Genomic DNA, 72,089 nt, shown 5'->3' on the forward strand with positions numbered 1-72,089 from the left:
ATCTGACTCTTAGGGATTAAGTATAGGTTTGGTTCAATTTGTTTGGTTAAAAGTTTTGTTTGAACCCATACTTGGACTTGACTTCTAGCATTTTGACTGATTAAAGATAAGTATGATTTGTTTGTTTATTTAGGTTTGTAACCGAGTCCTGATTTGTTGTATATGGCTCGTTGCGATCCAAGTACCATATTTAGGCACTTGGATCCCAATTCAAACCTTTCCAACGTTTTCTTGAGTCGCTCGACTTGACCTTTCAAATCAGAATTTTCTTTCTCAAGTTTTTCAACTTGAGTTGAAATTTCAATTTGAACTTGGTTAGTCAAGTCACTCAAGTTAACTTGTTGCTTAAGGTGGTCTATTTCCTTAAGTAACAAGTTATTTTGTTTTTCTGATTTTGCTAATTTTTTAAATAAACACTTAACTACTTTAAACAAATTAGAATTAGAATAAATCGTTACCATATTTGGATCCTCTGATTCGTGGCTTTTGTCGAGTAACTTGAGGAAGAGAATTCTAACTTGAAAAGTCAAATCAAGGATTTGAAGACAACCTTAGAACGATTTTCCTTGGGATCCAAGAATCTTGACTTGATTCTTGGAACACAAAGGGCAGTCTACAATAGAACTGGACTAGGATACAAATCTAAAAAGAAATATAAGTCATATTTATCTCTCATACAAAGAACAAATAGAAAAATGGTCCAAGCATGGGTTGCCAAGTCCAACCTGATCAATCAAGTTGGACTCGGACAATATTGGGTTCCCAAGGATCAAATACATTACCTCGATAGACCATATCGAGGCTATGATCCAGGGGGAGCTAAAACGATTAAAATTCGAAATTAAAATTAAAAATTCAATTAAAAATTCGAAATTAAAATTAAAAACTCAATTAAAAATTCGAAATTAAAATTAAAAACTCAATTAAAAAAATTCAAAATTCAAAATTAAAATTAAAAATTCAATTAAAAATTCAAAATTAAAATTAAAAAATTCAATTAAATCAAAATTCGAAATTAAACTTAACATTCGAAATTCAATTGAAAATAGAAAGAGGATCCAGAATAGCTGGCACCCGCAACTAAACCACCCGACTGGGTAACCAAACTTAATCTACCTGAAATGGATAAACAAGAGTAGACTACCCGGCAGGGTAATTTAAGTCAGATAAAATAGGCTAGGTTTAACTTGATCCACGGTACTGGTGAAGTTTTTGGATGATAGTACGTTAGGAAAGCTTGGGCATCGCATGTCTAGGAAGATATGGCTTCGACCTGGTGCATTTGGCCAAGTGGATCCTAACTAGTTAGACCAAGGTTTAGTATTAAGTTCAATGGGTAGGACTATTTGGAAAACCTCGAAGGCATGGTTACTTTAATGAGTTCCTTGTGACTCACCATAGCCCAGAAGTTTATCCAAAGAATGCTTACTTGTTAAACTCAAAGCTAAACCTGAATTTAACATAAAGTTAAACACACTCCTAAAATTGAATCTCAATTCATCTCACAAAAATTATAGGAGTCCCTGATTGAAAATTTAGATCGGGTGAGATGATTAAGAAATTAAAAATAACTTAAATATTTTACAAATTAAAAATTAACTTAAATATTTTTCAAATTAAAAATAACTTAAATATTTTTCAAATTAAAAATAACTTAAATATTTTACAAATGAAAAATTAACTTAAATATTTTTCAAATTAAAAATAACTTAAATATTTTACAAATTAAAAATTAACTTAAATATTTTTCAAATTAAAATTAACTACTTTTTCAAAATTAAAAAAAAAATTAACTTAAAATATTTTTCAAACTTAAACATTTTTTCAAAAAATTCTTCAATAGAATTAACTAATTATTAACTCAGATTGGGTAGGATGCAAAATTAAGGACTTACTCCAATTAAACTGTCTTTTGATCCATCAACTACTTTATGTGTAGGAATTGGATCAATGAGTGTTGGACAGTGGATGGTCCAGACATGTGACTGGAGATAGGTTGAAGTTCACTAAGCTAAAACTAAAGAACCTAGTATCAGTTGCATTCGACAACGATGGAAAACTGAAAGTAATCGGAAAAGGTAATATCGAACTTAACTCCGATTTTATTATTTGAAAAGTGTTATTAGTTGAAAATTTTAATTTTAATTTATTAAGTATAAGCCAATTATGCGATACTGGTTACTCAGTCAACTTTACCAAGTCCAAATGTATAGTCAAACATATTGATAATCCAAAAATCATACTTAAGGGCACAAGGAAAGATAATGTCTACACAATTTATCTACCAACACCCTCGATAAAGTGTATTCTAACACAACAAGAGGAAACTGAGTTGTGGCACAGGAGATTGGGTCACACTCACACAAGACTCATTTAAAAAATGAGTCAAAATGGACTAGTCAGAGGATTGCCAAATTAAAAGTTATTGAAAATTCAATCTGTAATGCGTGTCAACAAGGAAAACAAACCAAGTCAACCCACAAGTCAACCAATCTAGGTAGAACTACTTGTTTACTTGAGCTCCTTCACCTAGACCTATTCGATTCACACGGAGCCAAGTCATTAAGCAAGAACCAGTATTGCTTAGTTATAATAGATGATTTCTCCAGGTTCACCTGGGTAAAATTTCTAAAAACAAAAGATGAAACCTTTGAAATATTTAGTAATTTTTGTAAATTAACAGAAAATGAAAAAGACACTAAAATTAAAAGAATAAGAAGTGACCATGGAGGAGAATTTGAGAATCACAACTTTACTGAATTTTGTGAAATAAATAGATGCAAACATGAATACTCCTGCCCTAGGACCCCTCAACAAAATGGTTTAGTAGAACGTAAAAACAGAACCCTACAAGAAGCTGCTAGAACCATGTTAAACGAATATAAACTATCTAATCAATTCTGGGCTGAAGCAGTTAGTACAGCATGTTACATTCAAAATAGGATTTTAATTAATAAAATTCAAAATAAAACACCCTATGAAATTTATTATAATAAAATTCCCAACTTAAACTATTTAAAAGTATTTGGGTGTAAAGTCTTCATTTTGAACACTAAAGACTACTTAGGGAAATTTACATCAAAAACAACCCCGGGAATATTTTTAGGATATTCAACAACTAGTAGAGCATATAGAGTGTATAACAAAAATACCCTAAAAGTAGAAGAAACAATAAATATAATATTTGATGAAGAAAATAAGTTACCCAACACAATAAATGAAACTGAAAATATAGAAAATATTAACCCAATAAATAGAGAAGATGACGAAATTCAACCTGAACCTATTGAATCTAAAGAACAAATCACTAACTCAAATGATATACGACCAACTAGAACAAGCACAAATCACCCATCTGACCAAATTTTGGGTGACCCAACTGTAGGAGTCAGAACTAGATCATCTTATAGAAACCAGAGCCAAATAGCCTTGATTTCAAAAATCGAACCCAAAACCATAGAAGAAGCCCTACCAGACCCAGATTGGACTCTAGCAATGCAAGAAGAATTGACCCAATTTGAAAGAAATCAGGTCTGAGAATTAGTGTCGAAACCCGTTAACAAATCCATAATTGACACTAAATGGGTTTTTAGAAACAAATTAAACGATCAAGGTGAAATAGTTAGAAACAAAGCTAGGTTAGTAGCTAAAGGATTCAGTCAAGTAGTAGGGTTAGATTATGACGAGACCTATGCTCCAGTAGCAAGACTTGAATCCATTAGGATGTTGCTAGCCTATGCAGCACACAAAGGATTCAAGCTATTTCAAATGGACGTAAAATCTGCATTTTTAAATGGATTTATTAAATAAGAAGTGTATGTAGGGCAACCCCTAGGATTTGAAGATTTAGAACAACCAAATTATGTCTTTAAATTAAAAAAGACCCTATATGGACTAAAACAAGCACCTAGGGCTTGGTATGAACGTCTGTCCAATTACTTAATATCAAAAGGATTTAAACAAGGTCAAATAGACCCAACCCTTTTCGTAAAAACCTTAGAAAATGACATTTTTATAGCCCAAATTTACGTTGACGATATTATTTTCGGTTCCACAAACTCTAGATTTCTAAAAGAATTCACCAAACTTATGGAAAATGAATTCGAAATGAGTCTGGTAGGAGAACTTAATTTCTTCTTAGGTTTACAGATTAAGCAAACTAAAGATGGAATTTACATTTATCAAACTAAATATGCTAAGGAATTAATCAGAAAATTTGGCATGGAAAAATCAAAAATAATCAATACACCAATGGCTACAAATGCTAAAATTGACTCAGACTTAGAAGGTAAATCAGTAGACTTGAAATACTATCAGAGTGCGATAGGAAGTCTACTGTACCTAACTGCAAGTCGACCAGACATTATTTTTGTAGTAGGTATGTGTGCACGATACTAATCTTGTGCAAAAGAGTCTCACTTAACCCTTGTCAAAAGAATCCTTAGGTATGTTAAGGGAACCCTAAATGTAGGACTATGGTACCCTAGATCTGGCACCCTTGACCTAAACGACTACTTTTACTCAGACTATGCCGGAAGCAAGCTAGATAGAAAAAGCACAAGTGGTAGTTGTTGTTGGTGCAACTTTAGGTCAAGGTTGACCTGGTTGACCTGACTCGAGTTGACTTGACTCGAGTTATGTTTTGATGTTTGACGATGTTTGACGAGAAGAGAGTTGTATTCTTGATGTTTGACAAGAATAGGTGTTTGGGAGATTGTAGGTGCAACCTGGTTGACCTGATTCGGGAAAAGTCCAAGCAGGGAGCTTGACACGCGAAAAGTCCAAGTATGGAGACTTGGCACTGGAAAAGTCCAAGTATGGAGACTTGGCACGAGGAAAAGTCCAAGCAGGTAGCTTGGCACGTGGAAAGTCCTGGTGAGTGAAGCCAGGCAGTGGGAAAGTCCTAACTGGGATGTTAGGCAGTTGGAAAGTCCTGGTGAGTGAAGCCAGGCAGTGAGAAAGTCCTAACTGGGATGTTAGTCAGTGTGGAAAGTCCTGGTGAGTGAAGCCAGGCAGTGGGAAAGTCTTAACTGGGATGTTAGGCAGTGTGGAAAGTCCTGGTGAGTGAAGTCAGGCAGTGGGAAAGTCCTAACTGGGATGTTAGGCAGTTGGAAAGTCCTGGTGAGTGAAGCCAGGCAGTGAGAAAGTCCTAACTGGGATGTTAGGCAGTCGGGAAATCCTGGTGAGTGAAGCCAGGTGAAAATCCTAGTAAGTGAAGCTAGGTAAAGTCCTGGTGAGTGAAGCCGGGCAAGGGAAAAGTCTAAGTGGGTCAAAAGGATTGACCGGACACTTAGCGGGGAGTGCTAGCAGGTCAAGGGAGTGACCAGATGCTAGGGATGATGTACCAACAGGTCAAGGTTGACTGGATGTTGGTGTGGAAGCCTTAGGTTTAGGGCTGAGAAGTTTGGATCGGTCTGGTGACCGATCCAGTGATACTGCGGTTGCCCTGATCGGTCTGGTGACCGATCAGAATCAGATCAGTGGCTCACTGATTGTAATCTGATCGGTCTGGAGACCGATCAGGAGGCAACGCCCTGATCGGTCGGCAGACCGATCAGGCATAGATCAGTGGCTGAGGAACCGAAGCCTGATCGGTCTATGGACCGATCAGGAGGTTCCCTGATCGGTCCACAGACCGATCAGGAGACGCCGATCAGACGAGGGACCGAAGCCTGATCGGTCTGTGGACCGATCAGGAGGTTCCCTGATCGGTCCATGGACCGATCAGGAATCTAGCCGTTGCGACGCAACGGCTAGTTCTTCTGTCTTCTCTTCTTCGCAGGTGGATGCAGGTATAAGAGGCTGAGGGCTTCTACTGTGAAGAGTCTTCTTCTTGCTGCTGCAAGTTCTACTGCTGTGATTTGAGTTTGCTGAGCTCGATTCTGCTTGAAGCTTCGCGTGAGCTTCCTTTCGGCTGGGTTCCTGCTGTTGTAGGCGTCGCTTGAAGCTGTTGCTTCATCCAGTCGAAGAGAAGGCAAGCTTCGTCCACCTTACGGACACGCCGAGGAGTAGGAGTATCATCTCCGAACCTCGTTACATCTTCGTGTTGAGGTTTGCTTCTTCTTTTGCGTTTCTATTTAGTTATTTCCGCTGCGCTAACCCTAGTTTGTAGAAAGAAACGCGAGAATTTGGGGCGGCTATTCACACCCCCCTCTCTAGCCGTGTCCTCGTGACTTGGATGTGTTTGATACACCTTAGATGTGTGTGAGATATTAGGATGATGAGTTAGGATCAAGGTGCATAGTTCTTGTACCTAGATGAGCCTAATTCAAAAATTGGGGGATCATAGGGAAAGCTTATGTACAAGTCATGTACATATAGCCCTAAGATTGTGGTCCTAAATTAAAAGGTTTAAAATCATTTTAAAATTGATTTGAAAAACCTTGATGAAGCTTTTCTAGTGATAGCATTCATCATTGAACATTGTGATACAAAGTTTAGTTAAACTTGAACTATTTCAAAGTTTTTGAACTTTGTATCAAGATTGAAAAATGGAAGTTATTTTCATAGAAAACTATTTTTCCATGATAGTGTATGATATGAGGAATGTATCCTCAAAGTTTCGTAATTTTTGGAATTTTCTTGAATTTATTAGGAGTTTCTGATTTTCCGGAAGGGGAAATCAGAAGTTCTGATTTCAGTGGCTGGATCGGTCCAGGGAAGATCTGATCGGTCTGCGGACCGATCCAAAGTATTGAGGATCGGTCTGCAGACCGATCCAGTGAGTTCCAGTAGCAGTGCGATCTGGTGAAAGGCTGGATCGGGGCGTGCCAAATTTCTGATTTTTAGCTGTTGTCGAAATTTCAGTTATGGAAGTGGTGTTTTGGATTTCTAAAGGTTTGGAACTCTCAAAGACATTGTTGGTGCAATGGTCAAAGGGGAGTTGACCTTTAGGGGGAGTTTTACCTAATTGTCAAGGGGGAGTTGACTTTTAGGGGGAGTTTTTACTCCTTAAGACTTTTGAGGATTAGTGATATGAGATTATCACTAAGTTGATTGTTGAGTTTAGTATCAAGGGGGAAATTAAGAGTTTCAATGAAAGGTATGAGACTTTCATTAGGAAGAAACTCTTGACCTTGATTCTCTCTTTTTGATGTGTGTCAAAAAGGGGAGAGTGTTCATTGGAGAATTATTGGAGAACCCAAGTTAGGTTATCGGGTTAACCTAAGCTAGGGGAAGAATGTCAAGGAATGTTCAAGGAAGAACATTGGAATTCTTTTTGATGTGTGTCAAAAAGGGGGAGAATTATTGGAGAACCCAAGTTAGGTTATCGGGTTAACCTAAGGGGAGAATGTCCAGAGAATGTTCAAGGAAAGAACATTGGACATTGGAAGATGGTTGGAAAACCTAAGTTAGGTTGTCGGGTTAACCTAACTTGATTATGGGTTTTGTCAAACATCAAAAAGGGGGAGATTGTTGGTGCAACCTTAGGTCAAGGTTGACCTGGTTGACCTGACTCGAGTTGACCTGACTCGAGTTGTATTTTGATGTTTGACGATGTTTGACGAGAAGAGAGTTGTATTCTTGATGTTTGACAAGAATAGGTGTTTGGGAGATTGTAGGTGCAACCTGGTTGACCTGATTCGGGAAAAGTCCAAGCAGGGAGCTTGGCACGCGAAAAGTCCAAGTATGGAGACTTGGCACTGGAAAAGTCCAAGTACGGAGACTTGGCACGGGGAAAAGTCCAAGCAGGTAGCTTGGCACGTGGAAAGTCCTGGTGAGTGAAGCCAGGCAGTGGGAAAGTCCTAACTGGGATGTTACGCAGTTGGAAAGTCCTGGTGAGTGAAGCCAGGCAGTGAGAAAGTCCTAACTGGGATGTTAGGCAGTGTGGAAAGTCATGGTGAGTGAAGCCAGGCAGTGGGAAAGTCCTAACTGGGATGTTAGGCAGTGTCGAAAGTCCTGGTGAGTGAAGTCAGGCAGTGGGAAAGTCCTAACTGGGATGTTAGGCAGTTGGAAAGTCCTGGTGAGCCAGGCAGTGAGAAAGTCCTAACTGGGATGTTAGGCAGTCGGGAAATCCTGGTGAGTGAAGCCAGGTGAAAATCCTAGTAAGTGAAGCTAGGTAAAGTCCTGGTGAGTGAAGCCGGGCAAGGGAAAAGTCTAAGTGGGTCAAAAGGATTGACCGGACACTTAGCGGGGAGTGCTAGCAGGTCAAGGGAGTGACCAGATGCTAGGGATGATGTACCAACAGGTCAAGGTTGACTGGATGTTGGTGTGGAAGCCTTAAGTTTAGGGCTGAGAAGTTTGGATCGGTCTGGTGACCGCAACCTGTAACTCAAAAAGCTTACAGCAGATGGTTAGATCAGATGAATCAGAAATCGCAGAGAAACAACAGAAGACAAACGACATCGTTGTGGATCAATCAATAGACCGATCCATAGCCCTCTGGACCGATCAGGGCACATCCTGATCGGTCTGGGATGATGCTGATCGGTCTGTGGACCGATCAGCCTATAGGTGGATCGGTCCACAGACATCAGACCCCAGGATCGATCAGGGTCTTGCTGGACCGATCAGGAGAGTTCTGATCGGTCCATGGACCTAGCCGTTGGCTCACAACGGCTAGTTCTTCTGTCTTCTCTTCTTCGCAGTGGATGCAAGTATAAGAGGCCGAGGGCTTCTACCGTGAAGAGTCTTCTTCTTGCTCTTCTTCTTGCTGCCGCAAGTTCTACTGCTGTGATTTGAGTTTGCTGAGCTCGATTCTGAGCTTCTTCGGCTGGGTTCCTGCTGTTGTAGGCGTCGCTTGAAGCTGTTGCTTCATCCAGTCGAAGAGAAGGCAAGCTTCGTCCACCTTACGGACACGCCGAGGAGTAGGAGTATCATCTCCGAACCTCGTTACATCTTCGTGTTGAGGTTTGCTTCTTCTTTTGCGTTTCTATTTAGTTATTTCCGCTGCGCTAACCCTAGTTTGTAGAAAGAAACGCGAGAATTTGGGGCGGCTATTCACACCCCCCTCTCTAGCCGTGTCCATCGATCCTAACAGTTGTCAATTTCTAGGACAATGCCTAGTGAGTTGGTCAAGTAGAAAGTAACACTGTGTTGCTTTATCTACCACTGAAGCTGAATATATAGCCTTAGGTGAATGCACATCTCAGTTGCTGTGGATGATGCATACCCTTAAAGACTATCAACTGGAGTATCATAAAACTAAAATCTCAATTGATAATATAAGCTCAATAAATCTAACAGAAAACCCAATTCATCACTCAAGGACTAAACATATAGAAGTGAAACACCACTTTGTAAGGGATCACGTAGCTAAGGGTGATATTGAACTCAACTATGTTGAGTCAAAATCAAACCTAGCTGACATCTTCACAAAGCCCTTACCTGAACTTGAGTTTAGCTCACTTAGAAGGCAAATAGGAATCTGCTGGGTAGAATAGATATTAATTTTTCAAAACTCACTGTCTTACTTCAAAACTCGTTCTTTTATTTTTTTTCAAAATCTAGGAAAAATAATGATTTTAAAATCCCATTTTCTTAGAATTTTCAAAAATATGACTTAGCCTAGGCATCTACCCTAGAAATCTTGTTCCCTTAGATTTAAGGCAGAGCATCTCACAAACACCTAGGTATACCTTGCTTGTGTTTGTAAAACATAGAATAGTGTGAGATGCATAGGGTACAGCCTGGACTCAAGAATGTTTATTATTGTGCATCAATATGAGTCTGGGCGTTAAATACTTTATTAATAGTAATTAAGTCAAGTCTTCCAGCCTTAGTCAAATCTAACTAGACTAAATGACTTTACTTGACTAACCAAGTGAATGTTGTTGCCCTCTAGGCAATCAGCAAGTAACTAACGGTTAGACAGTTGGTGAAGGAAATGTTAAGCTTAAGCATGCTTACACTTTAGGGCTCTGATACCTGATCAATACAAAGTGAATAAATTGCCACATGCTTGGACTATAAGAACCTAAGAATTTATTAAGACATTAATCAAGGGGGAGTGAATTTTTCTTTTCAAGCTAGTTCTCCTTTAAAATAAAATTATCTTTGACTTGGTTTTAAAAAATTATTTTTGATTTGACTTAAAATAAAAAATTATGATAGATGTGATATTGAATTAACATTATTTTTAAAAGCTTGGATTTTCATATAATCATTTTTCAAAACTAAGCACTAAAATTATCCAAATCCTTTACTAAGTTTTTTTTTTGCAAGAAACAGTCTCTCAAAGCTAAATACTTAAGTTAAGCTTTTATGAAAATCCTTTTAAAGTTAAATACTCAAGCAAAGTTTTTTTTAAATATAAAAAAAAAATTATATATATATATATATACCTTTAAGTGTTTTGTCAAAATTTTTTATATAACTCATTTTTTCAAACAACAATTAGTTTCAAAAGATTAAGTTTAGCTAATCTTTGTTGAAAATGAGTTAAGTATTTTCAAAACCATTTCAAATTGAGCTAAGTGTTTTTCAAAAGACTTGTTAAAATTTTAGCTAAGTGACTTCTATAGCCTTTTTCAAAATTAACTAAGTTAACTATTTGTTCACGAAAGACTTTTCAAATTTAGCTAAGTGACTTCTATAGCCTTTTTCAAAATTAACTAAGTTAACTATTTGTTCACGAAAGGCTTTTCAAATTTAGCTAAGTGTTTACCAAAGTAATGACTTTCAATTGCTAAATTTTGCTAAGTTTTTGTTGAAAACACTAAGTATTTTCCAAGGTATTTCCTAATTTAAGTAAAACAATTCTTTTTGAAACACTAAGACATTAAATAAAGGGCTACTCTTTAGGGGGAGCTTAAACTAATTATTCTTTTCTCTTCCTGATATTCTTTTTGATTTATGTCAAAAGGGGAGAGAAAAGTCAAAGTTAAAGAAATTAAGAATTTAAAAGTTAAAGAAATTAAGAATTTAAACATAAAGAGGAGCATAAGTCTTACAAAATTTCTTAATAATTTCATATTTAACTTTTGTCATACTTTTACTTAACTTTGAACTGTGTTGCTATAAAAAAAGGGGGAGATTGTTGGTGCAGGAAGCATCCGACGATCGAACCGGTGTTTTGATTATGTCAAAGGGTTCAAGTTAAGTTGTTTTGTTATCTAATGAGCTTAAACAAGTGTGCAGGAAAGTCCTAACTGCGGTTAGGCAGGTGGAAAATCCTAAGGGGTGGTAACCTTAGATCCTAGGGGGTGGTAACCCTAGGTGGAGGAAAACCCTAAGGGGTGGTAACCTTAGGTCCTAGGGGGTGGTAACCCTAGGTGGAGAAAAACCCTAAGGGGCGGTAACCCTAGGTCCTAGGGGGTGGTAACCCTAGGCGGAAAGTCCAGTCGGTCTGGAGGACCGGACTGGCATCAGGTAAATCTCCTGAGTGGAGTAGGTGAGGACGCGTTCCCCGTAGAGGGAACAGTAGGCGTCGGGTCGACCTAGGGTTTCCGGTTGGAAACCCGAAGTCAGACCCGGACAGTCCGAAGGCTGTCAATTCATTTGTTTATTATCTTTTGTGTTCTAACTCTGGTTTACAGGAAACTAATACTTTTGTGCAGGGTTAGTACTGACCGGGATCGGTCGACCGAACCTTCCAGCTACCAGATCAGATCTCCAGAAGTTGGACCGGATTCGACCAGGGATCGGTCGACCGGACCTCGGGATCGGTCGACCGGACCTCGGGATCGGTCGACCGAACCTGGGATAGGTGTCGACAGGATCAAGCCGAGGTGTGCGGGTCAGAGGAGACTGATCAGTCGACCGAACCTTGGGATCGGTCGACCGAACCCAGGGATAAAGTTTGACCAGATCGAAGCGGAGCGACGGATGGATGGATCAGATGCAGTGGAGATCATCTGATCGGTCGACCGAACGTGGGGATCGGTCGACCGAACGTGGGGATCGGTCGACCGATCCGCTTCGGGTCAAATCTGATCCTGAGACTTGGGGATCTGGATCAGACCTTGCAGAGCTATAAAAAGGGGCCTCGAGGTGCAGCTCAGAACATCGAATTCCGAACAGAAGTCTTGTGCTCTCGTATGCTCCGTACGCTTCAACAACGCTTTGCTGCAACAACGAACTGAACCTCCAACGCTCTTCTACTTTCTTGTTCGTTGGTAAAACTTTCTTATTGGCACTTAACTGTAATTGCTTCTAGCTTGTAATAGTTCAAATTTATAGTTGTTGCCCACCGAAAGCGGTCAAGGACCGCGGGCCTTCGAGTAGGAGTCGCGATAGGCTCCGAACGAAGTAAAATACTTGTGTCCTCTGTGTTTGTATTTACTTTACTTTTCATTTCCGCTGCATTTCTACTCTTAGTTATAAATCGCTAAAAATAGCCACGAGCGCTATTCACCCCCCTTTAGCACTTTCGATCCATCACTTCAGACTCGATCTTGATTTTTGATTTTGTCTCCTTGCTTGGACCTGCATACAACGCTACACCTTTCTCGACATGACTTATGTTAGACTGTTCGTGTAATTCCAATTCACAAAATAACTCGTCTAACTTAAGAATTGAAAGATCTTTGGAAACTTTGTACGCATCTACAATTGATGCCCACAAAGCATTCCTCGAAAAAGCATTCAGAGCATACCTTATTGTGTCACGATTTTCCAAGTTGTGTCCGATTAGGTAGATGTCATTAAGTATGTCCTTCAGTCGAGCATGTAGTTGCGAGGCCGTCTCTCCGGGAAACATTTTTATATTAAATAAATTATTTAAAAGTAGGTCCCGTTTATTTACCTTCGAGTCGTTGGTTCCTTCGTGTAGTTTGACTAAAGAGTCCCACAATTCTTTAGCGTTGTTGTAGGGATCGACTCGATTCAATTCCTCCATTGTAAGCCCGCACTGAATGGTGTTGATCGCCTTGTAGTTCAGTTGCGCCTTCTTGATCATTGGGGGAGTCCAATCTTCAGGTTCAAGAGGCGTTCCACCTTTTGTCGGGGGAGTGTAGCCTTTCAAGATTGTGAACTAGAGCTCGATGTCGGATTTCAAATAGTACTCCATTCTATTCTTCCAGTAATTGAAATTCTCTCCTTTGAATAGTGGAGGTTGGACAATACTGTATCCTTCTTGATACGAATTCGACATCCTTGCAAGACAAAAATTAAAAGAAAAATATTTCCAAGACTTTCGTCTTAGGGTTAGCAGTGCTTAAAAGAATAAGAGAAGAAAAAAAATATTCTAAAAGAAAATAATATTAAAGAAAATAAGAAGTTTTAAAAATGCTTTGAAAAACGGTCAAGTTATTTCAGAGCTAATGAGGCTCTGCTACCAATTGATAGATCAGATGAGAACGATAGAGGGGGGGGGGGTGAATATCGCTTCTTTTAAAACTTTACTTTTCTTTTTAAAACACAAAGTTAAGCAGCGGAAATTAGAAAGAGACGCGGTTGTTTACTTCGTTCGGAGCTTAGCTCGACTCCTACTCGAAGGTCCGTGGTCCTTGACCGCACCGATGGACAAAGCACTATAACTCTTCTTTCCGAAATCCTTCGGAAAGAAGTAGATCGTACAATGGAGCAAGATAGTAACAACCTACTATCTTGCTTAAATGAAATTACAATGCAAGCTTAATTTAAATTATACCGACAAGTAAATTGCAGATGAGGCTTAGGTCGGCACTTCCGGATGATGTAGCTTGCTGGGCTGATGAAGATGAGTCGTTTGCAGAACAAGATTTTTTATCAGAAAAATTGTGTTTCGGCCACAGACTTCGAGCTCCATTTTATAGGCCTTGGGCATTCGGTCGACCGATCCCACTGTTCGGTCGACCGAACCCGCTCCTTCCTTCCTTCCTGGCTGGAGTCTGATGCTGGCTCGATCTCTGACATTAACTGACCTTTAATGGTTCGGTCGACCGATCATGCCTTCCGGTCGACCAAACAAACTTTTTCCTTGTTCGTTGCAATCTGCCGAGATCTTTATTTATTGCACAATTAATGTTAATTGGATCGGTCGACCGATCCTCTAATTCGGTCGACCAATCAGCCTTTTTCCTTTTTCTGCTGATCGATGCTAATGATCTGTTCTGTGCTGAGTCACCATGGTTCGGTCGACCGATCTTACTGTTCGGTCGACTGATCCATCTTTGATTGGGCTCGGACTCTGTTTTGGTTCAATCTGAATACTGAACTGAGCTTGCCTGGTTCGGTCGACCGATCAGGTGATTCAGTCGATCGATCGGGCAGAACCTGCAAAACAGTGTTAAGCAAAACACCCTGCAAAACTGAGATTAGCATAGTAATATAAAATGCATGAGTAATATAAAAGACAGTAAAACTGTCTTGATCTCAACTTGGAAACCTTTCCGGTTTCTTCAGTTGGATCAGCGACCTAAGGTTGTTCCCTTCGGGAACCTGACCTCACTGTCGCTCCTCCAGTTTGTTTGCCTCAACCTACCTGCCAAACTTTGATCCTCCAGATCTAGTTTGGACTTTTCACTCAGCCTTGATCAGCTCCCCAGGACTTTTCTCTTGATCTTCGGTCCTCCAGACCTTTTGATCACACTGCCAAGCTTCGGGTCCCCTCGACCTTCTTGGACTTGCACCTGGGTTCCACGATTTGCTAAGATTTCTCCTGCCTAGCCTCCAACTAGGTCTTTCTCGGTTGAGTAAACATCCTGCACACTCAATCAACTTGTTAGATCATAACAAGACTTAACTTGAACCTTTGACAACATCGAAACTTAGGTTTGATTCTGGTACAACTTGCACCAACTACAACTTCTCCTCGCTTGACGATGTCTCGTATCAGGTGGTACTTGCGCTCTATATATTTACTCGCCTTATGGGCTCGTGGTTCCTTCGAGTTTGCAACTGCACCGCTATTATCACAATAAATTGTGTTGATTTTGGGCATACTAGGAGTCACATCTAAGTCCATTAGAAAGTTCCTAAGCCATACAGCTTCTTTGGCTGCCTCAGAGGCTGCCACATACTCAGCTTCCATGGTTGAGTCTGAAACGCATTTCTGCTTGACACTCCTCTATGCAATGGCTCCACCTCCTAAAGTAAACACATAGCCTGATGTAGACTTACTATTGTCCCTATCTGATTGGAAGTCTGAATTCGTGTAACCCAGAGGGAGCATATCATCTGCTTGGTAAACTAGCATATAATCTCTAGTCCTTCTCAGGTACTTCAATATATGCTTTACAATAGTCCAATGTCCTTGTCCAGGGTTACTTTGATATCTGCTAACCATGCCCACGACAAAATAGATATCCGGTCTCGTACACAGCATTGCATACATTAGGCTTCCCACTGCCGAAGCATAAGGAACTGCCTTCATATCCTCTATCTCCTTTGATGTCTTCGGAGACATCTCTTTTGATAAAGCTACTCCATGCCTAAAAGGTAAGAAACCTTTCTTGGAGTTTTGCATGTTAAAACGAGCAAGGATTGTATCTATATATGAGGCTTGAGATAGGCATAACATCCTTTTCTTACGATCCCTTATGACTTTGATCCCAAGAACGTGTGCACATTCTCCTAAGTTCTTCATATCGAATTGTTTGGACAATCATACCCTTACGTCCGATAACACTTTGACATTGTTGCCAATTAATAAAATGTCATCTACGTATAGTACAAGAAATACCACCACGTTTCCGTTACACTTCTTGTATACACAAGACTCATCCGGACACTAAATAAATCTATATGACTAGATTACTTCATTAAACCGGATGTTCCAAGATCTTGAAGCTTGCTTCAGTCCATAAATGGACCGATTGAGCATGCACACTAGATGCTCTTTGCCTTTTTCAATGAACCCCTCTAGTTGCTTCATATGGATGTTTTCTTCAAGACTTCCGTTAAGGAAAGCTGTCTTGACATCCATTTGCCAAACCTCATAATCCATATAAGCGACAATGGATAAGAGTATCCGAATAGACTTAAGCATAACTACCGGTGAAAAGGTTTACTCATAATTGATTCCCTCTTTCTGAGTATACCCTTTCACAACAAGCCTTGCTTTGAAGGTTTCTACCTTCCCGTCTGTTCCTCTTTTCTTTTTGTAGATCCACTTACATCCAACGGGTTTTATACCATTTGGTGGTTCTACAAGCTCCCAGACCTTATTAGAATACATAGATTCTATTTCAGAATTCATCGCTCTTTGCCAAGATGCTGCATCTTTATCTTGGAGTGCTTCGTCATATGACCGGGGATCAGGTTCATGTTTATCAGGGATCAAGTTTAAAGACTCTCCTAAGAACATGAATCTTTCTGGTTGCTTAACAACCCTCCCACTACGACGAGGCACTGTCTGTAACTATGCATCATTTGTGACACGTGTTACAGTTTCTTGTGGTACTTCATCTTATACTGTTGGTACTAAAGTAGACGTGTCCTCTCTTATTTCTTCTAGAACAATTTTACTCATGGGCTTGTGGTCCATATGTAGTCTTCTTCTAAAAACCGAGCATTGGTGCTAACAATGACCTTCTGATCTTTAGGACTATAAAATAAATCACCTTTCGTTCCTCTAGGATAACCTACAAACACGTGAACTTCTGTACGAGATTCTAACTTATCAGTATCTGCTTTCAACACATGTGCTAGACTACCCCAAATCCGAATATGTCTCAGACTGGGCTTTCACCCATTCCACAATTCTATGGGAGTAGAGGGTACTAATTTAGAAGGTACCAAGTTCAGAATATGCACTGTCGTTTCCAGAGCATATCCCCAAAACGAATTTGGTAATTCTGAATAACTCATCATCGATCTAACCATTTCCATAAGAGTCATATTCCTTCATTCTGCCACACCATTCTATTGGGGGTGTACCAAGTGCGGATAATTGGGATTGAATCCCGGCCTATGATAAGTAATTCCTAAACTCTCCTAAGAGGTATTCACCACCACGATTAGACCGTAGTGTCTTGATACTTTTACCATGATGTTTCTCCACATCAGCCTTGTACTCTTTGAACTTATCAAAGCACTCAGACTTGCGGTGCATCAAGTAAATATATCTGTATCTCGATTAGTCATCTATAAAAGTGACACAATATTAGAAACCACCTCTTGCCTGGATAGACATAGGACCACATAAATCAGAATGAACCAATTCTAACACATATTTAGCTCTATACCCCTTGGCCTTAAAAGGTCTTTTGGTCATTTTAACTTCCAAACAAGATTCATAGGTTGGAAAGTTTTCCACCACTAATGAACCCAAGAGTCCATCAGCTATAAGCCTTTGAATCCTACTTAAGTTAATATGACCAAGCCTTAGATGCCAAAGATATGTTTGGTTCATTTCCGAAGTTTTCTTTCTCTTATTGGAACAAGAAGATGTGTTATTAATTTTCATTTGTTGCTTTGTGGGAGAAATTGGATTTAAAGTATATAAATTGTCAATTAATGCACCAGAATAGATAATAACCCTATTTCTCTTGATAACCACATTGTTATTAAAAGAAACAGAATATCCATCCAGATACAGTTTAGAAACTGAAATTAAATTCTTTCTGAAACTGGGTACATAAAGACAATTTCTTAAAACCAAACTTCTATTCCTATCAAATGATAAGTAGATGTCTCCCACTACAACAGCCACCACCTTAGTAGCATTGCCCATGTAGACGGTTATCTCTCCTTCAAATAGTCGTCGGGTTTCCTAGAACCCATACAAAGAGTTGCAGACATGATCAGTGGCTCCCGTATCTACACACCAGGTGCTGGTAAATAACACCACTAAACATGTTTCAACTACTAGAGAATACCTTTTTTGTTCTCTTTCTTATGAAGACAGTCTGCCTTCCAATGTCCTGACTGATTGCAGATGAAGCACTTGCCCTTCAGCTTCTTCATTCCATCTTTTGGTCATGTACCTAGAGGTTTATTCACCTTCTTTGCTGAGACAACCTGTTTCTTCTTCTTCTTGCCTTTCGACTTAGAAGTAGAACCATTTTCAGCATAGTGAATCTGAAAATTTTGATGAAATAGTCCTTCTGCTGCCTGAAGTTCTGTCAGTAGTTCTGCCAATGAATACATCCTCTTATTCATATTGTAGTTTAGGCGAAAATGTTCAAAACTTTTGGGCAGCGTTTGGAGAATAATATCGATCTGGGTTTCTCCATCGATTTCTCCTCCAAGGATTTGTATTTCATTTAAATAAGCCATCATCTTTAGGATATGATCCCTTACGGGTGTCCCTTCTGACATGGTGGTTGTCATTAATTTTCTCATAGCTTCTTGCCTAGCGGTCCGATCCTGGTGTCCGAAGAGATCTTTGAGATTGTTCATTATGTCATAAGCAGTTGGTAAATCCTGATGCTGATGTTGCAGCACATTTGACATTGAAGCCAAAATGTAACACTGCGCCATCTCATCTGCCTTTACCCATTTCTTATGATACTCAATCTCCTCTTGGGTAGAATTACTATTAGGCACATTAGGGCAAACCTTTGACAGTACAAACTTATAGCCTTCAGTAGTTAGAACAATGTCCAGGTTTCTTTTCCAATCTATATAATAGGGACCAGTAAGTTTGTTCTCTTTCAGTATAATGACCAGTGGGTTGAAAGTCATCTTAAGAATCATAAAATAAACTTTGGTCAAGACTTTAAATTTTAGAATAATATTGATTCCTCAAACAATACTATTTAAATTTACCAACACCTCAAAACACCGTGAATTTTGCATGCTACGATAGTGTGGAAGTATACAAAATCAAACATTTGTAAGGGAGGTTTTACCCATTAATTTTATTCTTGTCGACCTAACTTTATGACAAATAAAATTAATAGTTGGTTTTCCTTCGGTCACACAAATAATAACAGTGACTCCGTTGGGGAGGATACTATTAAATATGCCTAAGTGTATACCATTACTTGATATTTAGTCCATTAAATAAGATTGTGCCCCTTCCGATGGGGAAGATCACACGCTCTTAATTAATTTCCTATAATCATCCAAATGGAAGTTTGATCTAGTGATCCGCAAACAAACTCATCCGATATGGAGGAAGGCACTCAGAGCCAACGCACAAGTTTGTTTGCATCACTTACAAACTAGTAATGGAGACCGTGGAATTTATTTAAAAAATCCCTCTCCCACTTAGTTATTTAAGGTGAGGAATTTTAACCTAGCAAACACACATCACACACATCATAGTAAATAAAAGCAATAAATATGGACATTAATTTTCCAACTATTATGGCCTTTTCCATCACTTTCCTTCGCGTGCTGCCAGCCCTAGGGTTCATGCCGTCGGGTCCATCGAGCTTCCTTTTCCACTGCGCCTTTGGTTCTTCAATAGCACCACGCCTCGCAAGGATACGATCCGCGATAGAAAATAAAATTTTACATATATCGATCCTATATTCCACAAGGGAATGTACATCAAGTCTAGATCGAACATAAATGTAAAATCCTAGGACTAATATAGCTCCTGCTGTATTAGTTAAATACAATCATGCACACATAATAAAATGCCCTAGACATGTCCAAGGGTCCAATCACACACAATAACCATAAGCTATAATAGTTGGAGCCTGCAACCACAGAGTTAGCATATCCTACTATTATCCTGCCTAAATTATGCATGACATGTGCATAATTAAACTGAAAACCAAATACACAAAGGCAAACCCTAGCTCTGATACCAATTGTTGGTTGCTACTCGGAAGATCATACCGGTTCCACTATACAAAAATTTTATACAAGTGTCAAACCTTTCCTAATAACCTATTGTGTTCTTTAGAAATTAAATTCGGAATCGCAAATGAAACTTAACATTATTGATTTCAAATTTAACTTATCTGTTCTTTTAGGTTTAGACTTGGATCGTAAACGATGTTTAACATTATTGATCCAAATCCACCCATGTTACAAATTCAATTAAATATTAATTTTAGAAATTGACTTCCAGGTTAAACATGGCGAGGCACTAGGCCTTCTTGGGTATGGGAGCAACCACCACTTCCTAGACAAAGCCTTTCAATGAAATCTAATATTTAATTTTCTTATATAACCCTAGGTTTAACCAAAAGGAACAATCGAATCATAAATTCAAAAAAAAAAAAACACAAACTCGAATCACAAATTTGAAAACTAGAATCATATGCCTCTTGTGTTTGGTATTTCAAAAAAATTATACAAAGAAAACTAGTATGATGCGGAAAATAATTACTAGTTATACCTTTCTTTGTAATCAACAACCTCTTGATCTTCTATCGTATTCCTCTTCTTATCTCGGACGTTGTGTGGACAACGATCTACCGAGATGAGAATCCACCAAGCCTCCTTCTTCCTTCTTCCAAGTTTCAGCCAAGCACCTTTCTCCAAGAGATAGCAATTATCGACCACCAACCAAACTCCAAGGGATGCAAGAGCAAAGCCTCCTTTCTCTCCTTCTTCTCCTAGCAAGAACCGGCCACCACAAGAACTCCAAGAAGGGGATGCACCGGCCACTAAAGAAGAAGAGAAGAGGAGAAGAATATGGTCGGCCACACACCAAGGAAGAGGGGAGAAACTATAGAAGATATGTTGTGAGGTGAAGGCACCTCTACCCCATCTTTTATATTCCTTGGTCTTGGCATATAAGGAAATTTAATTATAATTAAAATTTCCTTATCTTCCTTGTCATTGGTTAATAAGGAAAATTTAATTAAAAATTCCTTTTAACCCATGTTATTGCTGGCCACCTCATATGCTCCAAATAAGGCAAGTTTTAAACACAAAATTAAAACTTCCTTATTTATTTCCGGAAATTTTTAAAATTAAAATTTCTCTAATAATTTTTCCCTTCATGGTTGGTTATAAAAAGAAATTTTATAAATTAAAATCTCTCTGTTAAAACATGTGGATGATTTCCAAAAAAGAGAAGTTATCTTTAAAATTAAAATCTTCCTCTGAATCTACAAATAATGAACGATATCAAATCTTTTCTTACTCTTTTGTAGAAACTATAATAGGAAAGATTTAATTTTAAAACTCTCTTTTATATCATCAAGATGGTTTCAAAAAAGAAAAGTTTTATCAAAAATTAAAATCTTCCTTTTAACTACAAATAAGGAAAGATATCAAATTTTTCACTTAATCTTTTGTAGAAAGCTATAAAAGGAAAGATTTAAATTTTAAACTCTCTTTTAAAACCAAGGTATCCACATATGGAAAGATTTTAAATAAAATCCCTTTTATTCTTCGCATGGCCGGCTACACCAAGCTTAGGCTCCAAGCTAGGGCCGACCACCTATACTTGGCTCAACCTATGGCTTGGCCGGCCCAAGCTTGGACTCCAAGCTTGCTTGCCCGACCACCTATGGTTGGGTAAGAAGGTGGATATAGGTGGGTATAATACTTTATAAATAAGAGGCTACGATAGAGACCAAAAGGAGGAATTGGTTTTGGTCTCCCGATGAAATTAAGTTTCCCGTGTTCGTCCCGAACACCCAACTTAATTTCATCAATAATAATTCATACCACTAAAGAATTATTATTGAACTACCGCACCAATCTCAAATTACATTTTGGGCTCCTTCTTATTATGAGTGTGTTAATCTCCCCGTGTTTAAGATGTCGGATGCCCACTAATTAATTGGGTTACTGACAACTCACGTTAATTAATATCTTAGTTCAAGAGTATTACCACTCAACCTTATTATCGTGTCGGACTAAGTCCACCTGCAGAGTTTAACATGACAATCCTTATGAGCTTCTCTTGGGGACATTATCAACCTAGATTACTAGGACACAATTTCCTTCTATAATCAACAACACACACTATAAGTAATATCATTTCCCAACTTATCGGGCCTATTGATTTATCGAGCTAAATCTCACCTCTTGATAAGTTAAAGAAATGAATACTAAATATATGTGCTTGTTATTATATTAGGATTAAGAGCACACACTTCTATAATAACTAAGGTCTTGTTCTTTTATTAAGTCAGTATAAAAAGAACTTATCTTAAATGGTCCTGCTCAATACACTCAGAGTGTACTAGTGTAATTTTATAGTTAAGATAAACTAATACCAAATTACACTACGACTATTCCAATGGTTTGTTCCTATCCATCTTAGTCGTGAGCTACTGTTTATAATTTATAAAGAATCGATAACATGATCTTCTGTGTGTGACACCATACACCATGTTATCTACAATATAAATTAATTGAACAACTACACTTAGCATATAAATGTAGACATTTTTTATCAATGTGATTCTTTATTTAAAAATAAATATTTTCAAAAGCTAGGCTTTTAGTATACACTCTAACACAATCCAAATCGAGAGAAAAGAAGAGAAATGCTTATCCAAATGGCGATGAGTGATCTTTGGAGCAAATCCTTAGCTTTTTGAGTCGATGTAAAGATGGAGACGACCTCTGATTATCGAATCAAGGTTGGACAAGATGAAGATTGGCATCAAGATGGATCTCCCCAAGGGGAGAGCCTTCCTCCCCCAAGAAAGGGGAAGAAATCCACTTTTATAGAGCAAGGCACAAGTGTTGGGTTCGTCGGGCCGCGAAAACCGCTTTTTCGCGTCGCGAAAACCCCGAGTCACCCGAAGCCATGGATCTCGTGCAAAGATTCGTAAACAAAACTTTTTGAAAAACCTTTTTCTTGTACGAGTTTGTAAAAAAACTTTAGATCTACCCTAAAGTTAAGATCATTACCCTTGATGCGCGCCCCACGCGAATCCCGCTCGTCCAAATGTTGCCGGATCTCAAGACCGTCAAGCGCACGGTCCTCTAGAAGTATCCACACGGACACACTAGATGGAGGTGACCAAAAACCAAGGTGTGCTAGCACCTATGTGGTTCGGCCAAGGAAGGAGGAGAGGGAGAGAGCAAGAAGAACTCTAGGAGGAAGAAGAAGGAATGAATGATGGAATCAAATTTTCAAAAATGAAAATTGTTCTCCACATTCAAGTGGCCGGCCACCTTCTAGGAGGTGTAACCCCCACATTAATTCCAATTAATGTGGAGACCATTAAGAGTTGTAACCCCCATGAGGTGGCACTCTAGGATGATGTGGATCAACACTATTGGTCCACATCTTGCCACCTCACTAAATGACATGGCAACAAGTGTAACCTCCTCATTTAATGTGGGCCGGCCACATTAAATGCTATGGAGGCTTGTAACCTCCATGAGGTGGCACACATTGATGATGTGGAGCAATTCTATTGGTCCACATCTTGCCAACTCACTAGTGATGTGGCAAAAAGTCAAGTCAAACATGACTTTTTCTCTTTCTCTCAAATCAAGTCAAACTTGATCAAATCTCTCTCATGGTTGATCTAATCCAACCATATGATTCAAGCCAACTTAATATAATGAATCTAATTCATTAAATTAAGTTGATTTAATGAGTCATAATCTAAATTAGACTCATTGAATAAATGAATCAACTTGAGTCCAACTCAATTAGCCCAATTTGGATTGCTCTTAATCCAATATGATTCATCAAATGAATCTAATCCTCTTAGTTCATCATATGAACCAAATCTCCATCTAATTGTCCTTAGTGTGTGACCCTATAGGTTCTTGTAACGTTGGCAATGCCCTAAACCCATTTAGGAGCATAAGTAATGAGCGGTATCTAGCAACACATCATTACTACCTAAGTTACAAGAATGTCGAGATCCGACATCACCTTGTGACTACTAATTGTGACTCCTCACAATATATGTCATTGTCCTTCTATCCTAGACATCTAGATTGATCAATATGAGGCATAGACCGTGTCATCCTCTAATCAATCTAAATCTTGAACTCCAAGTAGACTCACTCGATCAAATGAGCTCAACATCTAATGTTGACTCATTTGGGCATGACCATGCACTTCGTGGTCTAACTCTATCAAGAATATTGATGTCGCTCCCGTCATATGGGAGGGATAGATCCCATCTACATCACTCACATCCCTCTGCATAATTTGTTACATACCCAGTAATCGCCTTTATAGTCCACCCTGTTACGGGTGACGTTTGACGAAACCAAAGTACATAACTCCTTATGTAGGGATCCATGGTGACTTCAGGTCTAAGGACTAATAGTCATACTAATAGCCACATGAGAAAGTATATGACACTCATATAACGATCCATGATACTTTCTCATGGCGGGTCATTCAGTATACATTCTCTAATGCATACCCATGTGTCAGCTTGATATCTCTATATCCATGACTTGTGAGATCAAGTCATCGAGCTGACCTACATGCTAGTCTTATTGTATTAACATTGTCCCTGAATGTTAATACTCGACTAGGAATGATTTAGAGTAGTGTTCCCTATATCATCTCACTATCGATTCAACCAATCGATTGATATAGGTAAGAACATTCTACTCAAGGACGCTATTATACTTAGTCTATTTGGCACTAATATAAATAAGTATAATAACCAAACAAATTCCTTTATTAATATACAAGAATATGATACAATGAGTCCATACAATCATCAAATGATTGGCTCTAGGGCTCTAACTAACAACAGGCACCACACGGCCCGTGCCATGGCCGTGTGGATCCACATGGCCTCTCCCTTATGGCTTATAGCTGGGATGACATGTTCGTGTGGATTCACATGGCCGTGTTTTGATTTAGTTCTGGAGGAGCCACACGCCCGTGTGGCTCACACGGCCTAGCTGCTCTTGCTTTCTGGAGATGCTGCACGGTCGTGTGGATTCACACGGCCAACCTTTGCTTGCTCTTTGGATGTGCTTGTGGGGTGACACGGTCGTGTGGGTTACACAGCTGTGTGGGTCACACGATCGTGCCTTGCTCCTTCTCTGGCGAGGCCACACAGTCGTGTCGCTTCACACGCCCTAGCAGTTCTTGCTTTCTGCTTCTTTGACATGGCCTATGTGGGTCACACGGCCTAGTGTAGTTTGCCTTTGTTTGTTGCCCAGATCGACCACAAACACCATTTTCTCTATGAATTTGACTAAAAAATGCACAAAGAGTAGATCTCCGAACAAAGAAGAGTAATTATGCTGAAAGTAAGACAAGAGGTATAAAAATGCATAGACAAAACATGCGTAAAGTATGTGAATGTGCATCAAAATATACATAAAAGTGTATATAATTTATGCACATCACACCCCCAGACTTACACCTTTGCTTGTCCTCAAGCAAAACGCCACAATCTAGACTCATGTGCTCTATATAATGCATCATAATCTCTAGTGCACTTTCCTAACTCTATCCACAAGTTTCATTAGTGAGCATGATCGTAGAGATAACTCAAGTATGACCTAAGCATAAGTTTCTTGTGCACAGTGCAATGAGTAACCCAAACTTTTCAAGTTTTAATCTTTATCCTAGTCAAGTTGTCATCCAATTGAGTTCCTAATGTTCTTGGTGATAGGTATTTACCTGCCACACACTTGGTTTATATTCCTCAATCCATCCAAGGTCTCAAAGGCATGCTCGATACCAAGAAAAACATAGCAGTTAGTTCCCCAGTATCCTAACTTAGTCTCAAAGGGGTAACTGTAGGAAATGGAGAAAGTGGGGGTGTGGGAACATGCCCACGTTCCCCACTACTCTTGATGGAAAGACCATCATAACCCCAGGTCATTTCCCTTTATAAATAATGCATCCAAGGATCATCAAGTGTGTGAAATTGCGAGAAAAGAAACGCAGAGAGAGGAAGGAGAATATCTGAGGCGGTGAGATTTGGTTTGTGGAATTGCGAAGAGCTTTCTGAACCTATGATCGCTCTTCCGACAGCGAGTCTTGCCGACGCCGATTATAGATCTACGGAAGATCGCTGTAAGCATTTAATGTTTATCATTTTAATTCGTATCCATGCATTTAGAATAATCTACATTGGTATCAGAGCACAAATTATTTCTAAATGTTTGATACGAATTATGAAATCACCATACGGAAGTTTTCTCTCTTTGCCATTTCTCGTCATTGTTTTGCACGACTAATGTGTCATAGCAAACAAGCGATGGTGACTGCATAACGGCAAGGATATCGACGACAGGGTCGTTGGTAGCCGTCTCTTATCGGTGATAGGGTTGTTTGTAAGAGTCACCGTCGGCGTTAGCGTGGCTGCTCGGCGACGCACTGTGCCAATTGCAACAGTATAGCAATTTCCATCAGAGCAGGGCTCAGGCCGCAAGGATATGCCGGTGACGGCAGTCCGTGGCCGTCGATGGCATCCTGGCTGGCCGGCTATGTGTTGGTGGCTAGGACGGGCAGAACCACCATCGACGATCTTGTTGGGCCTAAAGATGACTGGTTTTTGGTGCCGGAAAGGACCAGCTACCACCGACAGAGGCTGGCAAGGCCAATGACTAAGTTCATCGTGGTTGTGCAGCGTACGACGTGCAATGTGTAGTGTGCGCGACGTGGCCAGCATGCACGACGAAGAAAATGGTTGACGAAGTAGCAACAGTGCTTCATGGGTTTACGTGCTTCACATTTTTTTTAGACAAAGTTTCATTTAAAAAAAAAATAGAATATGCACTGAAGATAACCTATGCATGCTTACTGTAGAATTTGAAAATTTCAAATTCATGCTTGCCCGTTGGTGTCGGCATTTTGCATGTGTCACGTGACACCCTAAATTAATAAAGATTGTAACTCAATTAACTAAAGAAAACTTGAGTAGTATGGAGTCCCAAGTCGTATTTTTCCAAGGGTAACTAATAGAATGTGTGTATATCATAGAATTGGTTCCAATCAAATTTTTACATCAACTAAGTCAAGAATAGCATCAAAGAAAGTTCATTCTCATCTAAACATGATCCATTTCCTCCTCATTAAATAAGCCCCAATTAAATTCAGATTTTACGCATCATATAGTCAAATGAATCAATCACTATATATCCAATTAACAATCACAGAACTTAAGTTACAATAATTGAAATAAGAAGTCAACATTTAAAGCTTGAAACTAAACCAATCTTGCATGAATCGAACTAACATTCAACTCCGAATCACACTCATAGATCAATAATTCATTCACTCCTCATATTTGCACCATTGAAACTAATTCATTAACTAGCAAAACTTCAATTGACAACCTCAATCAAGAATGTTAATAGAGGTAAGAATGTAAAGACTAAGTGATTCATTCAACATTTAACTCAATCACTATTACAACAAATCCAAGCTTAGAACAAAGATTTTCTGAATTGAAGACTAAAAACTAAATGAACGAATACCAAATTCAAATCAAGAGTCAGATTGCAAACTCGGTTAGAAGTTAAACATGACTGGGATTGCAGCAAGAAAAATAGAAATGGAATTTCAGAAATCTGAAACAATAAAGAAACGGTAAGGAAAATGAATCAGATCTTTAGATCTGAGCAAGGTCAAACACAATTCAAAGACAAAAATAAAGAAAGCTAAACCCTAACATTCCACAACCCAGAATCCGGAACAAAACTCCTCTCAATCTGTTGTAAAAATAGAAATGCTCTCGGAAACCTCCTTAAGCATTCAACAACCAATTTCTGAGCTTCCAACTATTACCAAGTGATGTTCATAGCTCTTGGAAACCTCCTTCAAGCTCTCTGATCAACTGGTAATCACATCGGCCAAAGAAAACAGAGCTCAGATTCTGATAAGTGCAAACCAGATCAATCGGCCAAATCGATCCAGGTTTGCTGTGGGATGTGAATCGGAAAACGTCCAGAAGCATCTGAGAAACCTCTCTTCAAGCTCTGGTGGAAGCGAATAACGTCGATCGGGAAACCTCCTGAACCGGGTATGCGGCGATGAAGCAGAACCCAAAGCACAATCTAAAAACCTCCCTCAAGCTCTCTGATCAATGGAAGATGGACGTCGACAGCTCGGATATCGCTGTCGATGAAGAAGCCAACTCTCAGATCTGGAATTAAGGAACTGGAACTCGACCGCGGAGAAGAAGAAGATGAAGCTACTATAGAAAAATTGCGAAGCCGAGCATTGTAGCTTCTCGCGAGACTTTTAGATCCCTTTTAAACTTAATCGGGTGGTCCAGATTTCTCGGGGCTTGATCAACGGCTGGATGACATCAGATATGGATCAAAACTTCCAGATCTTCATAAATGGCTCAGATCTACTCCTCATTAGGTCGGATGGACCAGATTCTCAACGGATGGCTCAGATCTCTCCGATCTTCAACGAACGGTCCAAATCGATCCAAAGCTTGATCGCCTCATTTTGACATAGATTTAAGCCCAAGTGTGGCCTGATCTGATCGGGCCCAAAACCCTTTTGATGCCTACAAAATGATAATCAAATATTAGCATCAAATATCGTGATAATTAGCTAAATTGTAATTAAGTCCAAGATCACATGTAATTTATGAAATGTAATGTAAATGTGAGATTAAACTATGAATAGACCAATAAAATTATGCATTATGATTCACAATAATATAGCCAAAATCATGGTTATCAAATCTCCCACACTTAATCTTGGGTGTCCTGTTCAAGTCAAGAAAACCTAAACATCATCTCCACACAAATTCCCTAGCAATACTTAGAAGATAGTAAAAAGTAATTAATTAAGGTCATCTTAAAGATCACAAACAATCATGAATATAATTCAAACAATAATCAGTAGGTATAGTGGTTTCAATCCAATTGAAAAATTAAGCAAGTTGCAATCTCACAAGGTATTAACCTATTCTAGCCCTCACACTCAAAATTGCATATAAGTGGAGTTCACTCAATGTCACTCACAACATTTCACTACCATAAGCTTGCTTATTTTCTAATTCTCCACCACTATAAACATAGCATACATGAATCAAAAGGATTTATCATGAAGAATTGAAATGGAGTCAACAAGAATAATGAAAATGGATAAAATAGGCAAAAGAAAAGAATTTAATGGAGAAAATGAGAAGATAAGAGTATTGGAGGAATATACTTGATGAGTTGACCATTTTGATGTGAAAAGAGATGAATACCATTTGTCATTACCACTTCAAAGTATCAAGCTAACCTCTCCTTCAATTTGATGGCTAACAAAGAATCTTGATACTCTATCTCCACACTTGATATTCTCTTGATTTGCCAAAAAAAAAAAATTTCACTGTTTTTCCACTTCATTTCCAGCAATTTGAAAGCTAAACAATCCCTCATCAATTAATGAAAAAGAGACCCCTATGAAAAAGAGTCCCCTCCCCCACACTTAAAGTATTGGTCGTCTCGGACAATGAAACACAACTTGTATCCAATGTCTTGATATTCTTTAGCCACTATTTTTCCTTTCTGCAGAACTTCAGAAATCAGTTCCAGAAATCAGATCCTATGAAATCTTCAACTCTTGAATCCTGAAACTTAAGTCCAAAGATCAAAATGTAAAGGCTGATAAGAGTTGAAGTAATCAATTCCAGCTTGAAATATGAAAATCTCAGCTCAAACAGAGGTCTCAATTAGCATTAAAGTGATTTGAGCTTCAATTCAAAGCATTGTTAATCAGTTTCATCTATGCAGAATCAGATCTTGCAGAAATTTTCAGTTTCAAAAATTAAAATGAAAATGTTGTATTGCCCATCCATAGAATAAACTTTAGAACCAATTTTAAAAATAGCACGCACCATATTAGAATTGATTCATCAATTGCAATTTTATTAGCTATCTAAAATGTCTTCTTTTTGCTCAGATAAAGGAGAGGAACTGGAAAAGAATACAGCTGGGTTGGTATTCCTGCAGATTTCACAAAGCTGCAGCCATTTCAGCAATTCTATCAGTTTGTTAACATCCCATAATTCTCAGCTTCTAGCAACTACAACTACAGCAACCGAATCCAGGAAATCAGTTTGATAAATTCATGACTTTTGAATGTCAGATTCTAGCTCCATGATTGTTCTTCTTTGCCATTTTCACTGTTGCTTCTCTTCCTCACGATATTACACCTTTAAACTTAAATTCTTCATCAATAACTTTTACTCTCACTCATCGTTTCTTTCCTTCATTTCAGAATGAATTTCTAAATTTCATCCTTCATTCTTTTGCAGATGCCATGGAATCTGGCAGAATTCATTTTTAGAATTAGAACTCAGACCAACTTTCTTTCACTGCCTTCTTGAACTGCAATGATAGTGGAAATTCAAAGCCTCCTCACTGTCCAGAAGTTTACAACAAAACTCAGCACCATATAAATCAGAAGCAACTGGTTACAACTAGAATTCACATGCACCATGCATAGATTGACACATTCATTTATAGCTTTAATGCATCATGCCAAATTCCAGTCTTCAAGTTCATTGGTTCCTATGTCTTTTACCACTAGAAATTCAAAACTTCCTTAGTTCGAAGATTTTGAACTGCCACATAAGTTGAGCATTTAATTCCCATTTTAAAACATCCTCAACAGCAGCCATAGCAAGATGAAGACAGGATTTTAGTAACCCAATATAATTTTGATACACATATGTGTCACTGCTCTTCAAAATCGGCTCACCAGATTGGCTGGGCATTCTGCATTTTCATTTTCCAATCAGTTAGGCCATATTTCTCTTAATATTTAAATCTAGAGTTGGCACACAATTAAGTCCTGCTTCAAGATCAACAAATCTAGTAGAATCTGACTCCAAGAAAAAATACATTAAGATGATTTGAACAGCTTCTGTACTTTAACAGATGCTGCTCTTCTCTAACTATATTGATCAGAAACAGCTCCTCAACCATTTTCAGAAAGTAGTTTTCTAGAATTCCTCTCTGATTTGTGATTCAACATTCTGGATTCTGGAAATCAGCACTCCTTCACTTGTATTTAAAAACTCCACAAATTTGCAGTTTCCTTGCTTAAATTCCAGTAATCCATAGCTTCTGAATTTCTAAACAGATTCAGCTTTCCATTTCTAGAATCTGACCTCAGTTCTCTTCCCCATCATTTCCTTAATTCATCAATTCATGAGTCTATTCCTTCACCATTGACTTCAAACTCCACTACTGATTTCTGTAAATTACCACTACTGAATTGTGAAGAGCTAGAGTTGATGGAACTTGGAATTCTTTCGAGTATGCATTGATAGGGAAATTAAGAAGCAATTACTGGAAGTTCTGTTATCAGATTCTTAAACTGAAGCATCAACCAGAATTCATCAACCTAAATTGTTCAGCATCACAATTTCAGTCCAATTTGGCACAAAAACTGCTACATTCTTTATTCTGTAAAACTCTGCACTTTGTTCATTTCTGTTCCTGCCACTAGCATACATTTTCAGAAATCCAATTTCAACAGGGGTCCTCCAAAATTCAGATTCAAAATTCAAAGCTCTGATTTCTTGAAGCCACAAAGTTTTACACTCAAGCAATGAGAAAGAAATAGAGCATCAAATAACAAACAACTAACTACAACTTCATAGATCCATTTCAGAATGCATTACTGGATTAACTCAGTTCTAGGTTTCAAAGTCAGAAATTCAAAGAAATTCAAATTTCATTTAATCCTGTAATGATTGGAGTACAGATATAGCTTCCTGGATTCCATTTCAGGTTTGCAGATTCTTTGGGATTGTAGATCCATATCATGAAAATATTTTCCAAAGGTAACGATGCCAATTAGCAATGAAATGACAAGTGCTTCACTTCCAAAAATTATGTTTAGTCCTTGAAAATATCATATTCCAAAACTTGAAGAAGCTGATAGATGTGAAACTGACTTCCTGAAAAGGTCCCCTTGAGCTCTTACTGTTCAGAAACTTTCAACAGAAATTTGACATATGACAAATTAAACTATAGTTGCTCAACAGAAGTCTTCATTTGAATTCCATAACTACACAGAAGTAATGATCAGATTGAATTCTGCACACTTCTTATGAGTCATCCACATCCATAACTGTTGTATTCACTTCTAGAATTACAGCAAGAAGAAAATGTATAACTTCCTGACTCAAGTTTCAAGTCTTGATAGTTAAGATAATTTCATCTTGATAAAAGATAATTTCGACTCAAACTGATTTATCTTTTTCCATTCTCAGCCATCAAGTTAAGATTCTATCTCTGAAATTCCCAGCATTAGACTAATTTAACTTGCTAGCTCAAATTACTGTAAAGCTTCCACCATAGTTTTCCATTTACTTCTAGATCTTGACACGAACTGCACTGACACACATTTTCCAGATTTCTTGCTGCTGAGTAATTGATAGGATTCTTTTAATACTTTCAATGAATTGAGATTCAATGGCGTTGCAACAATCAAATTAAGTCCTTGAAAAATAGAATTTCAAGAAAATTAACTTCAGAAGTTCATATTCAAAGATATCAGCTCTTCATTAGTATTCACAGTAACTCTTTTCACCCTCTCACAAAAATCTGTTGTTCATAGATTCAATAACAGACTACTTGCTTCATTTCCTGCATTTAGCACTACAAACAAGATTTCAGCATTCAATCCAAGGAGCCATCCAAAACCTTCAACATCTTCAAATGTATACCAATTCTCCCCCACACTTAGACCTTTTCCCATCTTGCAAAATCTAACTCATCAAGAATTCAACCAAAACTCTCAATAGAAAGAATGGCAAGCAAAGATTATCAAGAATTAAAATGCTTGATGAGAATGTTTTAAGAAAATTGTGGAGAAAGAAATGGGAAATAATGAGGAAACAAAAAATTGACAAAATCCTCAATTTCCATGCACACAAATGCTATTGTGACTTTAAAAAGAAGCAAAGCATGTTCTAGAGTTTCAATTGTTGTAAGTACATGTCACAAAAAGAAAATAATAGAGTATAGGCTTGAGGTGGTCCTCTTTAGGTACCTTTTTTTATGCAATCAAGCTCAATTAATCAAATTGGAATCCACCACCAAATTAACCAATATCATGCAAGAAAAGCATCCAATCATGTCAAATGACCTAAAATTGGTGATCAAATTAAAGAAACTTTTACCATCTTAAAAGCATTACTTAGAAAATTTCCATGAAGACTTTTATTCAAATGAAATGCTATATATTAAACAAAAATACAAAGTATGAAAGCAAAGTGTGGAAACAAACAAAATGCAAAATGCAAAATATGAAACTAAAGAAATGTATAAAAAGAATTTATTAACAAAGCATGAATTAAAATGCAAAAGAAAGCTAAATTAGAACCAACTCCCCTTTAATTCTAGTGGTCGAAGAAGATTTAGCAAAAGAATCCACGCCGGAAATGGAGTAATTGTTGTTCTACTGAAATTCTTTTTATTCTTCATTTTTCTTTTCCAAATTCTTTCTGGAGATCTGAGGCGATTCAGTTCAAGCATCCACTTTGGAAGTTTGTGTTCTCCTACAACATCAACAAAAGAAAACACCTCCCACACACATGTGGGGTAAAAAGAAGATATGAGAATATTAGTTTTGATAGAAGATATGTCAAGAAATGAATCACAACTAATAAAACAACAAATGGTACCTCTATTGAATTTTTTGAAAAATCACAAAAAATACTCACCTTATCATCTTGAGAGGTACCTAGAGTGGTGATTGTTACCTCTACCTCATCAAATGAATGCTCAAGCTCTGGTTCTAGTGATAGTTCAGGTGGTTGTACAACTTCATGTAGTGATTCTTGGGTGTTTGGCTCCATAGCACAAGTCCCTACACTTACATCCTCAATCCTTGGTGATTCTTGAGGTAATGCTTCCAGTAAGCATTCCCCTACACTTAAATCATCTTCAAAAAAATGTTCAAAACCTGAATCACTATCAATATCTTCAACAACAAAATCGTTAGGATCAGAAATTTGCATAATTACATCATTATCACAAAAAATACTAGAAAGTCATGTGAAGTAATGGAGTAGGGTCAGGCCTGATAGAATCACTACTTTCCATCTCTCCACTGGAATTTCGTGCTTGCAGCTGATTGATGGATGATGCAATTTGATCTAACTGAATCTGTATGTTCTGTATCCTTGAAAATTGTTACTCTTGATGTTCGATCATTTGTTGCATAATCTCTTTGAGTTTCCATGTTGACTCATCCATCTGAGGATCATTTTGTTGAAAAGAATTTGACATAGAATATGTTGAAACTTCTTGAAACCCATATGAACTCTGGTAGACTAGATATGGCTCAATAAATGGTCCTTGTGCATTTTCATACCTGAAACATGAATTATCCATCCAATTAGCATTAAAACCATTTGAAAATGATTCATACCTATTTTGTTGATCCATATTTGGGTAAAACTGATACTTAGGCTGAAAATGATAACTCTCCATTCCACCTCCAAAATTCTGAAAATATGGATCTATGCTAAAGAAATCTCCTGTTCTTCACTACAACACTAAAAATCAAGATTAGAAGACTCAAGAGCATAAAGTTCCAAACACATGAAAACATGAACAGTAAAATCACTTACAAATTCAAGAACAAACCAACATGAAAATACAAAAAGAATTAAGCAATCAAATCAATCAACATGCTAACAAATAAAATCAATCAATGCACAATATAAAATTAAACACACACTACTAGTTAGTTTGTCCCCGGCAACAATGCCAAAATTTGGTGTCGGCCTTTTACATGTGTCACGTGACACCCCAAATTAATAAAAATTGGAACTCAATTAACTAAAGAAAACTCGTGTAGTATGGAGTCCCAAGTCGTATTTTTCCAAGGGTAACTAATAGAATGTGTGTATATCCTAGAATTGGTTCCAATCAAATTCTTACATCAACTAAGTCAAGAATAGCATCAAAGAAAGTTCATTCTCATCTAAACATGATCCATTTCCTCCTCATCAAATAAGCCCCAATTAAATTCAGATTTTACGCATCATATAGTCAAATGAATCAATCACTATATATCGAATTAACAATCACAGAACTTAAGTTACAATAATTGAAATAAGAAGTCAACATTTAAAGCTTGAAACTAAACCAATCTTGCATGAATCGAACAAACATTCAACTCTGAATCACACTCATAGATCAATAATTCATTCACTCCTCAGATTTGCACCATTGAAACTAATTCATTAACTAGCAAAACTTCAATTCACAACCTCAATCAATAATGTTAATAGAGGTAACAATGTAAAGACTAAGTGATTCATTCAACATTTAACTCAATCACTATTACAACAAATCCAAGCTTAGAACAAAGATTTTCTGAATTGAAGACTAAAAACTAAACGAAGAAATACCAAATTCAAATCAAGAGTCAGATTACAAACTCGGTTAGAAGTTAAACATGACTGGGATTGCAGTAAGAAAAATAGAAATGGAATTTCAGAAATCTAAAACAATAAAGAAACGGTAAGGAAAATGAATCAGATCTTTAGATCTGAGCAAGGTCAAACACAATTCAAAGACAAAAACAAAGAAAGCTAAACCCTAATATTCCACAACCCAGAATCCGGAACAAAACTCCTCTCAATCTGCTGTAAAAATAGAAATGCTCTCGGAAACCTCCTTAGGCATTCAACAACCAATTTCTGAGCTTCCAACTATTACCAAGTGATGTTCATAGCTCTTGGAAACCTCCTTCAAGTTCTCTGATCAACTGGTAATCCCATCGGCCAAAGAAAACAGAGCTCAGGTTTTGAGAAGTGCAAACTAGATCAATCGGCCAAATCGATCTAGGTTTGCTGCGGGATGTGAATCGGAAAATGTCCAGAAGCATCTGAGAAACCTCTCTTCAAGCTCTGGTGGAAGCGAATAACGCCGATCAGGAAACCTCCTCAACCGGGTATGCAGCGATGAAGCAGAACCCAAAGCGCAATCTGGAAACCTCCCTCAAGCAGAACCCAAGATGGGCGCCGACAGCTCGGATATCGCCATCGGTGAAGAAGCCAACTCTCAGATCTGGAATTGAGGAACGAGAACTCGACCGCGCAGAAGAAGAAGATGAAGTTACTGTAGAAAAACCGTGAAGCCAAGCTCGAGCACTATAGCTTCTCACGAGACTTTTATATCCCTTTCAAACTTGATCGGATGGTCCAGATTTCTCGGGGCTTGATCAACAGCTGGATGACATCAGATCTAGATCAAAACTTTCAGATCTTCATAAATGGCTTAGATCTGCTCATCATTAGGTCGGATGGACCAGATTCTCAACGGATGGCTCAGATCTCTCCGATCTTCAATGAACGGTCCAAATCGATCCAAAGCTTGATCGCCTCATTTTGCCCTAGATTTAAGCCCAAGTGTGGCCTGATCTGATTGGGTCCAAAACCCTTTTGATTCCTACAAAATGATAATCAAATATTAGCATCAAATACCGTGATAATTAGCTAAATTACAATTAAGTCCAAGATCACATGCAATTTATGAAATATAATGTAAATGTGAGATTAAGCTATGAATAGACCAATAAAAATATGCATTATGATTCACAATAATATAGCCAAAATCATGGTTATCACCCGTATAATTTATCAAATGCATGCTTACCTGCATATTTTTTTAAATACATGCTTACCTGTATGATTTTTCAAATGCATGCGGTAAGCATTGTAATATGTATACGGTAATTAATTGAATATTGGGTTCAATTAATTTACCATTTGTGATAAATGGTTGGTCCAATTAGATCTAATTTAGATTAAATCATTAGTTGGTTTAATCAAATCAATTTGATCTAAACCCGAATCAATTTGGGTTGATTAATTGGGCATGGACCAAATATGATCAAATGACTAGATTTGTTCTATTGGGTCAGATTTGATCAAAATGATTAGATTTGTTCTAATCAGTCAGACTTAAACCAATAGACATTGGTTTGATCAAATGGACCTGAGTTTGATCAAAAAGTCTGAAATTGGTAGAAATGGACTTAGATCAAACAATAACAGAACATAGGTACAAAAATCTCTGTCCAATTAGATTAGTTCTAATTAAGGACAATGGACCGAGCTTAGGATCTGGATTCCTAATCAACCGATCCATTGGGTATGACCAATTAGATCAGTTCTAATTATCGACTTGAACTCCAGAAAATCGAGAAGATTTATTTTTCTTGATTTATTATGTTGGTACTATGCCTATTTAAATTGAAATAAGCCGGTTTTGTACTGACTCATTTAATTTCAATTTTTCAGATGGCACGGACGATTACCACATTGACTCATCGTGAAGTGCGACAAAATCAACTCAGGGAGAAAATTCAGGAGATAGAGTATAACTCTACTTATGGAGTCGACGGACACATTGGACGGCTTGATGATCTATTTTGAAAACTTGAGCGAGAAGAGTTTTCAGTCCTGGACAGTTATAGGATTTGGGCTTTGATGCATTCATTGTCAAAAAATCCAAGGATGATAGCAGACTATATTTGGGGGCGTCATCAAGGACGCGCCACATATTCTATATTATGTGAGGAACTGCTTCACCATATGACTGAAGAGGATCCTGAAGAGTTCGAAGAGGACTCGAAAATGATCGAGGATGAACTAGAAGAGGATCTAATTGAGGATCCTATAGAGAATCTTGAAGCTGTCCTGCCTGAGATTACCCCAAATGAGTCCAGGGTAAAAGGGATAATATTGGTCACTGCACTGGTGTCTGTCCTAGTGGGAGTGGTAGTAGCCTATCTAGTTTACTAGAGATCTGTTATTGTTATTTTTCATTATGTGTGAACAATTTTAGTCTATTTCATTCATGTCAGTTAGTTATATGTTAACAATATATAGCATAATTTTATGTTAATGATGTGTTCATTTATTTATGTTGTTTATTTGACATGATGCATGATTAGTTCATGATGTATTAAATGATTAGCTCATTTAATTAAAGAAATCATGATATATTAAATGATTAGTTCATTTAATTAAAGAATTCATAATATTAAAAATGATCAGTTCATTTGTTGGGATGTATGTGTTAGAGTGTATACTAAAAGCCTAGCTTTTGTAAACATTTATTTTTGAAATAAAAAATCACATTGGTCAAATGTCTACATTTATATGTTAAGTGTAGTTGTTCAATTAATTTATATTGTAGATAACATGGTGTGTGGTGTCACACATAGAAGATCATGTTATCAATTCCTTATAAATTATAAACAGTAGCTCACGACTAAGATGGAAAGGAACAAACCATTAGAATAGTCGTAGTGTGATTTGGTATCAGTTTATCTTAACTATAAAATTACACTAGTACACTTTGAGTGTATTGAGCAGGACCATTTAAGGTAAGTTCTTTTTGTACTGACTACATAAAAGAATAAGACATTTGTTATTATGGAAGTGTGTGCTCTTAATCCTGATATAATAACAAGCACATATATTTAGTGTTTATTTCTTTGACTTATCAAAGGGTGCGATTTAGTTCGATAAATCAATAGGCCCGATAAGTTGAGAAATGATATTATTTATAGTGTGTTGTTGATTATAGAAGGAAACCCCCAAGAGGAGCTCATAAGGATTGCCATGTAAACCCTACAGGTGGACCTAGTCTGACATGACGATAAGGTTGAGTGGTACTACTCTTGGAGCTAGATATTAATTGAGTTGTCAGTAACTCATTTAATTAGTGAACATTCTATATCTTAAACACAGGGAGATTAACACACTCATGATAAGAAGGAGCCCAAAATATAATTTGGGATTGGTGCGGTAGTTCAATAATAATTCTTTAGTGGTATGAATTATTATTGATGAAATTAAGTTGGGTGTTCGAGGCGAACACGGAAAGCTTAATTTCATCGGGAGACCAAAACCAATTCCTCCTCTCGGTCCCTATCGTAGCCTCTTATTTATAAAGTATTATACCCACACATACCCACCTTCTTACTCATCTTAAGGTGGTTGGCCAAGCCTAGCTTGGAGCCCAAGCTAGGGTCGACCAAACCAAGGTGAGATAGTGGTCGGCCCTAGCTTGAGTCCAAGCTTAGGTGGCCGGCCACAATAAAATTAAAAGGATTTTATTTTTTAATAATCTTTCTTATGTGGAAGCTATGGTTTTAAAAGAGAGTTTAAAATTTAAATCTTTCCTTTTATAGCTTTCTACAAAAGATTAAGTGAAAGGTTTGATATCTTTCCTAATTTGTAGTTAAAAGGAAGATTTTAATTTTTGATAAAACCTTCCTTTTTTGTAACCATCCTCATGATTTAAAAGAGAGTTTTAAAATTAAATCTTTCCTTTTATAGTTTCTACAAAAGATTAAGAAAAGATTTGATATCTTTCCTTATTTGTAGATTGAAAGGAAGATTTTAATTTTAGAGAAAACTTTCCTTTTTGTAAATCATCCACATGTTTTAATAGAGAGATTTTAATTTATAAAAGTTTCCTTTTATGACTAACCATGAAGGGAAATTTTTAAGAGAAAGTTTTATTTTAAAAATTTCTGGAAACAAATTAGGAAGTTTTAATTTTGTGTTTAAAACTTTCCTTTATTGGAGGGATTAAGGTGGTCGGCCATGTAAAGGTTGAAAGGGAAATTTTATTAAACTTTCCTTTCATTGGCAAAGGGAATAAGGAAGTTTTAATAAAACTTTCCTTATTTGCCAATACCAAGGAATATAAAAGAGAGGGTAGAGGTGTCTCACCTCATAACAATATCTCTTCTATTATTTCCTCTCCTCCTTGGTTGGTGGCCGGTCGTTCTCATCCTCTCCCTCTCCTATTCTTCTTCCTTGACTGGTAGTATCTTCATCTCAAGGAGCTTGGTTGGTGGCCGGATCTTGCTTAAGGAAAAAGAAGAGATAGGAGGTCTTGTTTCTTAGCATCCCTTGGAGCTTGGTGGTGGCAGAACCTTATCTTCTCTTGGAGTTCTTGTGGTGGCCGAAACTTGCTTGGAGAAGAAGGTAGCTTGGGTGGTTCTCGTCCCGGTAGATCGTCGCCCACACGACATCCGAGATAAGAAGAGGAATACAATAGAAGATCAAGAGGTTGTTGCTTACAAAGAAAGGTATAACTAGTAATTCTATTCCGCATCATACTAGTTTTCTTTGTATAGATTTTGAAATACCAAACACAAGAGGCATATGATTCTATGTTTCAAATTTGTGATTCGAGTTTGTGTTCTTTTGTTTTTTTTCGATCTTGTGATTCGATTGTTCTTTTTGGTTAAACCTAGAGTTACTATAGTGAAATTAAATATTAAATTTCTTTAAAAGGCTTTATCTAGGCGGTGATGGATGATCCCATACTCAAGAAGGCCTAGTGCCTCACCATGCAATCCTGGAAGTCAATTTTAGAAATAAATATTTAATAGACTTTGTAACATGGGTGGACTTGGATTAATAATGTTATGCATCGTTTACGATCCGAGTCTAAACCTCTAAGAACAGATAAGTTAAATTTGGAATCAATAATATTAAGTTCCACTTGCAATTCCAAATTTAATTTCTAAAGAACACAATAGGTTAGTAGGAATGGTTCAGGACTTGTACAAAATTTTTATACAGGGGAACCAGTACAATATTCCCAGTAGCAACCAACAATTGGTATCAGAGCTAGGGTTTGCCTCTGTGTGTTTGGTTTTCAGTTTAATTATGCACATGTCATACATATTTTAGGTATAGGATAATAGTAGGATATGTTAACTCTGTGGTTGCAGGCTCCAACTATTATGACTTAATGTGATTGTGTGTGATTGGACCCTTGGACATTTCAAGGGCATTTTATGTGTGTGCTTGATTATATGTATTAAATATAGCAGGAGCTGTATTAGTTTTAGGATTTTACATTTTGTTTCGATCTAGATTACATGTACATTCCTTTGTGGAATATAGGATTAATATATGTAAAATTCTATTTTTGTCACAGATCGTATCCTTGCGAGGTGTGGCACTATTTGTGGACCAGAGGCCCAGCGAAAAAAGAAGCAAGATAGATGTTAGCTAGAGCCCTAGAGCCAATCATTTGATGATTGTATTATGGACTTGTTGTATCATATTCTATATAAATAAAGGCATTTGGTTTTTGGTTATTATACTTACTTGTATTAGTGCCAAATAAACTAAGTATAATAACGTCCTTGAGTAGAAGGTTCTTACCTATATCAATGGGTTAGCTAAACTGATAGTGAGATGATATAAGGAACACTACTCTTAATCATTCCTAGTCGAGTATTAATATTCAGGGACAATGTTAATGCAATAAGACTATCATGTAGGTCAACTCGATGACTTGATCTCACAAGTCATGGATATAGAGATATCAAGTTGACACATGGGTATGCATTAGAGAATGTATACTGAATGACCCGCCATGAGAAAGTATCATGGATCATTATATGAGTGTCATATACTTTCTCATGTGGCTATTAGTATGACTACTAGTCCTTGGACCTGAAGTCACCATGGATCCCTACATAAGGAGTTATGTACTTTGGTTTCGTCAAACGTCACCCGTAACTGGGTGGACTATAAAGGCGATTACTAGGTATGTAACGAATTATGCAGAGGGATGTGAGTGATGTAGATGGGATCTATCCCTCCTATATGATGGGAGAGACATCGATATTCTTGATAGAGTGAGACCATGAAGTGCATGGCCATGCCCAAATGAGTCAATATGAGATATTGAGCTCATTTGATTTAGTGAGTCTACTTGGAGTTCAAGATTTAGATTAATTAGAGGATGACACGGTCTATGCCTCATATTGATCAATCTAGATATCTAGGATAGAAGGACACTTGTCATATATTGTGAGGAGTCACAATTAGTAGTCACAAGGTGATGTTGGATCTCAACATTCTTGTAACTTGGGTAGCAATGATGTATTGCTAGATGCCGCTCATTGCTTATGTTTCTAAAGGAGTTTAGAAACATTGCCAATGTTACAAGAACCTATTGGGTCACAGACAAAGAACAAGTGGATGGAGATTAGGTTCATATGATGAACCAATTGGATTAGGTTCATATGATGCACCAAAGATTGGATTCGGATTAATTCAAATTAGACTTATTGAGTTAGACTCAATTATATTCAATTGTTGAATGAGTCTAATTAAATTTGATTCATTGAGTCAATTTATATTAATGAATTGAGATTCATTAGATTGAAATTGACTTGAATCAAAGGTTGGATTCAACTTAACAAGGAAGAAAAAAATTGGTCAATTTTGACTTGACCAAATGGGAAGTTGAAACATCAAGTTTGACTTGATGTATTGCCAGTTCATGAAGGATGACTCATCCTACATGGCATGACTAGCCTTGCCACATCATCTCCAAGTCATCAAAGGAGGTTACAAATCCCATTTTCATTTAATGTGGTCGGCCACATTAAATGGAATGGGAGTTACATGTGTGGCCGGTCACATTTTGGAATGTGGGTTTTATTTTGTGGCAATTAAGTGTGGTTATTCTTGCATGTTCTTCCTTGGGTTTTCTTCCTCCTTCTTTGCTGTTGCCGTGAGTTCCAAGCAAGGGGAAGGTGAGTGAGTTGAGTTTCAAGAGGAAAGGGTGGAGTGAAAGTTCACAAGGAGGGTACTTAGAGGAGTGTATGAGATTCCTCTTATTTTCTCTCTTTTCTCCCTTTTAAATCCTACCCGAGAGCCCTAGGAAGTGCTAGCACACTTGTGATGCTCTCTTCTCCATCCTTGTGTGTTAGAGAACACATCTTGTTCGTGTGGATACTTCTAGAGGATTGTCTACGTTGACAATCTTGTGATCCGGTGTACCTTGGACTTGCGGGATTGCGAAGGGCTTCGCTTCAAAGGTATAACCTTTTTCCTTGTAGATCTAAGTGTAGATCTAGGTAAACTCGTACTCGTAGTTTTTGGAAAATATTTCTTTGCACGGATCCGTTGGCTAGGGAGTTTCGGGGTTTCCGCGACGCGAAAAAGCGATTTTCGCGGCCCGAAAAATCCAACAGTGGTATCAGAGCCACGTGCGAAGGCGTGTACGAGTTTATTTTGGTTTTTATGAAAAATAAACATTCTGTGAATTTCTGTAATTTCATGATTTTTATAGTTTTAAAGGGTATTTTTCTCGTAGAAGCGAAGCACAAGTATTTAGACACTTGTAGGCTTCGACTACCGAGAAGATTTTTCCGTAACGGCAATGTTTCGACCCAAAACATTTTGGGACAGCAGGCTAAAGCGCTGTTGGATCGCTTAGGAGCAACTCGCGATGGTTAGATCGCGAGTAGGGGTACTGCCCCTAACCCCGCAAGGGGATTTGCTCCGCGATTGCGCCCAAAATCGCTAATCGAGACCGTCGGGAAAAATTTACTCATAAAATTGTAAAAATTATGAAAAATTATAGAAAATTATGAAAAATATATAATTTAGAATTATATATTATTTTTGTGATAGTCATGGCCCAAGAAGACCCAATATGATTGGATTTGTGTTGTAATTTATAATACGGCTTGCGTGCCGTCATATGTTTGTGTGTGCTGTATTTGATACGCGACTTGCGCGTCGTGCCTCCCTATTTATATTCTGGTTGTAAATTAGATTTAGACTCGAATGTAACTCGAGTTTCAAAATTGTAATGTAAATTTTGAAGCGGTGGAAGGTCCACTCAAGACGGAGTTACGAGGAAGGCGCGAGCAACACAAGGTGGTCAAAAGGAAGGCGCTTGAGAAGCTGTTGACCTTAGGTTGACCATCCGATCTTCTCATTGGCTTGAGAATATCATAGTAGGGCCATGACATAATCACAAAATTATTTAATTGATTGCTTATGTGTGTTTGTGATGCATGCTAGTAAAATAGTAATTAATTAGTGCCTAACGATTAGATTAGATCTAAATCGTGCACAAGATGCACCCTTACGATTAGATTAGATCTACATCGTGTACAAGATGCACCCTATCCATTAGATTAGATCTATATCGAGTATATGATACAACATCGACATTTAGATTAGATCTAAATCACAACAACTGAAAATGCCTACCGTGTCGTGATACCTACTACTACCTCGATCACATGTCGTTGTTGAATCTGCCAAAGCAGAGCAACACATATTATCTTGGTAGGGTACGGAGGGACAATCTTGGTCCCGCCTATCAACGCATGAGTGAGTACAACTCAATTAGATTGAGTAACTAGTTAACTCAATTGGATCGAGTACAACTATATGCATTCTTCCAATGGTTGGAAAGATAGGACATAGATCCCATTTATATTAATTCTTGGGCGTATTAGTCAAAGCTAACTCAAGTTTTAATATAACTGTCGATAATGATCCTATAAACAAGAGTTGCATAGAGATGTAATTGGTAAATCGTTACCTACCGATCATACTAAATCTTGGGCGTATTAGCCAAAGCTAACTCAAGGGTTAGTATGATGTGGATCTTGTCCCACATGAATTATAGAATTCAGTGGGAGCATCATTTAGTTGAAGGCTTAATTAAATGATTTAAAAGAATATGATATTTATTTCTGCATTTATTTCTGCTGTAGAATTTCCATGACGTCAAACATGAACAACTTCTCTCTGCGTTCTGTCCTTAAGAAGGACAAGCTCAACGGAGAAAATTTCCTGGACTGGTACAGGAACCTGAGAATAGTTCTCACCCAAGAATGTAAACTGTACGTTCTAGAGCAGCCCATTTCGGAGGCTCCTCCTGCCACTGCCACGCGAGCAGACCAAGATGCTTACAAGAAGCATCAAGATGGCGCATTAGATGTGTCCTGTCTTATGCTCGTGACCATGAACTCTGAGCTTCAGAAGCAACATGAGTTGATGGGCGCTTACGATATGGTTGAACATCTTTGTCACCTATATCAAGGACAAGCAAGGCACTTGAAGAGGAACTCCAAAGAATACCTGGAAGATCTTAAGAAGAAGAGAAATAAGATTTCTACTTTAGGTATACATGTTATAGAAGTCAACCTCTCTATTTCTTCATCGTGGGTATTAGATACCGGATGTGCTTCGCACATTTGTACTAATGTACAAGCGCTGAGAAATAGCAGGGCATTGACGAAGGGTGAGGTAGACCTACGAGTAGGCAATGGAGCACGGGTTGCTGCTATTGCAGTAGGAACTTACTATCTATCTCTACCCTATGGGCTTGTACTAGAATTAGATGATTGTTGTTATGTGTCTGCCTTGACTAAGGACATAATTTCAGTTTCTTGTTTAGACAAGAAAAGATTTTCATTTACAATAAAGAACAAATGTTTTTCCGTCTATTTAAACGATATGTTCTATTGTAGTGCACCTCTGATGAATAGACTCTAAATTCTAGACCTTGAGAGCCCTATCTATAACATAAATACCAAGAGGTTCAAGTCAAATGACATGAACCAAACCTACCTCTGGCACTGCCGCTTAGGTCATATAAATGATAAGCGCTTATCCCAGCTCCATAAGGATGGTTTGCTGGACTCATTTAATTTTGAATCATATGAGATATGCGAGTCATGCCTACGAGGCAAGATGACCAAAACTCCCTTTAGTGGGCACAGCGAGAGAGCGACTGATTTGTTAGGACTTATACATAGTGATGTATGAGGCCCTTTCAATGTCGCTGCTAGAGGAGGTTATAGGTACTTCATCACATTTACTGATGACTTCAGTAGATATGGTTATGTGTACTTGATGACATATAAGTCAGAATCCTTTGAAAAGTTCAAAGAATTCAAGAATGAAGTACAGAACCAGCTTGACAAGAGTATTAAGGTACTTCGATCAGATCGAGGTGGAGAATACCTTAGCCATGAGTTTCGTGACTACCTAGCTGAGTGTGGGATCCTATCCCAACTCACTCCTCCTGGAACACCACAGTGGAATGGTGTATCTGAAAGGAGGAATCGTACCCTATTAGATATGGTACGATCTATGATGAGTCACACAGATCTTCCGACATTCCTTTGGGGCTATGCTCTAGACACGGCAGCTTTTATACTCAACCGAGTTCCATCTAAGGTCGTGATAAAGACACCATATAGGATATGGACTGGGAGAGATGCCCAAGTGTCTTTCATGAGGATTTGGGGATGTGAGGCCTATGTTAGACGTCAAGTCTCAGATAAATTAGGACTCAAATCCGACAAGTGCTACTTTATAGGATATCCCAAGGAAGCTAAGGGATATTACTTCTACATTCCCAGTCAGCACAAGATAGTTGTGGCAAAGACTGGAGTCTTTCTAGAAAGGGACTTTGTTTCTAGAAAGACTAGTAGGAGTACATTCGATCTTGAAGAAGTTCAAGATGTGGATTCTAGCACTGAAGCCTTGATGGAAGTTGAACTGGAACCACAAAATGTTGTGGAAGATGTTGTTCCAAAAAGAGTTGATGAACAACAACCAGTTCAAGTAGACATACCTCTTCGCAGGTCTGATAGGGTACGTCGTCAGCCTGAGAGATACTCATTTCTCTTGTCTAACCATGATAATGTTGTGCTCATAGAGGATGAGCCTACCACCTATCAGGAAGCTGTGATGAGACCATATTTCGAGAAATGGCCAGAGGCCATGAGATCCGAAATGGAATCCATGTACACCAACCAAGTATGGACTTTGGTTGATCCACTTGAAGGGGTAAAACCCATAGGGTGTAAGTGGGTCTTTAAGAGAAAGACTAACATGGATGGACTTATCTATAAGGGTCACTTGGTAGCTAAAGGTTTCAAGCAGATTTATGGTATTGACTATGATGAAACCTTTTCTCCAGTAGCGATGTTTAAGTCCATTCGGATCATGCTTGCTATTGCAGCTTACCATGACTATGAGATATGCCAGATGGATGTCAAAACCGCGTTTCTGAAGGGAAACCTACTCGAGGATGTGTACATGACACAACCTGAGGGTTTTGTAGATCCACAACATACTAGTAGAGTATGCAAGCTTTATAGGTCCATTTATGGACTAAAGCAAGCTTCTCGGAGCTGGAATCTTCGATTCGATGATGCAATCAAATAGTTTGGTTTCATCAAGAACGAAGATGATCCTTGTGTCTACAAGAAGGTTGTAGAGAACACAGTTGTCTTCCTCATATTGTATGTGGATGACATACTGCTCATTGGGAAAGACATCCCTTTGCTACAGTCTGTCAAGACTTGGCTAGGGACTTGTTTCTCAATGAAGGACTTAGGTGAGGCATCTCACATTTTAGGGATACAGATCTATAGAGATAGATCTAAGAGATTGCTTGGCCTAAGTCAGAGTACATACATTGACAAGGTACTCCTTCGGTTTGCCATGCAGAACTCCAAGAAGGGATTTCTGTCGATGTCATATGGCGTGAGTCTTTCGAAGACTCAGGGTCCCTCTTCTAGAGAGGAGAGAGACTGCATGGATCAGATCCCTTATACTTCAGCCATAGGATCGATCATGTACGCCATGCTATGTACTCGACCTGATGTCTCGTATGCATTGAGCATGACGAGCAGATACTAGTCAGATCCAGGTGAAAGTCACTGGATAGCGGTCAAGAATATTCTTAAGTACTTGAGAAGGACTAAAGAATATTTCTTGATATATGGAGGCAATGATGAGCTAGCTGTAAAGGGTTACAGTGATGCTAGCTTCCAGACCGACCAGGATGATTATCGATCGCAGTCAGGGTTCGTGTTTTGCATAAATGGTGGTGTTGTGAGCTGGAAGAGTTCGAAGCAGGACACAGTAGCTGATTCTACGACAGAGACCGATTATATTGCTGCATCAGAGGCAGCAAAGGAGGCAGTTTGGATTCGCAAGTTCATCACTGAACTTGGGGTGGTTCCTAGCATTGCTGACCTTATTGAGCTCTATTATGACAACAATGGAGCTATAGCATAGGCGAAGGAACCTCTCTCACACAAGCGGACCAAACACATACTACGACGCATCCATCTCATTCGAGAGATTATCGAGAGAGGAGATGTGAAGATTTGCAGAGTACCCACAGAGGCTAACATCGCAGATCCCTTGACCAAGGCTTTGGCACAGAGGAAACATGATGGTCACACTAGGTCATTGGGGCTTAGAGCCTACACTGATTGGTGCTAGTGCTAGTGGGAGATTGTTAGCTAGAGCCCTAGAGCCAATCATTTGATGATTGTATTATGGACTTGTTGTATCATATTCTATATAAATAAAGGCATTTAGTTTTTGGTTATTATACTTACTTGTATTGGTGCCAAATAAACTAAGTATAATAACGTCCTTGAGTAGAAGGTTCTTACCTATATCAATCGGTTAGCTGAACCGATAGTGAGATGATATAGGGAACACTACTCTTAATCATTCCTAGTCGAGTATTAACATTTAGGGACAATGTTAATGCTATAAGACTAGCATGTAGGTCAACTCGATGACTTGATCTCACAAGTCATGGATATAGAGATATCAAGTTGACACGTGGGTATGCATTAGAGAATGTATACTGAATGACCCGCCATGAGAAAGTATCATGGATCGTTATATGAGTGTCATATACTTTCTCATGTGGCTATTAGTATGACGACTAGTCCTTGGACCTGAAGTCACCATGGATCCCTACATAAGGAGTTATGTACTTTGGTTTCGTCAAACGCCACCCGTAACTGGGTGGACTATAAAGGCGATTACTGGGTATGTAACGAATTATGCAGAGGGATGTGAGTGATGTAGATGGGATCTATCCCTCCTATATGACGGGAGAGACATCGATATTCTTGATAGAGTGAGATCACGAAGTGCATGGCCATGCCCAAATGAGTCAATATGAGATATTGAGCTCATTTGATTTAGTGAGTCTACTTGGAGTTCAAGATTTAGATTGATTAGAGGATGACACGGTCTATACCTCATTTTGATCAATCTAAATGTCTAGGATAGAAGGACACTTGTCATATATTGTGAGGAGTCACAATTAGTAGTCACAAGGTGATGTTGGATCTCAACATTCTTGTAACTTGGGTAGCAATGATGTATTGCTAGATGCTGCTCATTGCTTATGTTTCTAAAGGAGTTTAGAAACATTGCCAACGTTACAAGAACCTATTGGTCACACACAAAGAACAAGTGGATGGAGATTAGGTTCATATGATGAACCAATTGGATTAGGTTCATATGATGCACCAAAGATTGGATTCGGATTAATTCAAATTAGACTTATTGAGTTAGACTCAATTAGATTCAATTGTTGAATGAGTCTAATTTAAATTTGATTCATTGAGTCAATTTATATTAATGAATTGAGATTCATTAGATTGAAATTGACTTGAATCAAAGGTTGGATTCAACTCAACAAGGAAGAAAAAAATTGGTCAATTTTGACTTGACCAAATGGGAAGTTGAAACATCAAGTTTGACTTGATGTATTGCCACTTCATGAAGGATGACTCATTCTACATGGCATGACTAGCCTTGCCACATCATCTCCAAGTCATCAAAGGAGGTTACAAATCCCATTTTCATTTAATGTGGCCGGCCACATTAAATGGAATGGGAATTACATGTGTGGTCGGCCACATTTTGGAATGTGGGTTTTATTTTGTGGCAATTAAGTGTGGTTATTCTTGCATGTTCTTCCTTGGGTTTTCTTCCACCTTCTTTGCTGTTGCCGTGAGTTCCAAGCAAGGAGAAGGTGAGTGAGTTGAGTTTCAAGAGGAAAGGGTGGAGTGAAAGTTCACAAGGAGGGTACTTAGAGGAGTGTATGAGATTCCTCTTATTTTCTCTCTTTTCTCCCTTTTAAATCCTACCCTAGAGCCCTAGGAAGTGCTAGCACACTTATGGTGCTCTCTTCTCCATCCTTGTGTGTTAGAGAACACATCTTGTTCGTGTGGATACTTCTGTTGGAGTGTATACTGAAAGCCTAAGCTTTTGTAAACATTTATGTTAAATAAAGAATCACATTTGGTCAATTTATCTATATTTGTTTGTAGTTGTTCAATTAATTTATATTGTAGATAACATAGTATGTGGTGTCACATATAGAAGATGATGTTATCAGTACCTTATAAATTATAAACAGTAGCTCACGACCAAAATGGAAAGGAACAAATCATTGGGAGGTCGTAGTGTAATTAGGAATTAGTTTATCTTGACTATATAATTACACTAGTACACTTAGAGTGTATTGAGTAGGACCATTTGAGGTCGTTTCTTTTATACTGACTTTATAAAGAAACAAAGACCTCGGTTATTATGGAAGTGTGTGCTCTTAATCCTAATATAATAACAGGCACATATATTTGATATTTATTTCTTTAATTTATCAATGGGTGAGATTTAGTTCGATGAATCAATAAGCCTGATAAGTTAGGAAATGGTATCACTTATAGTGTGTGTTGTTGATTATAGAAGGAAATTGTGTCCTAGAGATACTAGGTTGATAATGTCCTCAAGAGGAGCTCATAAGGATTGTCATGTTAAACCCTGCAGGTGGACTTAGTCCGACATGACGATAAGGTTGAGTGGTACTACTCTTGGACTAAGATATTAATTAAATGAGTTGTCAGTAACTCACTTAATTAGTGGACATTCGATATCTTAAACACAGGGAGACTAACACACTCATAATAAGAAGGAGCCCAAAAATGTAATTTGGGATTGGTGCGGTAGTTCAATAATAGTTCTCTAATGGAATGAATTATTATTGATAAAATTAAGTTGTGTGTTCGGGGCGAACACGGGATGCTTAATTTTATCGGGAGACCAAAACCAATTCCTCCTCTCGGTCCCTATCGTAGCCTCTTATTTATAGAGTACTATACCCACCTATACCCACCTTCTATACCCACCAATAGGGGGCCGGCCAAGCTAGCTTGGGAACCAAGCTAGGGCCGGCCTAGGTATAAGATTGGGTGGCCGGCCCTAGCTTGAACCCAAGCTAGTGGGGGCCGGCCAAATTAAATTAAAAAAGAAATTTAATTTAAATTTTTTATTATGTGGAATATATAATTTATTGAAGAGAATTAAAATTAAAATATCTCTCTTTTAAAAGATCTACAATAGATTAAAGAAAGAGATTAGATCTCTTTCCTTATTTGTAGATTGGTGAGATATTTTATTTTCTCTTTAAAAATTATTCACATGTTGTAAAATTAAAATTATAAAAATTTCCTTTTTATCAACCATGAAGAGATTTTGAAGAGAAATTTTATTTTTAAAATTTCCGGAAACAAATTAGGAAGTTTTAATTGTTGATTGAAACTTGTCCAATTTGATTTCATTAATGTGGTCGGCCATAAGATTTCAATTGGGGAAATTTTATTTTATTTTTCTCAATTAAATCATGTCAAGGAAATTGAGGAAATTTTATTGTAATTAAATTTCCTAATTTGCCTAGGCCAAGGAATATAAAAGAAGGGGTGATGGTGCCTTCATGTGAGAACCTCTATTTTATTTCTCTCCCTCTTTTGTTCCTTGGTGTGGCCGGCCATCCTTTCCCTCTCTTCCTCTTGTGGTGGCCGAACCCCTCTCTTTCCTTGGAGCTCTTGTGGTGGCCGGATACTACTTGGAGAAGAAGAAGAAGAAGGAGAGGAAGCGAGCATCTCTTGGAGCTTGGTTAGTGTTTTGATTTTCTTCCTTGGTGAAGCTTCTTTCTTTGTGGCCGAACCTAGCTAGGAGGAGAAGAAGGTGGTTGGTGGTTTCTCATCTCGGAAGATCGTTGCCCACACAACGTCCGAGGTTAGAAGAGGAATACGATAGAAGATCAAGAGGTCTTTCTAGAAGGTATAATTAGTAGTTTTTCTTTTTCCGCATCATACTAGTTATTTATGGAAATAATACCAAATACAAGAGGCTTACGTTCTAGTATTTCGAATATGTTTTTCGATGTTGTGTTCTTTTGTTTTATTTATCCTTGTGATTTAATTGTTCTTTTCGGTTAACCTAAAGTTATTTTAGGAAATTAAATATTAGCTTTCTATAAAAGGTTTTGTCTAGTCGGTGGTGGTTGCTCCCATATCCAAGAAGGCCATGTGCCTCGCCACGTTAGTACTGGGAACCAATTATGGAAATTAATATTTAATGGAATTAATAACTTAAGGTGATTTGGGTCGAACGTGTTAAGTTCCGCAGGAGACCCAAGTCAAAACCTAAAAGAACGAATAGATTAAGTTTTGGATCAAACGTGTTAAGTTCCGCAGGCGATCCAAAATTTAATTTAAAAGAACACATGGTAGCTAGGAAAAGGTTCAGATCTTTGTACAAAAATTTTGTACAGTGGAACCTCTAGGTTTTCCGAGTAGCAACCAACAACTTCTAGAGGATTGTCTATGTTGACAATCTTGAGATCCGGTGTACCTTGGACTTGTGGGATTGTGAAGGGCTTCGTTTCAAAGGTATAACCTTTTTCCTTGTAGATCTAAGTGTAGATCTAGGTAAACTCGTACTCATAGTTTTTCGAAAAAAATTTTCTTTGCACGGATCCGTTGGCTAGGGAGTTTCGGGGTTTCCGCGACGCGAAAAAGTGGTTTTCGCGGCCCAAAAAACCCAACAATAGATGCGACAATTAGACCCGATGGCAGTGGCTAAAGATGGCAGCAGCTAGGGTTGGCAGCACGCGGAGGACAGTGATGGAAAAGGCCATAATAGTTGGAAAATTATTTTTCTATATTTGTTGCTGTATTTGCTGTGATGTGTGCTTGCATAGTTAAAATTCCTCACCTTAAATAACTAAATGGGAGAGAGATTAGTAAATAAATTCCACGGTCTCCATTACTTCTTTGTAAGTGATGCGACAAACTTGCATGTTGGCTCTGAGTGCCTCCCTCCCCATTGGATGAGTTTGTTTGCAGATCATTAGATCAAACTTCCTTTATGGATGGTTATAGGAAATTATTTAGGAGCGTGTGATCTTCTTAATCTGAAGCGGTGCAATCCTATTTCATGGACTAAGTATCAAGCAATGGTATACACTTAGGCACATTTAATAGTATCCTCCCCATCGGAGTCACAACTACTATTTGTGCGACCGAAGGAAAACCAACTATTAATTTTATTTGTTATAAAGTTAGGATGAAAAGAATAAAATTAATAGGTAAAACCTCCTCTTACAAATGGTTGATTTTGTATACGTCCACACTATCGTCGCATGCAAAATTCACGGTGTTTAAGGTGTTGCTAAATTTAAATAGTATTTTTTGAGGAATCAATATTATTCTAAATTTAGAGTCTTGACCAAATTTTATTTTGTGATTCTTAGGATGACTTTCAACTCACTGGCCATTACTGAAAGAGAACAAACTTACTGGTCCCAATTACATAGATTGGAAAAGAAACTTGGGCATTGTCCTAACTGCTGAAGGCTATAAGTTTGTACTGTTAGAGGTTTGCCTTAATGTGCCTAATAGTGATTCTAGTGAAGAGGAGATTGAGTCTCATAAGAAATGGGTAAAGGCTGATGAGATGGCGCGGTGTTGCATTTTGACTTCAATGACAAATGTGCTGCAGCATCAGCATCAGGACTTACCAACTGCTTATGACATGATGAACAATCTCAAGAAACTCATCAGACACCAGAATCAGGCTGCTAGGCAAGAGCCAATGAGAAAGTTAATGATAGCCACCATGTCAGAGGGGACACTCGTAAGGGATCATATCCTCAAGATGATGGCTTATTTGAACAAAATACAAATACTTGGAGCTGAAATCGATAGGGAAACCCAGGTAGATATTATTCTCCAAATGCTACCCAAAAGTTTTGAGCAGTTCCGCCTGAACTATAATATGAATAAAAGGATGTATTCATTGGCAGAACCACTGACAGAACTTTAGGCAACAGAAGGGTTATTTCATCATAATTCTCAAATTCACTTTGTTGAAAATGTTTCTACTTCTAAGTCGAAAGGCAAGAAGAAGAAGAAACAAGCTGACTCAACAAAGAAGGTGAAAAGATCTCTAGGTACTGGACTTAAAGCTGGAGTGAAGAAGCCGAAGGGCAAGTGCTTCATCTGCAAGCAGACTGGACATTGGAAGGCGGACTGTCCTCGTAAGAAAGAGAACAATAAAGGTATATCTTATTCTCTAGTAGTTAAAACATGTTTAGCGGTGTTATCTACCAGCACCTGGTGTGTAGATAGAGGAGCCGCTGATCATGTCTGCAATACATTGCAGGGGTTCCAGGAAATCCGTCGACTATATGAAGGAGAGATAACTGTCTACATGGGCAATGCTACGAAGGTGGTGGCTGTTGCAGTGGGAGACGTCAACTTATCGTTCGATAGGAATAGAAATTTGATTTTAAGAAATTATCTTTATGTATCAACTTTTAGAAATAATTTAATTTCAGTTTCTAAATTGTTTGTGGATGGATATTCTATTTCTTTTGATGACAAAGTAGTTATCATGAAGAATAGGGTTATTATCTATTCTGATACATTAGTAGACAATTTGTATACTCTAAATCTAATTTCTCCCACAAAGCAACAAATGAAAATTAATAGCACATCTTCTAATTCTAATAAGAGAAAGGAACCTTCAGAAATGAACCAAACATATCTTTGGCATCTAAGGCTTGGTCATATTAACTTAAGTAGGATTCAAAGGCTTATAGCCGATGGACTCTTGGGTTCATTAGTGTTGGAAAACTTTCCAACTTGTGAATCTTGCTTAGAAGGAAAAATGACCAAGAGACCTTTTAAGGCCAAGGGGTATAGAGCCAAAGATGTGTTAGAACTGGTTCATTCTGGTTTGTGTGGTCCTATGTCTATCCAGACAAGAGGTGATTTCGAATATTTTGTCTCCTTCATAGACGACTATTCGAGATATAGGTACATTTACTTGATGCGCCGCAAGTCTGAATGCTTTGATAAGTTTAAAGAGTACAAGGTTGATGTGAAGAAACATCATGGTAAAAGTATCAAGACACTACAGTCTGATCGTGGTGGCGAATACCTCTTTGGAGAGTTTAGGAATTACTTATCAGAGGTTGGGATTCAATTCCAATTGTCTGCACCTGGTACACCCCAACAGAATGGTGTGGCAGAACGAAGGAATATGACTCTTATGGAAATGGTTAGATCGATGATGAGTTATTCAGAATTACCAAATTCGTTTTTGGGATATGCTCTGGAAACAGCAGTGTACATTTTGAATATGGTACATTCTAAATCAGTACCCTTTACTCCCATAGAATTGTGGAATGGGCGTAAGCTTAGTCTGAGTCATATTCGGATATGGGCTAGTCCAACATATGTGCTGAAGGGAGATACTGACAAGTTAGAATCACGTACAGAAGTTTGTCTTTGTAGGATATCCTAAGAGAACAAAAGGTGGTTTGTTTTATAATCCTAAAAATCAGAAGATCATTGTTAGCACCAATGCTCGATTTTTAGAGGAAGATTATGTAATAAACCATAAACTCATGAGTGAAATTGTTCTAGAAGAAATGCGAGAGGACACGCCTACTTTAGTACCAACAGTACAAGATGAAATATCACAAGAAACTGCAACACGTATCACAAATGATACACAACCACAGACAGTGCCTCGTCGTAGTGGGAGAGTTGTTAGGCAACCTGAGATATTCATGTTTTTGAGAGAGTCTTCGGACTTGATTCCTGGTGAACATGAACCTGATCCCCAGACATATGACGAAGCACTCCAAGATAAAGATGCAATATCTTGGCAAAGAGCGATGAATTCTGAAATAGAATCTATTTATTCTAATAAAGTATGGGAGCTTGTGGAACTACCAAATGGTGTAAAAGCCGTTGGATGTAAGTGGATCTATAAAAATAAAAGAGGGATAGATGGGAAGGTGGAAACTTTCAAAGCAAGGCTTGTTGCGAAAGGGTACACTCAGAAAGAAGGAATCGATTATGAGGAAACTTTTTCACCGGTAGCCATTTTTAAGTCTATTCGGATTCTTTTATCTATTGCCGCTCATATGGATTATGAGGTTTGGCAAATGGATGTCAAGACAGCTTTCCTTAACGGAAGTCTTGAAGAAAACATCCATATGAAGCAACCAGAGGGGTTCATTGAAAAAGGCAAAGAGCATCTAGTGTGCAAGCTCAATCGGTCTATTTATGAACTGAAGCAAGCTTCAAGGTCTTGGAAAATCCGGTTTAATGAAGTAATCCAGTTGTATGGATTTATTCAGTGTCCTGATGAGCCTTGTGTATACAAGAAGTGTGATGGAAACGTGGTGGTATTTCTTGTACTATACGTAGATGACATTTTGTTAGTTGGAAACAATATCAGGATGTTGTCAGAAGTAAGGGTATGGTTGTCTAAGCAATTCGATATGAAGGACATAGGAGAATGTGCACATATTCTTGGGATCAAAGTGATAAGTGCTAGTGAGAGCCCTAGAGCCAATCATATGATGATTGTTGTATGGCCTCGATGTATCATATTCCTATATATATTTATAAGGCATTTGTTTATGGTTATTATACTTACTTGTATTGGTGCCAAATAACTAAGTATAATAGCGTCCTTGAGTAGAAGGTTCTTATCTATATCAATCGATTGGTTGAATTGATAGTGAGATGATACAGAGAACACTACTCTTAATCATTCCTAGTCAAGTATTAACATTCAGGGACAATGTTAATGTGATGAGACTAGCATGTAGGTCAACTCGATGACTTGATCTCATAAGTCATGGATATTAGATATCAAGTTGACGCATGGGTATGCATTGGAGAATGTATACTAAATAACCCGCTATAAGAAAGTATCATGGATCATTATATGAGTGTCATATACTTTCTCATGTGACTATTAATATGACTATCAATCCTTGGACCTGAAGTCACCATGGTTTCCTACATAAGGAGTTGCATACTTTGGCTTCGTCAAACGTCACCCGTAAATGGGTGCACTATAAAGGCGATTACTGGGTATGTAACAAATTATGCGGAGGGATATGAGTGATGTAGAAGGGATCTATCCCTCCTATATGACGGGAGTGATATCATGATTCTTGATAGAGTGAGACCACTAAGTGCATGGCAATGCCCAAATGAGTCAATATGAGATATTGAGCTCATTTGATTAGAGTGAGTCTACTTGGAGTTCAAGATATAGATTGATCAGAGGATGACATGGTCTATGCCTCAATTAATCAATTTAGATGTCAAGGATAGAAGGACATTGTCACATATTGTGAGAGTCACAATTAGTAGTCACAATGGTGATGTTGAATCTCAACATTCTTGTAACTTGGGTAGTAATGATGTGTTGCTAGATACCGCTCATTACTTATGTTCCTAAATGGGTTTAGGAGCATTGCCAACATTACAAGAACCTATAGGGTTACACACAAAGAGCAGTTAGATAGAGATTAGGTTTATATGATGGACCAAGAGGATTAGATTCATGTGATGAACCAAGTTGGATTAAGAGTAATCCAAATTAGACTAATTGAGTTGGACTCAATTTGATTCATGTGTCGAACGAGTCTAATTTAGATTATGATTCATTGAGTCAATTTAAACCAATGAATACAGATTCATTAAATTAAATTTATTTGAATCAATGGTCAGATTTGATCAACCATGGGAGATAAGAGGTCAAGTTTGACTTGACTTGAGAGGGAAGATGAAGGGTCAACTTTGACTTGACCAAATGTCAGTTCATTGTAACTTGGCATGGGCCGGCCAATGATGGTGTTCCACATCATCAAGGCCACATCATTGTGTGCCACCTCATGAGGAAGACCAAGAGCCATGACTCTTGGTATTACATGGAGGTTTAAAACCTCTAATAAGTGTCCGGCCATATTATGAGTATTGAAGAAATTGTGTGCTTTCATTCAACTTTTCTTCTTCTTCCTTTCATCTCTTCTGTCCTTCTCCTCCATTTCCGAGACCTCTCAAGGGTGCTAGCACACTCTAAGTGGTTCTCTCCATCTTTTGTCCGTGTGGATACGTGTAGAGGAGTGTACACTTGACACTCTACGAGATCCGGCAATTTTTTTGGACGAGCGGGATAAGCGAAGGGCTTCGCTACAAGGGTAATCTTCCTTTTTCATGTAGGTCTAAGGTAGATCTAGTGTAGACAAACATGTACATGAATGTTTTATTTATCTTCGCACGGATCCGTGGCTAGACTTCAAGGTTTCCGCAACGCAAAAAGCGACTTTTGCGGCTCGAAATTGCTAATAGTGGTATCAGAGCCACGTGCGAAGCTTGTACATGTTTATATTTGTTTATTATGAAAATGTTTCAGATCTGTAAGTTTCTATAATTTTTCTATTTTTATGGATTTTGTGAGTGTTTTTCTTGTAGAGGCGAAGCAACAAGTGCTTGGACACTTGTAGGCTTCATCTACCAAGAAAAACCTTCCGAAACGGTAAGGTCTTGCCCAAACAAAATTATTTTGTTTGGGACAGCGATTAAAGGCACTGTTAGATCAAGATGGGGCACTCATGATATTCATTTCGTGAGAAGGGGCGCTGCTCCTAACCCCACAAGGGGCATTGTCTCGCGACCGCGCCCGAAAATCGCTAAGCAGGACCGTCGCGGAGTTGTGACTCATAAAATTGATAAAAATAGTAGTAAAATTATAGAAATTTATGTAAAATACATAATTTAGAATTATGTATGATATTGTGATGGTCATGGCCCAAAAATCCCAATATGATTGGTTAAAATTGTGTTGTAATTCATAATATGGCCTACGCGCCATTTTTTGTGTTGTTCATGTTGTATATGATATGCGGCCTGCGTGTCGTGCCTCCCTTTTTTTATGTTCCTATTGTAAATAGATTTTAGACTCGAATTTAACTCGAGTTTCATATTTGCAATGTACAAAATGAAGCGGTGGAAGGTCCACTCAAGGAGGAGTTACGAGGAGGGTGCTGTCAACACATGGTGGTCAAAAGGAGACGCTTGAAGAAGACGTTGACCTTAGGTTGACCGTCCGATCTTTTCATTGGCTTGAGAAGATCGTAGTAGGGCCATGACCTCATCACAATTAATTAATCAGTATATATGATTGTTTGTGTGTATGTGATGCATGCTAATGTAGGGTAATTAGTGCCTTAATGCGTATATGATACACATTCATGATTAGATTAGATTTTAATCAAGTCAACTCGAAATGCCTACCAAGTTTTGATACCCATCACTACCTTGGTCATTTGTTGTTGTTGAATCTGCCAAAGTAGAGCAACGCATATTATCTTGGTAAGGTGCGGAGGGGCAATCTTGGTCCCGCCTATCAAAGCTTGGGTGAGTTCAAACTCAATTAGATTGAGTATAACTAGTTAACTCAATTGGATCGGGTAAAAGTATAGGCATTTTCCAACGGTTGGAAGAAACAAGAGTTGCATAGAGATGTAATTGATAATTAGTTATCTACCAATCATACTAAGTCTTGGGCGATTTAGCCAAAGCTAACTCAAGGCGTAGTATGATGTGGATCTTGTCCCGCGAGAATTATAGATAATTGGTATGAATCTAGTAGTCTGGTTTGACCACATCCATGACTTGATTCTACAAAAACCCTATAATTCAGTGGGAGCATCATTTAACTAAAGACCTAATTAAATGATAAATGGAATATGATATTTACTTTCTGCTTTATTTATGTTGTAGATTGTCATGTCGACAAACACGAACACTTTCTCCCTGCGTTCTGTCCTTGACAAGGACAAGCTCAATGGAGCTAATTTTCTGGACTGGTACAGGAATCTGAGAATCGTTCTCAGACAAGAAAGAAAACTGTACATCCTAGAGCAGCCCATTCCGGAGGCACCTCCTGCCACTGCCATGCGAGCTGACTGAGATGATTATAAGAAGCATCAAGATGATGCATTAGATGTGTCATGCCTTATGCTCGCAACCATGAACTCTGAGCTTCAGAAGTAACACGAGTTGATGACTACTTATGATATGGTTGAACATCTTCGTCAACTATATCAAGGACAAGCAAGGCACGAGAGATTCGAGATCTCTAAGGCACTGTTTCAGTGCAAGATGCAAGATGGGACTCCCGTAGGTCCATATGTACTCAAGATGATTGGGTACATAGAGAACCTACAGAGGTTGGGATTCCCACTTGGCCAAGAATTGACCACTGACTTGATCTTGCAATCCTTTCCAGAAAGTTACGATCAATTTGTCATGAATTACAACATGAACGGAATTGATAAGCCACTGCTTGAGCTGTTAAGCATGTTGCGAACTGCTGAGCTCAACCTTAAGAAGGTAAAGCCCAATTCCATTCTGATGGTGCAAAAGCATAAAGGCAAGGGCAAACCTAAAAGAAAGGGAAAGTCCCAAGTCAAGGGCAAAGGCAAGGTAATGAAACCTAAAGGAGGGGTTGCCAAGGATGCTACCTGCTTCCATTGCGGTCAGACCGGGCACTGGAAGAGGAACTGCAAAGGATACCTGGAAGATCTTAAGAAGAAGATAAATGAGATTTCTACTTCAGGTATATATGTTATAGAAGTCAATCTTTCTATTTCTTCATCGTGGGTATTAGATACCGGATGTACTTCTCACATTTGTACTAATGTGCAGGCGCTGAGAAATAGCAGGGCATTGACGAAGGGATAGGTGGACCTATGAGTAGGCAATGGAGCACGGGTTGCTGCTGTTGCTGTAGGAACTTACTTTCTATCTCTGCCCTCTGGGCTTGTACTAGAATTAGATGAATGTTGTTATGTGCCTGCTCTCACAAAGAACATCATTTCAGTTTCTTGTTTAGATAAGAAAGTCTTTTCGTTTATAATAAAGAACAAATATTATTTCCTTTATTTAAACGATATGTTCTATTGTAGTGCACCTCTTATGAACGGACTCGATATTCTAGACTTAGATAACCTCATCTATAACATAAGTACCAAAAGGTTCAAATCAAATGAAATGAACCGAACATATCCCTGGTATTGTCGCTTAGGTCATATAAATGAGAATCATTTATCCCAGCTCCATAAAGATGGTTTGTTGGACTCATTTGATTTTGAATCATATGAGGCATGCGAGTCATGCATACTGGGCAAGATGACCAAGACTCCCTTTAGTGGACACAGCGAAAGAGCAACTGACTTGTTAGGACTTATACATAGTGATGTATGTGGCCCTTTCAATATCACTACTAGAGGTGGTTACAGGTACTTCATTACATTTACTGATGACTTCAGTAGATATGGTTATGTGTATCTAATGACACATAAGTCACAATCCTTTGAAAAGTTCAAAGAATTCAAAAATGAAGTACAAAACCAGCTAGGCAAGAGTATTAAAATATTTCGATCAGATCGAGGTGGTGAATATCTTGTCCATGAGTTTCGTGACTATCTAGCTGAGTGTGAGATTCTATCCCAACTCACTCCTCCTGGAACACCATAGTGGAATGGTGTATCCGAAAGGAGGAATCGTACCCTATTAGATATGGTACGATCTATGATGAGTCACACAGATCTTCCTATATCTTTTTGGGGATATACTCTAGACACAGCAGCCTTCACACTTAGCCGTGTTCCATCCAAAGCTGTGATAAAGACTCTATATAGGATATGGACTGGGAGAGATGCCTAGATATCTTTTATGACGATTTGGGGTTGTGAGGCTTATGTTCGACGTCAAGTCTTGGACAAACTGGGACCCAAATCCGATAAGTGCTATTTTATAGGATATCCCAAGGAAACGAAGGGATATTACTTCTACATTCCCAGTCAACACAAAGTGTTTGTGGCTAAGACTGGGGTATTTCTAGAAAAGGACTTTGTTTCTAGAAAAACTAGTGGGAGTACGTTCGATCTTGAAGAAGTTCAAGATATGAACCATAGCATTGATGGAAGTTGAACTGGAACCACAAAATGTTGCGGATGATGAGATTGTTGCACAAGGAGTTGAGGAACAACAACCAGTTCAAGTAGACTACCTCTTCGCAGGTCTAACAGGATACGTCGTCAGCCTGAGAATTACTCTTTTCTCTTGTCTGACCATGACGACGTTATGCTCATTGAGAATGAGCCTACCTCCTATCAGGAAGTTGTGATGAGACCAGATTATGAGGAATGGCTAGAGGCCATGAGATCCGAGATGGAATCCATGTACACCAACCAAGTATGGACTTTGGTTGATCCACCTGAAGGCATCAAACCCATTGGGTGTAAGTGGATCTTTAATAGAAAGACTGACATGGATGGACTTATTACCTATAAGGGTCGTTTGGTAGCTAAAGTTTTCAAGCAAATTCATGGTATTGACTATGATGAAACTTTTTCTCCAATAGCGATGTTTAAGTCCATTCGGATCATGCTTGCTATTGCAGCATACCATGATTATGAGATCTGACAGATGGATGTCAAAACCACGTTTCTGAATGAAAACTTGCTCGAGGATGTGTACATGACACAACCTGAGAGTTTTGTAGATCCATTGCATACTGGTAGAGTATGCAAACTGCATAAGTCCATTTATGGACTAAAGCAAGCTTATCGGAGCTGGAATCTTCGATTCGATGATGCGATCAAACAGTTTGGTTTCATCAAGAATGAAGATGAACCCTGTGTCTACAAGAAGGTTATTGAGAACACAGTTGTCTTCCTTGTATTGTATGTGGATGACATACTACTCATTGGAAATGACATCCCTTTACTACAGTCTGTAAAGACTTGGCTAGGGAATTGTTTCTCAATGAATGACTTAGGTGAAGCAGCTTGTCTTATAGGCATAAAGATCTATAGAGATAGATATAAGAGATTGCTTGGCCTAATTCAGAGTACATACATTGACATGGTATTACTACGGTTTGCAATGAAGAATTCCAAGAAAGGATTTCTGCTGATGTCACATGGTGTGAGTCTTTCGAAAACTCAAAGTCCCTCTTCTAGAGAGGAGAGAGACCGCATGGATAAGATCCCTTATGCTTCATCCATAGGATCTATCATGTACGTCATGCTATGTACTCATCCTGATGTTTCGTGTGCTTTGAGCATGACGAGTAGATACCAGTCGGATCCAGATGAGTGTCACTGGATAGCGGTCAAGAATATTCTTAAGTACTTAAGAAGGACTAAAGAATATTTCTTGATATTTGGAGGCGATGGCGAGCTAGCTATAAAGGGTTACAGTGATGCCAGTTTCCAAACTGACCAGGATGATTATAAATCGCAGTCTGGGTTCGTGTTTTGCTTGAATGGTGGTAGTGTGAGCTGGAAGAGTTCGAAACAGGACACAGTTGCTGATTCTACAATAGAGGCCGAGTATATTGCTGCATCAGAAGCAGCAAAGGAGACAGTTTGGATCCGCAAGTTTATTATTGAGCTTGGGGTGGTTCCTAGCATAGTCGATCCCATAGAGCTCTATTGTGACAACAATTGAGAAATTGTGCAGGTTAAGGAACCTCGCTCACACCAGCGGACCAAACACATACTACGGCGCTTCCATCTCATTCGAGAGATCATCGATAAAGGAGATGTGAAAATTTATAGAGTACCCACAGATGCTAACGTAGCTGATCCCTTGACCAAGGCTTTGGCACAGAGAAAGCGTGATAGTCACACTAGGTCATTGGGTGTTAGAGCCTACACTGATTGGCACTAGTGCTTGTGGGATATTGTTAGTGAGAGCCCTATAGCCAATCATATGATGATTCTTGTATGGCCTCGATGTATCATATTCCTATATATATTTATAAGGCATTTGTTTATGGTTATTATACTTACTTGTATTGGTGCCAAATAACTAAGTATAATAGCGTCCTTGAGTAGAAGGTTCTTATCTATATTAATCAATTGGTTGAATTGATAGTGAGATGATATAGAGAACACTACTCTTAATCATTCCTAGTCAAGTATTAACATTCAGGGACAATGTTAATGCGATGAGACTAGCATGTAGGCCAACTCGATGACTTGATCTCATAAGTCATGGATATTAGATATCAAGTTGACGCATGGGTATGCATTGGAGAATGTATACTGAATGACCCGCTATGAGAAAGTATCATGGATCATTATATGAGTGTCATATACTTTCTCATGTGACTATTAGTATGACTATCCGTCCTTGGACCTGAAGTCACCATGGTTCCCTACATAAGGGGTTGCATACTTTGGCTTCGTCAAACGTCACCCATAAATGGGTGGACTATAAAGGCGATTACTGGGTATGTAACAAATTATGCGGAGGGATGTGAGTGATATAGAAGGGATGCAATGGACCATGGTTCCCTCATATATGACGGGAGTGATATCATGTTTCTTGATAAAGTGAGACCACTAAGTGCATGGTCATGCCCAAATGAGTCAATATGAGATATTGAGCTCATTTGATTAGAGTGAGTCTACTTGGAGTTCAAGATATAGATTGATCAGAGGATGACATGGTCTATACCTCAATTGATCAATTTAGATGTCAAGGATAGAAGGACATTGTCACATATTGTGAGAGTCACAATTAGTAGTCACAATGGTAATGCTGGATCTCAACATCTTTGTAACTTGTGTAGTAATGATTTGTTGCTAGATTTCGCTCATTACTTATGTTCCTAAATGGATTTAGGAGCATTGCCAATGTTACAAGAACCTATAGGGTCACACACAAAGGAAAGTTAGATGGAGATTAGGTTCATATGATGGACCAAGAGGATTAGATTCATGTGATGAACCAAGTTGGATTAAGAGTAATCCAAATTAGACTAATTGAGTTGGACTCAATTTGATTCATGTGTCGAATGAGTCTAATTTAGATTATGATTCATTGAGTCAATTTAAACCAATGAATAGAGATTTATTAAATTAAATTTATTTGAATCAATGGTTAGATTTGATCAACCATGGGAGATAAGAGGTCAAGTTTGACTTGACTTGAGAGGGAAGATGAAGGGTCAAGTTTGACTTGACCAAATGTCACTTCATTGTGACTTGGCATGGGCCGGCCAATGATGGTGTTCCACATCATCAAGGCCACATCATTGTGTGCCACCTCATGAGGAAGACCAAGAGCCATGACTCTTGGTATTACATGGAGGTTTAAAACCTCTAATAAGTGTCCAGCCATATTATGAGTATTGAAGCAATTGTGTGTTTTCATTCAACTTTTCTTCTTCTTCCTTTCATCTCTTCTGTCCTTCTCCTCCATTTCCGAGACCTCTCAAGGGTGCTAGCACACTCTAAGTGGTTCTCTCCATCTTTTGTCCGTGTGGATACATGTAGAGGAGTGTATACTTGACACTCTACGAGATCTGGTAATTTTTTTGGACGAGCGGGATAAGCGAAGGGCTTCGCTACAAGGGTAATTTTCCTTTTTCATGTAGGTCTAAGGTAGATCTAGTGTAGACAAACATGTACATGAATATTTTATTTATCTTCGCACGGATCCGTGGCTAGACTTCGAGGTTTCCGCAACACAAAAAGCAGTTTTTGCAGCTCGAAATTGCTAACAATAAGGGATCGCAAGAAAAGGATGGTGTGCTTGTCCCAAGCTCCATATATCAATACGATCCTAGCTCGTTTTAGCATGCAAGACTCCAAGAAAGGTTTTCTACCTTTTAGACATGGAGTAGCTTTATCAAAAGAGATGTCTCCGAAGATATCAAAGGAGATAGAGGACATGAAGGCATTTCCTTATGCTTCGGCTGTCGGAAGCTTAATGTATGCAATGCTATGCACGAGACTAGATATCTGTTTTGTCGTGGGCATAGTCAGTAGATATCAAAGTAATCCTGGACAAGGGCATTGGACTGTTGAAAGCATATATTGAAGTACCTGAGAAGGACTAGAGATTATATGCTGGTTTACCAGGCAGATGATTTGCTCCCTGTGGGTTACACGGATTTTGACTTCCAATCAGATAGGGACAATAGTAAGTCTACATCAGGCTATGTATTTACTTTAGGAGGTGGAGCCATTGCATGGATGAGTGTTAAGCAGAAATGTGTTTCAGACCCAACTATGGAAGCTGAGTATGTGACAGCCTCTGAGGCAACCAAAGAAGTTGTGTGGCTTAGGAACTTCCTAATGTACTTAGATGTGATTCCTGGTTTACTGAAAATCATCACAATTTATTGTGATAATAGCGGTGCAGTAGCAAACTCGAAGGAACCACGAGCCCATAAGGCGAGTAAACACATAGAGCGCAAGTACCACCTGATGCGAGACATCGTAAAGCGAGGAGAAATTGTTGTCGCTAAGATTGCATCAGCAGATAACCTGGCAGATCCTTTCACGAAGGCCCTTCCAGAGAAAGCTTTTGATCGGTATGTTGAGAGGATAGGGATCAGATGTATGGCAGTGTTTATGACAGCATAAGTCTTTTAATATAAGTGGGAGATTGTTAGAGTGTATACTAAAACTCTAGCTTTTGTAAATATTTATTTTTGAAATAAAGAATCACATTAATCAAATGTCTACATTTATATGTTAAGTGTAGTTGTTCAATTAATTTATATTATAGATAACATGGTGTATGGTTTCACACACAGAAGATCATGTTATCAATTTCTTATAAATTATAAAATTATAAATAGTAGCTCATGACTAAGATGGAAAGGAACAAACCATTGGAATAGTCGTAGTGTGATTTAGTATTAGTTTATCTTAACGATAAAATTACACTAGTACACTTTGAGTGTATTGAGCAGGACCATTTAAGGTAAGTTCTTTTTGTACTGACTCCATAAAAGAACAAGACCTTTGTTATTATGGAAGTGTTCGCTCTTAATCCTGATATAATAACAAGCACATATATCTAGTGTTTATTTCTTTGACTTATCAAAGGGTGAGATTTAGTTCGATAAATCAATAGGCCCGATAAGTTGGGAAATGATATTATTTATAGTGTGTGCTGTTGATTATAGAAGGAAACTGTGTCTTAGTAATCTAGGTTGGTGATGCCCCCAAGAGGAGCTCATAAGGATTGTCATGTAAACCATGTAGGTGGACTTAGTCCGACATGACGATAAGGTTGAGTGGTACTACTCTTGGAGCTAGATATTAATTAAGTGAGTTGTCAGTAACTCATTTAATTAGTGGACATTCTATATCTTAAACACAGGGAGACTAACACACTCATGATAAGAAGGGGCCCAAAATGTAATTTGGGATTGGTGCGGTAGTTCAATAATAATTCTTTAGTGGTATGAATTATTATTGATGAAATTAAGTTGGGTGTTCAGGGTGAACACGGGAAGCTTAATTTCATCGGGAGACCAAAACCAATTCCTCCTCTCGGCCCCTATCATAACCTCTTATTTATAAAGTATTATACCCACACATACCCACCTTCTTACCCACCTTAAGGTGGTCGGCCAAGCCTAGCTTGGAGCCCAAGCTAGGGCACACCTTAAGGTTTGATTTGGACTCAACATAGTTGAGTACAATTTCACCCTTGGCTACATGATCCCTTATAAAATGGTGTTTTACCTCTATGTGTTTAATCCTTGAGTGGTGAATTGGATTTTTGGTTAGATTAATTGAACTCATATTGTCAATTAATATTTTTGTATTTTTGTATTCTAGTTGATAGTCTTTTAGCGTATGCATCATCCACAAAAGTTGAGAAGCACACTCTCCTAGGGCTATGTATTCAGCTTCAGTAGTGGATAGAGCAACACAGTGTTACTTTCTGCTTGACCAACTTACTAGGCACTGACCTAGAATTTGGCAGCTACCACTTGTGCTTTTTTTGTCTAGTTTATACCCGGCATAGTCTAAATCAGAATAGTCAAAAAGGTCAAAGGTGCAAGTTCTAGGGTACCAAAGTCCTACATTTAGGGTACCTTTAATGTACCTAAGTATCCTTTTAACATATGTTAGGTGCGACTCTTTTGCACAAGATTGGTATCTTGCGTACATACCTACTACAAATAATATATCGGGTCGACTTGCAGTTAGGTAGAGTAAGCTATCTATTGCACTTCTATAGTACTTTGGGTCTACTGGTTTTTCTTCTGGGTCAGAGTCAATGTTGATGTTAGTTGCCATTGGAATATTTATAATTTTTGAATTTTCCATGCCAAATTTTTTAATTAATTCCTTAGCATATTTAGTTTGATAAATATAGATTCCATCTTTGGTTTGTTTGATTTGTAAACCTAAGAAAAAGTTAAGTTCCCCGACCAAACTCATTTCAAATTCATTTTCCATTAGTTTAACAAATTCTTTTAAAAGTTTAGAGTTGGTTGAGCCAAAAAATTATATCATCAACATAGATTTGGGCTATGAAGATGTCTTTTTCTATGGTTTTTACAAATAGGGTCGGATCTATTTGACCTTGGTTAAAGCCTTTGGATATCAAGTAATTGGATAACCGTTCATACCATACTCTAGGTGCTTGCTTTAATCCATATAATTTTGTGAGATGAGTTAGGTTCAATTTTAGGGTTTGGTTAAACTTTGTGTTAGATTCAGGTTTAGCTTTGGGTTCAACAAATAGACATTCTTCGGATAAAACTTCTGGGCTATGGTGAGTCACCTGGACATCATTAGAGTAACCATGCCTTCGAGGTTTTCCAAATAGTCCTACCCATTGAACTTAGTACAAAACCTTAGTCTAACTAGTTAGGATCCGTAAGGGGTAGCTTCGGTCAGTTCCACTTAGCCAAATGCACCAGGTCAAAGTCATATCTTCCTAGACATGCAATAACTAAGCTTCCCCAATGTACTATCATCCAAAACTTCACCAGTACTACAGGTCAAGTTAAACTTTTGTCCCTGTTTGATCTAACCTTAACTACCCTACCAGGTAGGCTACTCTTGTTTACCCTTATCGGGTAGATTAATTTTGGAGGTGCCAGCTATTCTGAAGTCTTCCTTTGGATTTTTAAGATTTTTGTAAAAACTTAATTTCATAAATTTGAATTTTTGATTTAATTTGGATTTTAATTTGAATTTTGAATTTAATTTGATTTTTGATTTTTTTTTAAATTAGATTTTAATTTAATTTTTATTTTAACGTTAATTTTAATTTCAGTTTTTTAGTTTAATTTTAATTTTAGATTTTAATTTAATCTTAATTTGAATTTCAAATTTTTTAATTTAATTTTAATTTTGGATTTTAATTAAATTTTATTTTAACGTTAATTTCATCTTTTTAATTTAATTTTAATTTTAGATTTTAATTTTATCTTAATTCGAATTTTAAAATTTTTTAATTTAATTTTAATTTTGGATTTTAATTTAATTTAATTTTATTTTTTTTTCTTTTAGCTCCCCCTGGATCATAACCTCGGTATGGTCTATCGAGGTAATGTATTTGATCCTTAGGGACCCAATATTGACCAAGTCCAACTTGATTAACCAGGTTGGACTTGGGTACCTATGCTTGGACTGATTTACTATTTAGTTTGTTTACTAAGGATAGATAAGATCTATATTTCTTTTTGGTTTTATATCCTAGTCCAGTTTTATTGTAAACGGCTCTTTGTGTCCTAAGAATTAGGTCAAGGTTCTTGGAGCCCAAAGAAAACCGTTCCAATGTCTTTTCCAAATCCTTGACCTGATTTTTCAGATTGGAATTTTCTTCCTTAAGTTTTTGAACTTGAGTTGAATTTCCAGTCTGAGTTGGGTCAGGCAAGGTTTTGGAATTAGTCACTTCTTTAAAAACTGCTACTTCCTTTAGAAGTGACTTGACCCTAAGGTTTGATTTTGCTAATTTGCGTAATAAATAATTAACTAAATTATTTAATCGAGGAATACTTACAGCGGTGTCAGACCCTTCAGAAATGGATACGGATCCGTTGCTTTGTTCGGACTCGGCTTCCAATTCGCTCTCGCTCTCGGACACAACGATCTGGTCTCGGGCCATCAGTGCAAGGAGACTCGTCTCATCGAGTTCGTCGTCAGTATCTTCTTTTGAGGATTCGTCCCATGTCGCCTTCAGCACCTTCTTTTTCCTCTGCTTCTTTGCATCCTTCTGATTTGGGCAATTGGCCTTGATGTGCCCTTTCTGGTTGCACCCGTAGCAAGTTACCTCTTGACTTTTGAGCTTGGTTGACTCTCCTTGGATTGGACTGCTTCTTTAGGTCTCTCTTGTTGAAGCCCTTCTTCTTCTTGTAGAGCTTCTTCACAAGATTCACGAGTTCGGAGGTCAATTCATCATCTTCATCGTCTGAGTCGGGTTCGTCTTCCGACTCCGGTTCAGTTCTTCGCCGTGATCTTGGTTCGCGTGTTCGACTGGTGCCTGCAACCAAAGCAATACCCTTCTCGGTTAGCTGTGTATTAGTCTGTTCATACAGTTCGAATTCAGAAAATAATTCATCTAGCCTAATGGAAGATAAGTCCTTGGAGACTTTGTAGGCATCTACCATTGATGCCCACAATGTACTCCTTGGAAAAGTATTTAGAGCGTACCTTATAATATCCCGATTTTTGACTTTCTGCCCGATCGCATGGAGGAAGTTGAGAATGTCTCGTATGCGAGCATGGAGTTGACTTGCTGTCTCTCCTTCCTGCATCTTTAGATTATATAATTTATTAAATAATAAATCTCTCTTACTAACCTTGGTGTTGGAGGTGCCCTCGTGGAGTTCGATCAGCTTCTCCCATAGCTCTTTTGCGCTGGAGAACGGTCCAACTCTGTTGAGATCTTCCTTGGTCAGTCCGCACTGGAGGGTGCAGGTTTCTCTGACATCGGCTTCCACCTTCTTGATTAGGGTCGGTTCCCATTTTTCGCAGGGTGTAGGCTTGCCGTCTTCGTCGATTGGTAGTTGCAATCCCGTCTTGACGATCATCCACGTCTCGAACTAAATTTTGAGGAAGGTTTCCATTCGTCCCTTCCATTACCCGAAATCTTCTCCGGTGAAGAGCGGGGGACGAACAGTGCTGAAACCCTCTTGTTGGGCCATTGATAGTATGCAAAACAAAAAAATAGAAGAGATGTCCCAAGACTAGGTCTTGGATTAGCAGTGTGGGAAATAAAGTTTTAAGATTATGAACTCGAGTGGTGTTGCACCAACTTCGAGCAAAAATTGATTCAAAAATAATAATTAGAATGTAGCTATTAAGTTAAATTCTAATTGACTTCGTAAAATCGAAAATACCATGGAAAAAGAATTTGCGTGATTGGTGGTTGCACCAGATCAACGCAACCCCGCTCTGATACCAATTGTTGGATTGAGAAGCGCTAGAGGGGGGGGTGAATAGCGCTCGTGGCTATTTCGTTTCGGAATAGTAAAATACAAGTAATTAAATGCAGCGGAAATAAAAGAGAAAACAAGAACACACGCAAACACAGGAGGTTTACTTGGTTCGGAACCTGTGGTGACTCCTACTCCAAGGCCCGCGATCGTCGATCGCTTTTTGTGGGCAACAACTATAAGCTCCGTAAAAGGTTACAAATGAATTACAATCAATGCAGTAATTAAAAAACAATTATACCAATGACAGAATAGTTATTTCGGATCTCCGGGTCGTCGAGAACTTGTAGCAGCACTTCAGGACATTTTTGAAGCAGCATGTTGTAGCTTGATCACTTAGAAATTATTGTACTGAGCGGCTGCCTCGACCCCTCTTTTATGCTGTGTTGGAGGCGCCTCCAAGCTTGTCCGAGGCGCCTCCAAGCCCCGAGTCCGCCGCGGTGATAAGCGTTGATCCGGTCGCGCCTTATCCCTTTGAAGGCACCTCCAAGCTGTTCCAAGGTGCCTCCAACGCCTGGTCCAAGGTGCCTCCAGCGACGTCCGAGGCGCCTCCAAGTCTTCTGCACAGACTTCTACTAGCTCGCACCCGAGGGGCCTCCAAGCCCCATGGAGGCGCCTTGGACACTGTTCATCCGAGGCCAAAGTTACTTCTTTGTTCCTACAAAATGTGTTAGTCTCAAACACATACCCTGCAAAACAAAGTTAGCACAGAAATGATATAACAAATGATAGTCGACAATCATCGGACTGTCCGGGTCTGACTTCATATTTTCAACCGGAAACCCTAGGTCGACCTGACGCCTACTGTTCCCTCTACGGGGAACGCGTTCTCACCTACTCCACTCAGGAGATTTACATGTTGCCAGTGCGATCCTCCAGATCGACTGGACTTTTGCTCAGCGTTCGAAGCTTCCGGACTTTCTGCTGGACTCCCGCTTCCCGGCCGTCCAATCTTCCACCTGGTTCGCGACACCAGGACTTTCCACCTAGGGTTACCACCCCCTAGGACTTTTGCCTGAAGCTCTCGACCCACCAAGACTTTCTGCATAGGGTTACCACCCCCTATGACCTAGGGTTACCACCCCCTAGGTTTTTCCACCTGCCTAACCGCAGCTAGGACTTTTGCCTAAGTACACTTAGGACTTTTCCTACGAACTCATTCAAACTGTTAGATCACAAGACGACTTAACTTTGAACCCTTTGTCATTATCAAAACTTAGGTTCGATCGTCTGATGCTTCCCGCACCAACACCATTTGGTAAGGTTATTAGATCTGAATCAACATTGCAGTTAATTCATTCGGATATTTGTGGTCCAATGAATGTGAAGGCTAGACATGGAGCTTCCTATTTCATTACATTTATTGATAATTTCTCTAGGTTTGGTCATGTGTATTTGATTTCTTACAAATCTGAAACATTG

The sequence above is a fragment of the Zingiber officinale genome, chromosome 9A, assembly GCF_018446385.1.
Source record: "Zingiber officinale cultivar Zhangliang chromosome 9A, Zo_v1.1, whole genome shotgun sequence".
In the NCBI taxonomy this organism is placed as follows: Eukaryota; Viridiplantae; Streptophyta; class Magnoliopsida; order Zingiberales; family Zingiberaceae; genus Zingiber; species Zingiber officinale.